A 70,515-nucleotide genomic window follows, 5' to 3' on the forward strand; every position below is an offset into this window, starting at 1 on the left:
GACCTCTTAATGAGCTGCAGGGTTTTGCAGCTAAAGCTGAGTCAGGAAGCCTCTTTTAGATGAGAGTGCTTGCTTGCCTCTAGCAAGCAGAGCAGACCCAAGAAATTGCTGCTACCAAGAAAACATGCTTTACTCTATTCTTTCCCAAGCTTTCTCAGGCTTTCTGTAGATTCAGTGCCCCATGTCTGGGCGCCATTTGTAGAAGGAGCTGTGGGCCAGCCCGGGAGCTGCGGGCTGCGTTCCTGCCACGCGGCTCCCAGACACCAGCTAGTTTATGCCCCGAAATAACAACACACAAACTATATTCTTTTAAACACTGTTGGCCCATTTCTATTCATGTGTGTAGCACCCCAGGGTGCGCTTACCGGGAAGACTCTAGCCTACGTCCATCCTGGGTCGGAGCTTCATCGCTCCTGCCCTGGGGAGCAGCTGCATGGCATCTAAGCTCACTTCCTCTTCCTCCCAGCATTCTGTTCTGTTTACTCCACCCACCTATGTTCTAACCTATGAGGGCCAAGCAGTTTCTTTATTATTTAACCAATGACCTTCCTCCATCATAGGCCAGAGCAGTTAGCAGAGCCTACGGTGTGTGTGAACAATTGATTCCCACCTGGCAGCCCCTGCTTCTGAGATAGGCCAAAGCAGTTAGCAGAGCCTACGGTGGGCCCCACCCCAGAAATCCAAGCCCTCAAGGCCCTGTGTGGTTAGTGGAGAGGCTGTCCGCCTCTGACTCGCCCACAGGATCCTGCAGGAGGCTGATGAATGACAATCCTGGCAAGGCTCCCACTCCAGGGGCCTGCCTGACACTGTCAAGGGATTTAATGCCCCTAAATTAAGAAGACTAGCTCCTTGGCCCTTCCATGTGCTCTGTTAGCCCTAGGACTAAAGCAAGACTAAACCTGTTTGTACTTAGGCCCCAGGGGAGACAGGTCTTGAGACCCTAGGGCTGTGTTGGAGGCCTCTGGCACCATGGGAGCCAGAGCTGTTGAGGGAGACCACAGCCTGCAGCTGGCAGCCTGCAGCCCACTCTAGGACTCCAGAATGGTCTGGGGCTCAGGATCATACAAGGGGGCAGGCAGAGAACCCCACAACTCAGTAGTCCGGCTGTCCTACACAATGTTCCTCAAGAAAGCTGGATCCAGGAGCCTGAGGTTAGGCTTAGTGAGACTCTGTCTCAACCATGGTGGGGCTGAAAGGGCTTCTCCATCTATGGGGGGAAACCACCGAAGAACACCCTTGGCCCTTCATCATGCCTATACTGTGGAAAGGGGGTGGTGTGGAGTAAGACAAACTCCAGGAATGACATAAACAGGGACACAGAGACAGACAGAAACAGGACACTGCGAAAGAGACAGAAACCAAAAAGACAGGCAGGGATTCAGGGAAGCACAGAAACCAAAAAAATAAATAGATAGATAGATAGATAGATAGATAGATAGATAGATAGATAGATAGATAGAGGGAGAAGGGGGACACAGACAGAGACAGAAAGACACCGAGAGAGAAAGCTGGGCAGACATGGAAGCAGAGTAGCACAGAGAGACAGACAGACATAGGGACAGACACAGAGGCACATAGAGAGAGTCAGACAGAGATAGTGGTGATAATCCAGAGACAGAGAGACAAAAGGAAAGAGACAGACACAAAGACAGAAAAACGAAGAGGGGCATAGAGACACAGAAGTCAAAGTCAAGGAAAAAGGAGACACAGAGATGTAGGGCCAAGACAACAGCTGATCCCCTCCGTCCACACCAACGTGAGGCCAGCGGGAAGAACTGTGTCCCCCTGCAGTTCCGCGAGGTGAGCCGGGTCCTGGGAAAGATGTTGGCCTCACACAACATGGCTTTCCCCGAAGGGTGGCAGTGGGATTGTCTGTTGCGCGTTTCACCGCAGTTTTCCATTGTCCAGCTTTAATGGCGTATTAGAGTTATAATGGAGATAATTTCTCCACAATTAAGGGCAAAGGGCTTCAATGAGAGGTTCAGAAAGGTAAGCAGGAGAGAGACACCCATGCTTGACACTGAGACTCTCAGGGCCAAGAGAGGGGCTCCTACAGCGACCCGGACTGTGTTCTATGTTCACAAATGTGTGGGCACAGCTGCTCATAAAAGCATTTGGCCTATATAGAACCCTTCCCCCCACTCCCAGTTTCCTTCAGGAAGCCGTCCGATCCACCCAAACCACATATGTGGACGTTACAGCCACCATGATCATAACAACCAGGAACTGTGTATGTCTATCTGTCAGGGTCATGGGCCATGGCACCTCAGACCCATGCCATCAACCACAGAAATAGGAGCTCTTAGCTGGCAGGCAGGAGCCTGAACTCCAGATAGGGTGGGGCTGGTTCTTCCCAGGCTGTGAGCAAGTATGTCTGGCCTATCCCAGCTCTTGTGGCTTCTACCCATCCTTGTCATAGAAACATGGCTGTCCTCTGGCTTCCTCTTCCCAGAGCACTCTCCTTGAACGTGACTGTCATTTCCCCTTTTTATGAAGATCCAGTCTGTCTTAGGGTTCTTATTGCTGGGATAAAACACCGTGACCAAAAGCAATTTAGGGAGAAAGGGGTTTATTTCAGTTTGCAGTTTACAGTCCAGGGAAGTGAGGGGAGGAACTCAAGGCAGGAACCTGGAGGCAGGAGCAGATGCAGAAACCTGGAAGAATGCTTACTGGCTTGCTCATGGCATACTCAGCCTGCTTTCTTATGTGCCCCAGGACCACCTGCCTAGGGGTAGCACCACCCATAGTGGGCTGGGCCCTCCCATATCAATCTCTAATTAAGAAAACCCTCCACAGGCTTGCATACAGGCTGATCTTATGGGGGCATTTGCTCAGCTCATCTCAAATGACTGTAACTTGTGTCAAGTTAACAAAAAAAAATGGGTCAACACACTGAAAAATCGGATTAGGATCCACCTCCTGGCCTTATTTTAGTATGCTGACCTCTATAAAGATCTCTCTCCAAATCCAGTCACATTCTGAGGTCCTGAGGATCCCCACACCAACATAGGAATGTGGGGAAGGACACAGTTTTGAGTGTCGCGGCGGGAATAAGAAAAATATCAACAGCTGAAAGAATAACCATGGTACAAACAATGTGTTGCATAAACAGCAAGGGGGGCTTCCAGAGGTCACCATGTGCACGGATCCCAGGCAAAGCCGCTACCTGAACTTAAGAGTCAGAAAACAGGAAATATACAAAAGGAGAAGAACCAGGGTGACTTCAGCACGAGTCCGGGTGCCGGGGATGTTCTGGATCTAGCCTGGAGCCGGTCACATGTGTGTGTCTGTGTGGACACTCACCAGGCCATGCGCTGCAGATGCCTGTGATTATCAGGCTCAATTCAACTCAGAGAGACTGCTCTAGCCTCACTTCTGCTGCTGTGATAAAAAAAAAAAAAAAAAGCAACGTAGGGGATAAAATGGTTCATTTCTGCTTTTCTTTTTTTTTTATTATTAATTAATTTATTTAATTATTAAAGATTTCTGCCTCTTCCCCGCCACCACCTCCCATTCCCTCCCCCTCCCCCAATCAAGTCTTCCTTCCTCCTCAGCCCAAAGAGCAAGCAGGTTTCTCTGCCCTGTGGGAGGTCCAAGGACCACCCTCCTCCATCCAGGTCTATTAAGGTGAGCATCCAAACTACCTGGGCTCCCACAAAGCCATTACGTGCAATAGGATCAAGAACCCATTGCCATTGTTCTTCAGTTCTCAGTAGTCCTCATTGTCCATTATGTTCAGCGAGACCGGTTTTGTCCCATGCTTTTTCAGTCCCCGGCCAGCTGGCCTTGGTGAGTTCCCAATAGAACATCCCCATTGCCTCAGTGTGTGGGTGCACCCCTCGCAGTCCTGAGTTCCTTGCTCGTGCTCACTCTCCTTCTGCTCTTCCTTTGGATCCACAAACCAAGGACCAAACTCACGAGTCTGTGGGGGACATTTCACACTCAACACACGTCAGCCCAACTGTGTTCACCACAAGACGTAAAACTGTCTCTTATCTCTGAGGCTGGGGAGGATTTGGCAGAGGGTTAGAGAGCCATGTAGCGAGGGGCTCAGCACAGGAACGTTGCTCTGACACCTTGCAGATGTGGAGCAGGCAGAACAGAGAAGATGTCTCCACAACCTGCTGCCATTCCCTCACAAAAGGGAGGCCCGGGGGAGCCAAAAACAGAGCACACAATGCATCAGCTTCTCAGAGACAGTAAGAGTGGGTCAAAGAGCTTGGAACACTCCTTTCAAGGGAAGAAAGAAGTGTTCTGTCCCCAGACTTTTTTGGCAGCTGCTCCTGAGATCCACATATGGCCCTGTGACTCTCCAGCCCCTCTACAGGTGAGGGTACCACTGGGGTAACAGCCACATGGTCCTCTGTGGAGTTAGCACTTCCCTGGCTTGGCCATATGGTAGTGGTGGTCTCACCCCTCTCAGGGTCAAAAGAGCATGACTGGCCCCAGGAGAGGGACTCGTGGGCTCCAAGAGTGAACCAGGCACCCTGGCCTCTGGCCTGGCTCATCACTAGTCTTCACAGTGGCACTGCCACACTACCCCTACACACACACACACACACACACACACACACACGTGTGCATCTGGCCAGAGCTCTGAGGGCCTGTAGTTTGGTTGAGTTCTGTTGTTTTAGATCTGAGTTGTACTTGGGCTCTGGCCTCAAGGACAGCAGGAGGTTGCTGTCCAGTACAGCATATTCCTCTGCCTGCCACCCATGACCTGGTCTCATCAGGAAGGCATCTCAAAGGCACTCAAGTTCAGTTTACACTGGGGCCTTCTGTCCTCACAGAGTGGGGACAGTCTGGGCAGCAGAGGGTTGCTGAGTAGGCCATGATCCAAATCTTCCTAGGACTTCCTGTGAAATGACAGTCCCTCTGAGCTGAAGCCATGACACGCAAGCAGAGTGGCCCCTGTAGGGTCAGTGTATCCAGCAGTGCTCAGTGCAAGGTTACCATGGCCAGCTAGATAGGCCAGAAGAAAGGTTCTATCGCCCTCTGTTAACCTGACCTAAATGGTCTCAGGTTCCCTCCTGCAGGACTGGCCACACACTTGTCCTGTGACTGCAGTTCCCAGTGTCCATGTGCAGAGCCTGCTTCAGCTCCTATGAAGAAAAAGCTGTTGGAAGCACCATGCTGACCAAAACTGACCAACTTTATCCCTATCCCTCTACCCAGAGGCTGAAGCTAGATCAATGGAGCCTACAGTGAAAGAAAGGGCTGTCGTTACAACTGCCTTCGCCTGGGAACAAGGCACAGAGCCCAGGACAAGGTCAGATGACCTTGGAACCCTGTAACTCTCTGGAGACCCCTAAAGTCGAAGAGTAAAGATCACAAGTACAGAATGACAGCTAAGCCACTCTCTGTGTTTCTGGGCTAGTAGGAACCACCCTCATCCACACAGGAAGTTTGAAGACAATTAGGTGACTCACTGACCCAGGAAACTGCCAAGCACCAATAAGCAGCATTTTGTGTCCTGATCACAGCCCCTGAGATGAGAGGATGCCACCAGACATGCCACCAAAAGAACACCTTTCAACAACGGGCAATAGAAGCCATCTGGTTGGGCCATGTTAGCAAAGCCTGTGGAGAGGAAGGGGCTGTGTGGAAAGGGCCTGCTTGCCAAGACATGCCTGGGTCAGCCTTGGCTTTGGGCTTGAGACAGAGAAATGCCACACCCCCCCCCCAGATTCATGAGGTGGGCATGGTTCTGATCACAACCCCATTTGCAAAGTGGGAGTGGGGGTGGGGAACAACATCCTGAGCTGGCTGGATGTCCCAAAGACCAGGGACCGAGCTAAAGCTATGAACAGTAGAATAACACAATAGGCTTTCAGAACACATCCATAGCTTCAAGGACCTTAATGCCTTAGGGGTAACAATAGGGGCCCATGAGCCAGGGTGGCCAGGCTGCCCCTGCCATCTTCTAGCTCAGTGCCAATGAGGTTGCTGGTTCACCCAGTCTTGCATCTATGACAACCCCCTAGACAATGTCACTGGAAAGGAAGTGAAGGTTTTGAGTATTGCGCCCTCAGCATAAGACCTGGAAAGAGTTCCCATACTAAGGACACTTCTGTTGTCCTTTCTGGTTCCTCAAAGGCGCATTCTCCCTATAGGAATGCTGGCGGTATCAGCTCGACATCTCCATGACTTCTTCTGGGCCATGCTCCTTGCACCCAGGTTCCCTGCCCCAAACAGCTAAGGACACGGTGGCAAAGCACCAGCCAGGGTGCAGAGTCACGAGGCTGGCTCTTCCTAAGGCTCCTCTCCTCGTGTGGTCATACTGTGTGTCTATGTCCTGATCTCCTCTTGATCCATAGCCAGTTACATTAGGCCCCATCATAATGACCTCAGTGTGATTTAATCCTTTTTAAAGACCATGTCTTCAGAGGATGGATAAATGGCTCAATGTTCTTGCAGAGGATCGGTGGCTCACACATGGTGGCTCACTGGACACCATTCCTACTGCACATTCTGGGGCTCTCTCCATGGTCTGCCAACCCTGTGAAGTTTCCAGAGTCCATTCCCTCCACACAGGTCCTACTCAGCTATGGTTTCTGGCCATTGATGTCAGACTCAATCCGTGTAGCACAGGCCATGGAGGAGTTGGGGTGGGTGGGGTGGCAGAATGACCAGAGTGACAAGACCTGGTCAAGCAGAGAAGAAAACTAATGGCTCAAGGCCATGTGGCCTCATGACCCCCTCTGATAGTGATCCAGTATACACTCTTACTCCCCCTGCCGGTAGCCCAGTACATACCCTCTAGCTCCCCTGCTGGTAGCCCTGTATACACTCTAGCTCCCCCTGCTGGTAGCCCTGTATACCCTCTAGCTCCCCTGCTGGTAGCCCTGTATACACTCTAGCTCCCCCTGCTGGTAGCCCAGTATACACTCTGGCTCCCCCTGCTGGTAGCCCAGTATACACTCCGGCTCCCCCTGCTGGTAGCCCAGTATACACACTCTAACTCCCCCTGCTCATGGCCCAGTACACACTCTCTGGTGCCCTAGCTGTTTTTATGATGAGTGACTTTAAACAGTAAGGGCATAGGACAGCAATATGGACCCTACCACCCCTCAGATTAGCATGTAGCCAGTTTTACTTTCAAATGTTTTTCCACGAGGGAATTGGACAATACAGTCACAGCTGCCCCTTTCAGTCCTGCCACAGACATAGCCATAATCCTGAATCTAATGCCTCCCAAGTGTTTGTCACATCCATTTGTTTGTTTTGTTTGTTTGTTTTGCATGGGGGGGATGCACGTGTGCCACAGCACATGTGTCGAGGTCAGAGGCCAGCTCCTGGAAGTCAGTCCTCTCTTCCCCTATGTGGGTCCCAGGAATTTAATTTAGGTTTCCAGGCTTGGTGGCAGTTGTCTTTAACCCCAAACGATCTTACTGTACCTCAATTTTTTTATGTTTATTGCATTTGCAACTATTCAAGTAATATGGTATTGTTTTACATTTGTAGAAACTAACAGATACCGCCAACCTTGAAGAGATGGCTTGGTCAGTAAAGCACTTATAGATCAAGCATGAAGACATGAAGACAGATCAAGCATTAAATATAATCTAGGGATTATATTTTTATATATAAATATAATCTATGGATTATATTTAATCCCTAGAAAACATGTGCAAAAAGCTGGGGAGGGAGAGACAGGAGATCCCATACAGAGAGCCTAACCTAAGCAGTATGCCCCAAGTTCAACAAAGAGACTCTGTCTCAAAAACAAGGTTGATAGCACCTAAAGAATGGTACCCACAGTTGACTGCTGCCCTCCACATGCACCCACACACATGTGCGTGCACATGCATATAACTGCCTGTAACTCTAACTCCAGGAGATTTAATACTCTCTTCTGGTATCTGTGTAAACACGCACACGCACACACAATTTCTCTTCCCAAAGGGAGACCATTTGCGTTTTTTGCTCGCATCCATCCAAGAGCCATCACTGGCCAGCCACCAAGAGTCTCTGGGTCCCCCAGCTGCTCAATGGTAGTATTACAATCCCAGCATCCAAAGTCTGTGCTGAGCTGGACCTGAAGCATGGATTCTGGGAAGACTTCTGAGCTGGAAGATGACCTTGGAGATGAGAGCAGCCCTGTCACCCCAGGTTCTGGGCAGCTGAGGTGTGCAGTAGAATGCCAGCCAAGCAGCAAGCAGGAGGCCTGAGGAAGACAGGCCTTGGCAGTTTTTGCCATTGCTGCATGACAGAGTCCATCCTGACTAATACACGTTAGAAAGTTTTCTTTTAAATATTAATCCTTAGATTTTAAAATTAAACCCTATTCATCATTACTGGGACTCTGGGTAGGAAAGGGGCTTCATACACAGCACCCACACACACACACATACACCCCATGTTTGAACCAATACAAGAGCAAGTAAGGGGATTGATAATTTTCCAAAGGACCACATAAGCTCATGCTGTAGGTTCATGTGGTTTGTCAGCTTTGCCCAGCAGTCTTCGAGAAACCATGTTATAGTTTGTTTATGGAGTATATATCCCCCACCCCCACCAAAATGGCTCACAGATTGGACGGTAAGGGTGTTATCCGGGGAGACTCTCAGTGGGGGGTGAGACCAGGCTAAAGGTTAAAAGGGCTGAGTCCTTGCAGGATGCTATCCCTGGCCTTTGCCAGTCATGCTCAGTCAGCTTCCTGGCGAACAACTTGTGAACAACTTGTCTCTGCCACAAGTTCCTGCAGCTTTGGTGTTCTATTCAAATGCGTGGGGTCACGCAACCATGGACTGATCCCTCAAAACCCGAGCCAAATAAACCGCTCTTCCTTCACACTGTTTCTAGTTGGGTATATTTATGACAGTGACACGGATGTAAACAATACAGTCCACAAAGTCACCACTGCTTTTCTTTCAGTTTGTGGCAGAAGCCAATGCCCTGCCCCTAGTCTGTGGCCTGAGGCCTCCTCGGTGACACACACACACACACACACATCCCATAGGCATAGACAGATGGAAATACACTTGTGTGCACGCACACCTGTGTACTCACACCTGAACACACACTGTCCCTACAGCATGTGGACAAAAGTCTCACCCATAGTGGAAAACCCTGGAAAGGAACTCATGGTGGGAAGGGGCCTTTGTTCACCCAGTGCTCTGAACAAACAGAGCCCAGAGCCTAAGAGTAAGTAACACAGGTGGTAGAGTCGCATCATGTCTCGTGTGCAAAAAAACAGTAACTGGACCCTGGGGATCCTACGGAACCCTCTCCAAACTATCTAGCCCCACCTGGTTCCCAGAAGCCATCCACGTACTGGGCAGTTCAGATCCTTGCAGAACCAACTTAAACCACACAACCAGATTGGCTATGCCTGAGTTTATTATCATAAAGCAAGGGATGGAACAGAAACTCTGAAAATAAATATCTGCAGAGAAGAAACCAAGCTAGAAGAGGAGGGAGCTCAGAGGGTCAGCAGCATGGTGCGAGACTGGGAGGGAGGAACACGGTAGAACCCATTCACTTCCTTCCCAGAAGTCGGGGACTGGAACGCCTGACGCGGACTCGCTGGGCCTGGGGGAGCGCACAGACGGTGTCCTGGCAGAGACAGCTCTCAATGTGCGTGTAGGTATGGCTCAGCTCACTACCATCTGGACATTCCAGGGTCACCTGGCGCTTGCTGGTCCTCTCCTCCTTGCAGCAAGAGCACCTGTGATCCAGATCCTGGACCTGGGCAGAGTACCTGGGGACAGGAGGGGCAGAATGAGTCCAGCCTCCCTGGGAGCAGCAGCAGCAGCCTCCCTCCACCACCGGGGCCTGTCCTCGAGCTCCTCCACCCCTCCATCTCACACTTGCAGCCTGAGACTCACATGGCGAAAGTCCCGCAGGAGCCCGAACAGTAGTTCATGGAGACATTCTTGGAGCAGCCATTGTAGGAAATCTCCTTCTTGACACGGATGAGAGAGCAAGGGACTGCGGTGTTGTTTTTAGGAATACCTGTGGAGGAGATGCAAGTGCAGGGGTGGTCTAAGACTGGCTCGTGATCTCTTTTTCTCTCTCTCTCTCTCCCTCCCCCTCCCTATCCCCTCCCTCTTCCTCCCCCTCTTCCTCTACTGTGCTGGTTTTTCTCCTCTCTCCCAACATGGCTAGCCCTTAACTCCCAGTCTCACTGTTCTTTAAGGAAATGAGCCCCTTCCTGGAAGAGGAATCAGAGTGTAGTAGACACAGTAGGAACAGGAGTCCCGAGGTACCCTGCCCTGGTGTCTTCCTGCCCAGGGTCTGGCAAAGCCCACCTACCACCCTGTTCCGCCAGCTGTACTCACAGGTCTTACAGCAGCCATTTGGCATGTACGTGATGGAGCCCTGAAGGAAAGGAGGAGTGTGAGGGAAGCCCAGAGCACCCCCAGCAGGTGCGTGCCCCTTCATGGGGTGCATAAGAGGGTATGGAACAAGCCTCCCGGAAGCCAGGCAGCTGTTGCATCGGGCAGCGCACAGTGCCAGAGGGGTCCCACTCACCGGAACACATTCATCGGCGTTGAAGTCGGGGCAGGTGATGTTGGAGATAGAGGAGATGAGCTGGTTGTTGATTTTCAAGCAGCTGAAGAAGGTACACTGGTCGTTGGGGTTTTTCTTTATGTCCCCGGGCTGTGGACACAACACAGAATGAGGATGAGCAAGTGCGCCTCCAGAGGCCAGCCCCGGAAGACCTGGGAGCTACAGCTTCACAGGCAGTAGTTCCTGGGCAAGTGACATCCATAAGAGAGTCTTGGAGACAAGAACTTACCTGCTTGTGGTTACACAGCATAAAAATCTCTAACCTAGGTCTAACCTATGAACTAGGAAGTGACTCTGAACAGAGAAAGAGCCTTTGAAAATCTCAGGGAAAGAATCTGTAGATGAGGTCATCCTACATCAAGATGAGTGAGTATCCTTGCAAGAGACACAGAGGACACATGGGCTCAGATGGAAGGGAGGCTGCTACATGGAGACCAAGTCAGAGATGATACAAACACAGCCAGACACCTGAAGAAGAGGAGGCAGGAAGGCTCCTCACAGCTTCCGCCAGCCTTGACCCTGGACTTCAGAGCTCCAAAAGTGGAGCAGCCACCCAAATATGGTCACTCAAACCAAGTTTTGTGGGACCTGGGATGTCTCAAGCCCAGTGATTGACAAGCTCATGGGTGGAGCCTAGAGCGCCGCCCCCTGCCCGTGAACACACACCTTCAGGATGACATACTGCTGGTCTGGCCTCTCAATGATGCAGTGGGTCTGCTGACATTTCTTGCAGCACTCCCCAGGGACTTCCACAAGCTCAAAGCCCTGTGGACACAGGAGAGGACAAGGCTGACATCAAAGACTTGTCCCCGCAACCGGCCAGGTCCTGGGATTGCTGGAACACCCCACATCGGGAGAGGCTCATACGCACAGGGAACAAGCGTCATGGTGGGGGGCACAGTTCGGCAAAGAAGATTTTTTTTTTTAAAATTGAAGGCAAATCATGGAAATGAACATGGAATCATGTGCCTCTTTGAAGATGGGAAGAAGGCAAACGGAAGCAGGAAAAGGGAAGGAAGGGAGGAACCACACTTACAGAGCTGCAGGAGCTGATGCAGGGCACATGCGTACAGGAGATGTAGTTGACCTGGGTGACATTGTCCGTGGAGTTGGTGCATACACATTCCTGGCACTTGGTGGAGTACACTGGAGATCCAGGCTTTAGGAACAGGCAGAGAAGTAAGGGGGCCGCACACACCATCACCCATGCATACTCCTTCTTCAGGAGACAGACATCCCCCCGTACCCTCCCAGTTCAGAACTCACCTGGTATTCAGCATTCTCGTGCACACACACACCCTTGGGTTCTTGGGGGAAAAAAGAGTGGGAAAAGCTATCAGAAGCCATCCAGCCTCAGCCTGGCACACAATCTAAGCAGGCTCAGAGCTGGGTGGATGCACAGCCATAGCCATGATAAAGACACACAGGAGAATGCATGCTCCCTCCAAGGACCCCTTGTTCCCAGCCTGCCCTGCCTGCTGTTCCACAGCCCGCCCCGCCTGTTGTGGCCTTCCCTTGCCCGGCTGGCATCACTTACCACAGGAGTAAACTGGACAGCATTCTCCAGGGTGGCTCTTGACTTCGAATCCCAGCAAGCAAGAGGGACGTTCCGCTTTGCATAGTCTGGTGTCACACTCTGAAGGCAGAGCAGGAGTGTGGTGACCAGGACAGATCACACAGAGCACCACCTCCCACTGCAGAGCATGAATCCAGGCCCCTGTGGAGCCCACCAAGACCAGGACTTGGAGTTGGAGCTCCTGGCCTGCATCCCACTTCCCTCTCAAGTGAGTATGACCTGAGTTAGCCAGCTGGGGGACAGGAAACCTCACCTACAGCAGGCAAGGCCAGTTACACTAGGAGCCCTAGTGGTCTGAGAATGGCTCCCATGCCCCAGGGGTGTCCTTACTACATGTGGTTTTGTTGCAGCACTTGTTATCTGGGTCGATCTCTTCGACAAGGTAGTAGCCATCCTTCTCGCATGTGGTCTGGTTCTGCCCAGCACATATCTTTGGAGTGCAGACAATGCCATTTCCACCCTCTAGGCAAGTACAGTCCTGGCAGTCAAACTCAAACCGCTCTCCAAACTGCAAAGAGAAAAGATCAGATTCGCACCTCGTTAGCCCTACACGTCCATGGCCAGCCAAAAAGAAAAGAGCTGGACCAGGTAGCCAGATGAGGAATCAAGTGAGAAAGCCTTATCCCTCATCACCTCTGAACTCATAGGGAAGGTTCAGGGACAGCCCAGCACCTGTTCATTCAAGGCCACTGACATCACACAGATGTGACTTGCTCACCAGCGTCCACCAACATCCTCCTGGTATGCAACAGACACACCACACATTGTCTACTGATTTTTTAATTGAGCTAAAGAGTCAACCAATGACTGTGGGCACACACGGGAAACAGGACTGGAGAAGGCAACGTGCCATCCCACATTTAGTCAGAGTATGTGACTGGTGAGTGGATGGGTGGATAGATGAATGGATGGTTTGATGGATGAGTAGATGATTGGAAAGATGATGGATTGATGGTTGGTTGCATAGATGGATAGTGTATGGGTAGTCGGATGGGCGGATGGTTGGATGGATAGATAGCCGATGGGTGGATGGAGGATGAAGAGTTCAGATGGATGGGTGGTTGGATAGATTTGTGGGTGTGGAATAGGTGAATAGATAATGAATTAGTGAATGAATGGAGGATGGATGGATGAATGAAGGATAGATTAATGAGTATGAATAGGTGGATGATGGCTGGGTGGCTGGATGAATGGATGGATAGATAACAAATGGATAATGGATGGGATGAAAGATAGGTGGTGGATAGGTGATTACTTGGATAGCTAATAAATGGATATACAGATGAATAGTGTGAATAGATGAATGGATAATGGATAGGTGAGTGGATGGATGGATACATGGATAAATGGGTGATAATAGATGGCGAAATGGATGACGGGCAGCTCAAGGTAATGGACTGAGGGATAGATGCGCCAACGGGCAGATGGATGAGTGGGTGGATCTCACCCAGGACTTACATGACTTAGGATTTTAGGGAGAATTCTCCCAGAACAAGGGGAAACCTACCTCTCTGGGCACATTGTCAGGTCCCACACAGCCTAGGAAGAGAGAGGAAACAAACTCTGTTAACCCTGTCATGATATTATAAGGAACTGAGATGTGCTTTCTGGCCCTGCCCCTGTAGACACAGAGGAACAGGAGGGAGGCAGCAGGAGTAGGAGACATACCACAAGTCTTCACACAGACATCAATGGCAGGGGAAAACTTTGTGGTGCCTTCAGAACAGAAGCAGCCTTCCACCAAGATTGTGGAATTCTGAGAGGAGCTGGAATGGTAAGACACGCGTTCAGAAGGAAGGAGTGACATAGGCTGGGGCACAGCTCTGGCAGGGGGCTAAAGCTGACTGGACTGCATGAGCAGGACTAGGAAACCAGCGGGAGTCTTCAGGCAGTGTACCTGGACTGGCAGGTGGATTCTTCTGCAGGGCTACAGGGCTTGTACTCCTTGTGAGATGGACACTTTACAGCTGCAGGACGGGCGCAAGAATCAGGAAAGTCATACCCAGGGAGATAAGACTGCCCCTCCCTGGAGTGACAAAGCTACCCAGCCCTTCCTACCTAGGACTTCACCCCATGCAAGCCGAGGATGGGGAGCTGCCCGGTACCCTTGCCTGACCCACAGATCCCCAGCACAGGCAGTACATGGGAGAGATGAGCAGCACTTACAGCAGGCCCCCTGAGTATGGTTCCGCCAGTCAACGCAGGTGCCTTCCTTGGCACAGAGGGCTGCATAGGCCTGTACACTGGCACACTCCAAAGTAGAGTTAGGCACAAAGCAGCTATCAAACAGACAGGCTTCATAGTAGTGCTTGGGAGGCACGAAGGGGTGGCATTCAGAGAACAGGCTGTGCAGGGAGAGAGATCACACTCTGGTCAGACCCCAGCCTCTCCACATGCTTCCCTGGCCTCCCCTGGCCTACCGGAGCCCGCTCAGAGGCCCCTGCCAAAGAGGCCCTACGCTACCAGTAGCAGAAGACAGAAAGTGCTGGCACCTAGAAAAAGAAGGACATGCGCCTGTGTTATCAGACATGCAGAGATGTCCCCTTCCAACAATCCTGCCAACGGGTTACCTAGCTGTGACTTCAAACACGTACAGGGACAGGGTTAGGAGTTCCTGACCCGTGTCCAAGCTCAAACCTGCCTCACTGATCTGCTAACGCTGTCTGGTCAGTTGGTCTACTCAGGGTCTCCAGCTCACCTGAGCCGGCACCTGGCCAGAAGGTGCGGGACATCTGAGAGCAAAGAAAAGTGCTGGGGTAGGGGATGTCAAAGAGGACAGCTAGGATCTGGAGAAACAGAAGCCAGGTCCTGAGGCCCCCTCTGATCTGACACAGTGACAACCCCAGCTCTCTCAGGCCCTCACACGGGTTGCTCTGCCTACTTGATAGACAGTAGGGACAACAGAGAGATGAGACCTCTTGAGACCCTATATTTTTTGAGATAGGATCTCAACCGCCTAGGCTTGTCCTGATCCTCTTGCCTCCACTTCTCCACTTCCCACAGTTCACCTGCTCTTGATGAGCTCGCAGATAGGAGACCCAGTGCAGTTCTCAGGTGGCGAGAACCCTGCTGTCGTGATGGCTGGGCGCTTGGTGGTGAAGCTGCTGTGAGGACAGTGCGGCTTGGAGGGATCGTTCACCAACCACTCGTCAGCAGCAACCTCACAGTCGGAGATGATCTCCCCGCTGGGCAGGATGCAGTCATCGTCAGTACTGTTGGTGCAGGTGCCTGTGGGCAGAGAAGCCACCCGTCAAGCCAGCACCAAGACACACTATCAGACCCAGGTCGGGCCCTGGCACCTTTCCTTCTCCAGCTCACGCTCCCTGTGCCCCACTGGCCAGGCAAGAGGGAAAATTCAAAGTCAAGCTAACATCTGATGGCTTCTCACAGGGACCAAACACAAGAGAATGCCACAGTGCCTGTCCACAGAGGAGTAGAGAACCCACAGCTAGGCGACCGATGCTCACACCCAGTCTTGCCCTCCAAGGAAAGAGGCTGGGGTCACTCACCACACTGGCCCTTTGTGTTGTTGCCAAAGAGGTGGTAGGGCAGCCGGATGGAGAAAGACAGGCCATTGTAGGTGATCTGAGCTTCCAGCCTGGGGATGTCCACCACATAGTTGATGCCAGATTCGTACACCTGCACCCCAAACTTCTGGTAGGGCAGAGCCACTACCTGCTTGTTCACCTGCACCTGTAGTCAACATTTCTGAGTCAGGGAGGGCCTCTGAGTCTGGAGCAAGAGGCTGCCACATGCTTGAGGCTTGGCCTGCTCTGTCCTGTCCCACCACTGTCCTCTGTGCAAGTCATATAGCTCGTCAAGAAGGCCGACAGCACCTAGGTTATCTCTGCCCCTATCTGAAAGGGGAGCTTTTCCTGCCCCTTACCACTTTCCCTTCCCTTCTTGCTTTCTTTCCACAACACTAGGACAGACGTTTGTCCCAGCTCATCCCCGGAGATATCAAAGAAGGCTCTTCCCAGGGACTTTGAGGCTCCTCGAAAGGTTCGGGGCTCCTCGGATGTTTCCATCGATATCACCAATGACCCAAGGATAGAGAAGACTCAGCTAGACACAGCCACTTCCTGTTCACCTATCCTCAGAGAGGAGGTTTCTGTGCTCACTTAGAGAGCCCATGAGAAGAGCTGACATGACCCTAAGGAGGCTCTAATGTGCTGTGGTTCCAGCCTGGTCCAGTGAATCTGCAGCCTAATCCTCTGTCGCCTGGGGCCCACAGTATAAGGCCATGAGAGACACACTTTGGCTGCCAAACCAGTCCCAGCCACATACCTGCACCACAATGGGCATCAATTGCAGAGTCCTGATCTGCACTTCCTGGGTCTCGTGACGCACAATTAGTGTGCGGGGGCAGGATACCTCGTCACTGACATCACAATGGTAGTTGTCAATGTAGATCCCAAAGTTGTCCACCGTGGGGGTAATCTCCTCCATTAGAACATAGGAGCAGTTACCCTGGTAACTGTAGTAGAGCCCATCGAAGGTAACAAAGTGTGGGTCCCCCCAGCCGGTGCAATAGCCTGTGGAAGAAGATTTGTAAGTTGATGTCATCCAGGATTCAAGGGACAGGCTGGAAAAGCCAGCAGTCACTAAAGGAGTCTGAAAATCCTGATCCCTAGGTTGAGCCACTAGGGACTTCCAAGCAGGAGCAGATCCTCTAAAAGCATCTTCCCAGTTGGTTCAGAGACACACCCCCTCTTCTGCAGGGAGAGGCCTTGCTTTAGAGTCAGAAGGTCACTCTTTTTTTTGTTTGTTTGTTTGTTTGTTTGTTTGTTTTTTGGTTTTTCGAGACAGGGTTTCTCTGTGGCTTTGGAGCCTGTCCTGGAACTAGCTCTGTAGACCAGGCTGGTCTCGAACTCACAGAGATCCGCCTGCCTCTGCCTCCCAAGTGCTGGGATTAAAGGCGTGCGCCACCATTGCCCGACTCAGAAGGTCACTCTTAAGAGTGACCTCAGAAGCATCCTTGCTCAGAAAGGTGCCTCTGCCCCACCAGCCAAGACTTCTATCTACACCCCTCCTACCCAGAGAGACATAAAGGGTATTGAGAAGTCCCTAAGACTGTGCACAGCCTACAGCAGGTGCTTAGCAATCAAAGTCTGTTCCCAAGAGGCTAGCCCTGCCGCTACTGGTACCAAAGAAGAAAGGGCCCTGGCGGGCATATCCTCAGATAGTAAGGCCTTACAGTCACACTCCCAGTGCCAGCAGCAGCCATCAGGGTCGATGACACGCACAGGCTTCAGGCCGTTGGAGCAGGTGGGCATGGGCGGGGGTTCGCACTTCCGCTCCACAAGCTCCACTGTGTTGTCATGCTTGCAAATGGCCATGGTACAATTACATAGCCACCAGGTCTCATTCTCCTACAGGAGACAGGGCATGGGCCAGTCAGCAGGCAGCCCCTCCTTGCTTCCCCGGTCTACACAAGAGGATAGGACCCACTCAGGGATGGAGCAGAGGGAGGCTAATATGATGAGAAGAAAGTCAGGATATGGGGAAAAGAGGGAAGGCCAGAGGACCCTAAGCCCACGATGTTTTGGGAAATATCAGCCCTACTGGAGAAGGTGCAGGGTGTGGGAACATGGGCATCTAGGACAACCAGGAAGGGTGTCATTCAGATGGTAGGTGCTCAGACATGGACCTGTTCAGTATCAGGGTAAGAAAGCCATATATTACCCACTGACCTGTCTAGGAGGATCAAAGCCGAGGCACCCAGGGTTGGAGGTTGTGGTTGATGACTTGGATGATGTGGATTTTGTTGTGGAGAGTGTGGATGATGTGGTAGATGATGGTGTGGAGGGTGTGGAGGGTGTAGACTTTGAAGATGTGGTAGATGCTGTGGAGGGTGTGGTCGTCAGGGAGGACGTTGGTGTGGAGGGTGTAGAAGTTGAGGGAGTAGATGGACAGGGCCATTTGAAGATTTGGAGTTCACACTCCACAGAGCAGTTCACATAATAACAAGTGTTCCCATAGGTATTGTTGTAGACCAGTTCACCTAAAAGGGAAGAGAAGGACGCAGTCTTTACACCATCCAGAGGCAGAGCTAGCCACGAAAACACAGTGATCGACTCCATGGAGGCCTTGGAGAGGGACTCACTGTCCTGGAGGAGGGTACTTAGGGGGTAAGACTAAAGTTAGATGAGGTGTGAGGGTGAGCCCCCTAGTGTGACATTAGTGGCATTGCAAGAAGGGGATGAGAGACCAGAGCCGGCACATCTCTCACAGCCTGATACCTGCATTGTATTTTGATGCAGAATGAGGAAACCATTGGGTGCCCGTGCCATGTTACTTCCCAGACTCTGGAACTGTCAGCTGGATGACCAGGTGCCAGGGCCATGTTACTGTACTTCCTAGCCTCTGGAAGCATCAGCTGGATGATCAGGTGCCAGGGTCATGTTACTGTACTTCCTAGCCTCTGAAACTGTCAACTGGATGACCTTCTATTATTTATAAATCATTTGACCTCAAGTGTTTTGTTAAAACAGAAAACAGACTAAGACCCACCCTACTTGTTCTCCTGGCCTAGGAAGAGCCCTGACCTCTGGTTCATGTTCCAAGTAAGGTGAAGCTGACCACAAAAACATCCACCCATGACCAGCATCCAGCCTCCTGAGAAAGCTTCAAGTTGGGGTCTGACCCTGGTTATACTCACTGGAAAGAGCAGGGAACAGCCTGAGCTTTGTAAACATTAGACATAAACACCATGGATACCTGGGCCATAGTATGTGTCATTCAAAACACAGCAGGTAACCAAGGTGTCAACACTGGTCCAGTCAGTGATGGGAGAGGTGATTGGGGAGGCTGAGGAGATTGTGCCCCAAGAAGAGGTCCTGGTGGTCTCCAAAGTAGTTGGTGTGGTTTCCGTGGTAGATACTGGCACAGTGAAGGATGTAGGAGTGGATGTGGAGGGTGGTCTTGTGGTGGGTGAAGTTGGTCCTGTTGTGGTCCTTGAGGAAGTAGATGTGCCTGTAAGAACATTGTGGGTCAATGGCACTGTTCATCTCAGACGCTGCAGGGCTCAACCTGCAGGCCCCGCCACAGAGAGAGAACAGCTGGCACAAGAAGCCATGGTGAGGTCTCAAAGACTTATATCTACTCACCAGGATTTGACACCACCTTGCACACTGTGTGACTGTCACACTGGACATCTGACAAGGCCAGACTAGCTACCCTCCAAGGCCTTTTGTGCCATGCTCAGGCAGAGGAGTAGCCCTATGCCTTACACCAACCCTGATCTAATTCAGCCCAAGATCTCCCTGGGTGAACTTTCCCCATGGAGATCTTTTAGTACTGGGCTACACATTCTGTGCTGAAGTAGCTCTGCCTGAGGAAAGTCTATCTACAGGAAGGTAGTGACCTGTTTCCACCTAATTCATCAATCCAAGGGGTCTGAGTCAGTAGGCAGGGAAGGTCCAAACCTTCCAGGGGACTTGTCTCACTGCACAAGATCAGGGTCATGAACCACAAAGTACTGACTCCAGGCTCGAGTTGTGAGGCTGTAAAGCTTCCCTGGCAAAAATGAAGCTCTCCTAAGAAAGGAGGAATAGGGTGGCTTCCCATGTGTACTTACCGGAAGCAGTGGTGGAGGGCCCCGGTGTTGGTCCTGGAGGTAAAGAGGGTGTACTGCCCGCTGATGAAGTGATGGATGGTGATGTTCCAGGTGACGATGCAGTGCTAGACGTTACTATGGTGGTTGCAGGGGTGCTAGGAATGATGATGGACTCCGTGGGTGGGGAAGAGGGGAACACAGTGGTCACAGGTGTTGATGGTTTCGTTGGAGATTTGGAAGGAGTTTGGCTAGTAGAAGATGTTGGAGTTGTGTTTTCAGTGGAGGTAGAGGTTGGGATCGGTGTCTCTAAAGTGGTGGCAGATGGGGTTGGAGTCTCTGTGATGGTGGAAGTGGAGGTTGGGCTTGGGGAAAGTGTGATGGTGGTAGTAGTAATAGGAGAGGAAGAGGGTAGAATTGGTGTGGTCGTAGAAGTTGAGGTTGATGACTCTGTGGTGGAAGGTGTTGGAGTTGGAGGGAACGTGGTAGTGGGGACTGGGCTTGGTGTCTGGATACTGGTAGATCCAGTAGTGAAAATGTCTATGAATGGCGTTGCAATTGTGGTCTGTGTTGTAGATATTAAAGTCTCTGTAGCAGTGGGTGTTGGAGATAAAGTCACTGTGGTAGTCGAGGTTGGACTTGGTGTCTCCGTGGCAGAAGATATTGGAGTAGAGATACTTGGACTAGGTTTTGGTGTTGTGGTCTGAATGGTAGTAGATATTGGACTTGAGGTTTCTGTGGTGGTAGGTGTAGGGGTTTGAGTAACTACGGTTGTTGGTGTTGGTGTCTCTGTGGTGGTAGGTATTGAAGTAGAGGTACTTGGACTAGGTGTTGGTGTTGTGGTTTGTGTGGTAAAAGATATTGGAGTTGAGGTTTCTGTGTTGGTAGGTGTTGGGGTTGTAGGAACTGTGGTAGTCAGAGTTGGGGTTGGTGTCTCTGTGGTGGTAGATGTTGGAGTAGAGCTACTTGGACTAGGTGTTGGTGTTGTCGTCTGTGTGGTAGTAGATATTGGAGTTGAGATTTCTGTGGTAGTAGGTGTTGGGCTTGAAATCACCGTGATAGTGGACGTTGAACTTGGTGTCTCTGTGGTGGTAGGTGTTGGAGTGGAGGTTCCTACAATAGTAGTTGTTGTTGTGGTTTGTGAAGAAGGAGATGTTGGAGTTGAGGTTTCTATGATGGTAGGTGTTGGGGTTGGAGTCACTGTGGTAGTCAGAGTTGGGGTTGGTGTCTCTGTGGGTGTAGATGTTGGACTGGAGGGACCTGGAAAACGTGTTGTTGTTGTTGTTGTTGTTGTCTGTGTAGTAGTAGATAATGGAGTTGAGATTTCTGTGGTGGTCGCAGTTGGGGTTTGAGTCAGTACAGTTGTTGGGGTTGGGGTTGGTGTCTCTGTGATGGTAGATGTTGAAGTAGAGGGACCTGGACTCAGCGTTGGTGTTGTAGTCTGTGTGGTAGTAGATACTGGAGTTGAGGTTTCTGTGGTAGTAGGTGTTGGAGTTGTAGGAACTGTGGTGGTAGGAGTTGGGGTTGGTGTCTCTGCGGTGGTAGATGTTGGAGTAGAGCTACTTGGACTAGGTGTTGGTGTTGTGGTCTGTGTGGTAGTAGATATTGGAGTTGAGGTTTCTGTGGTAGTAAGAGTTGAGGTTAAAGTAACATTGATAGTGGATGTTGGAATTGGTGTCTCTGTGGTGGTAGGTGTTGGAGTGGAGGTACCTACACTAGTGGTTGTTGTTGTAGTTTGTGAAGAAGTAGATGTTGGAGTTGAGGTTTTTATGATGGTAGGTGTTGGTTTTGGAGTCACTGTGGTAGTCAGAGTTGGGGTTGGTGTCTCTGTGGGTGTAGATGTTGGACTTGGGGGTCCTGGAATATGTGTTGTTGTTGTTGTCTGTATAGTAGCAGAAATTGGAGTTGAGGATTCTGTGGTGGTAGGTGTAGGGGTTTGAGTCACTACGGTTGTTGGTGTTGGTGTCTCCGTGGTGGTAGATGTTGGAGTGGCGGTACCTACACTAGTGGTTGTTGTTGTGGTTTGTGTAGGAGATGTTGGGGATGAGGTTTCTATGATGGTAGGTGTTGGTTTTGGAGTCACTGTGGTAGTCAGAGTTGGGGTTGGTGTCTCTGTGGTGGTAGATGTTGGAGTAGAGCTACTTGGACTAGGTGTTGGTGTTGTCGTCTGTGTGGTAGTAGATATTGGAGTTGAGGTTTCTGTGGTAGTAGGTGTTCTGCTTGAAATCACCGTGATAGTGGACGTTGGACTTGGTGTCTCTGTGGTGGTGGGTGCTGGAGTAGAGGTACCTACAGTAGTGGTTGTTGTTGTGGTTTGTGTAGAAGGAGATGTTGGAGTTGAGGTTTCTATGATGGTAGGTGTTGGTTTTGTGGTCACTGTGGTAGTCAGAGTTGGGGTTGGTGTCTCTGTAGGGGTAGATGTTGGACTGGAGGGACCTGGAATACGTGTTGTTGTTGTTGTCTGTGTAGTAGTAGATAAAGGAGTTGAGATTTCTGTGGTGGTCGCAGTTGGGGTTTGAGTCACTACGCTAGTTGCCGTAGGGGTTGGTGTCTCTGTGGTGGTAGATGTTGGAGTAGAGCTACTTGGACTAGGTGTTGGTGTTGTTGTCTGTGTGGTAGTAGATATTGGAGTTGAGGTTTCTGTGGTAGTAGGTGTTGGGGTTGAAATCACTGTGATAGTGGACGTTGGACTTGGTGTCTCTATAGTGGTAGGTGTTGGAGTGAAGGTACCTAAACTAGTGGTTGTTGTTGTGGTTTGTGTAGAAGAAGATGTTGGAGTTGAGGTTTCTATGATGGTAGGTGTTGGTTTTGGAGTCACTGTGGTAGTCAGAGTTGGGGTTGGTGTCTCTGTGGTGGTAGATGTTGGAGTAGAGCTACTTGGACTAGGTGTTGGTGTTGTCGTCTGTGTGGTAGTAGATATTGGAGTTGAGGTTTCTGTGGTAGTAGGTGTTCTGCTTGAAATCACCGTGATAGTGGACGTTGGACTTGGTGTCTCTGTGGTGGTGGGTGCTGGAGTAGAGGTACCTACAGTAGTGGTTGTTGTTGTGGTTTGTGTAGAAGGAGATGTTGGAGTTGAGGTTTCTATGATGGTAGGTGTTGGTTTTGGAGTCCCTGTGGTAGTCAGAGTTGGGGTTGGTGTCTCTGTAGGGGTAGATGTTGGACTGGAGGGACCTGGAATACGTGTTGTTGTTGTTGTCTGTGTAGTAGTAGATAAAGGAGTTGAGATTTCTGTGGTGGTCGCAGTTGGGGTTTGAGTCACTACGCTAGTTGCCGTAGGGGTTGGTGTCTCTGTGGTGGTAGATGTTGGAGTAGAGCTACTTGGACTAGGTGTTGGTGTTGTTGTCTGTGTGGTAGTAGATATTGGAGTTGAGGTTTCTGTGGTAGTAGGTGTTGGGGTTGAAATCACTGTGATAGTGGACGTTGGACTTGGTGTCTCTATAGTGGTAGGTGTTGGAGTGAAGGTACCTAAACTAGTGGTTGTTGTTGTGGTTTGTGTAGAAGAAGATGTTGGAGTTGAGGTTTCTATGATGGTAGGTGTTTGGGTTGTAGTCAATGTGGTAGTCAGAGTTGGTGTTGGTGTCTCTGTGGTGGTAGATGTTGGAGTAGAGCTACTTGGACTAGGTGTTGGTGTTGTCGTCTGTGTGGTAGTAGATATTGAAGTTGAGGTTTCTGTGATAGTAGGTTTCGGGGTTGATGTCACTGTCATACTGGACGTTAAACTTGGTGTCTCTGTCGTTGTAGGTGTTAGAGTAGAGGTACCTACAGTAGTGGTTGTTGTTGTGGTTTGTGAAGAAGGAGATGTTGGAGTTGAGGTTTCTATGATGGTAGGTGTTGGTTTTGTGGTCACTGTGGTAGTCAGAGTTGGGGTTGATGTCTCTGTTGTGGTAGATGTTGGAATAGAGAAACCTGGATTAGGCGTTGGTGTTGTTGTATGTGTGGTAGTAGATATTGTAGTTGAGGTTTCTGGAGTGGTAGCTGTTGGGGTTTGATTCACTACGCTGGTTGTCGTAGGAGTTAGTTTCTCTGTTGTGGTAGATGTTGGAGTGGAGGGACCTGGACTTGGCATTGGTGTTGTAGTATGTGTTGTACTAAATACTAGAGTTGAGGTTTCTGTGGTTGTAGGTGTTGGGGTTGTAGGAACTGTGGTGGTCAGAGTTTGGGTTGGTGTCTCTGTGGTGGTAGATGTTGGAGTAGAGCTACTTGGACTAGGTGTTGGTGTTGTTGTCTGTGTGGTAGTAGATATTGGAGTTGAGGTTTCTGTGGTAGAAGGTGTTGGGGTTGAAATCACTGTGATAGTGGATGTTGAACTTGGTGTCTCTGTCGTGGTAGGTGTTGGAGTAGAGGTACCTATTGTAGTGGTTGTTGTTGTGGTTTGTGAAGAAGGAGATGTTGGAGTTGAGGTTTCTATGATGGTAGGTGTTGGTTTTGGAGTCCCTGTGGTAGTCAGAGTTGGGGTTGGTGTCTCTGTAGGGGTAGATGTTGGACTGGAGGGTCCTGGAATACGTGTTGTTGTTGTTGTCTGTGTAGTAATAGATATTGGAGTTGAGGTTGCTGTGATTGTAGGTCCTGGGGTTTGAGTCACTATGGTGGTTGGGCTTGGGGTTGGTGTCTCTGTCATGGTCGATGTTGGCATGGAGGGACCTGCACTAGGCGTTGGTGTTGTAGTCTGTGTGGTAGTAGATATTGGAGTTGAGATTTCTGTGGTAGTAGGTGTTGGGGTTGTAGGAACTGTGGTGGTCAGAGTTTGGGTTGGTGTCTCTGTGGTGGTAGATGTTGGAGTAGAGCTACTTGGACTAGGTGTTGGTGTTGTTGTCTGTGTGGTAGTAGATATTGGAGTTGAGGTTTCTGTGGTAGAAGGTGTTGGGGTTGAAATCACTGTGATAGTGGATGTTGAACTTGGTGTCTCTGTCGTGGTAGGTGTTGGAGTAGAGGTACCTATTGTAGTGGTTGTTGTTGTGGTTTGTGAAGAAGGAGATGTTGGAGTTGAGGTTTCTATGATGGTAGGTGTTGGTTTTGTGGTCACTGTGGTAGTCAGAGTTGGGGTTGGTGTCTCCGTAGGGGTAGATGTTGGACTGGAGGGTCCTGGAATATGTGTTGTTGTTGTTGTCTGTGTAGTAATAGATATTGGAGTTGAGGTTGCTGTGATTGTAGGTCCTGGGGTTTGAGTCACTATGGTGGTTGGGCTTGGGGTTGGTGTCTCTGTCGTGGTCGATGTTGGCATGGAGGGACCTGCACTAGGTGTTGGTGTTGTAGTCTGTGTGGTAGTAGATATTGGAGTTGAGATTTCTATGGTAGTAGGTGTTGGGGTTGTAGGAACTGTGGTGGTTATAGTTGGTGTTGGTGTCTCTGTGGTGGTAGATGTCGAAGTAGAGGTACTTTGACTAGATGTTGGTGTTGTTGTCTGTGTGGTAGTAGATATTGGAGTTGAGGTTTCTGTGGTAGTAGGTGTAGGTGTTGAAATCACTGTGATAGTGGACGTTAGACCTGGTATCTCCGTGGTGATTGTTGTTGGAGTGGAGGTTCCTACAGTAGTGGTTGTTGTTGTGGTTTGTGTGGAAGGAGATGTTGGAGTTGAGGTTTCTATGATGGTAGGTGTTGGGGTTGGAGTCACTGTAGTAGTCAGAGTTGGAGTTGGTGTCCCTGTGGGTATAGATGTTGGACTTGAGGGACCTGGAATACTTACTGCTGTTGTTGTCTGTGTAGAAGTAGATAATGGAGTGGAGGTTTCTGGACTGGTAGCTCTTGGGGTTTGAGTCACTACAGTTGTTGGGGTTGGAGTTGGTGTCTCTGTGGTGGTAGATATTGGACTAGAGGGAACTGGACTCGGCGTTGGTGTTGTAGTCTGTGTCGTACTAGATACTGGAGTTGAGGCTTCTGTGGTAGTAGGTGTTGTTGTTGTAGAAACTGTAGTGGTGAGAGTTGGAGTTGGTGTCTCTGTGGTGGTAGATGTTGGAGTAGAGCTACTTGGACTAGGTGTTGGTGTTGTGGTCTGTGTGGTAGTAGATATTGGAGTTGAGGTTTCTGTGATAGTAGGTGTTAGGCTTGAAATCACCGTGATAGTGGACGTTGAACTTGGTGTCTCTGTGGTAGTAGGTGTTGGAGTGGAGGTACCTACACTAGAGGTTGTTGTTGTGGTTTGTGTAGAAGATGTTGGAGTTGAGGTTTCTATGATGGTAGGTGTTGGTTTTGGAGTCCCTGTGGTAGTCAGAGTTGGGGTTGGTGTCTCTGTGGGTGTAGATGTTGGACTGGAGGATCCTGGAATATGTGTTGTTGTTGTTGTTGTTGTTGTTGTTGTCTGTGTAGTAATAGATATTGTAGTGGAGGTTTTTGGGCTGGTAGCTGTTGGGGTTTGAGTCACTACGCTGGTTGGTGTTGATGTTGCCGTCTCTGTGGTGGTAGATGTTGGAGTGGAGCTACTTGGACTAGGTGTTGGTGTTGTCATCTGTGTGATAGTAGATATTGGAGTTGAGGTTTCTATGATGGTAGGTGTTGGTTTTGGAGTCACTGTGGTAGTCAGAGTTGGGGTTGGTGTCTCTGTGGGTGTAGATGTTTGACTGGAGGGTCCTGGAATACGTGTTGTTGTTGTCTGTGTAGTAGTAGATAAAGGAGTTGAGGTTTCTGTGGTGGTAGGTGTTGGGGTTTGTGTCACTACAGTTTTAGGGGTTTGGGTCTCTGTGGTGGTAGATGTTAGAGTGGAAGTACCTTGACTAGGTGTTGGTATTGTAGTCTGTGTCGTACTAGATACTGGAGTTGAGGTTTCTGTGGTAGTAAGTGTTGGGGTTGTAGGAACTGTGGTAGTCAGAGTTGGTGTTGGTGTCTCTGTTGTGGTAGATGTTGGAGTAGGGCTACTTGGACTAGGTGTTGGTGTTGTTGTCTGTGTGGTATTATATATTGGAGTTGAGGTTTCTGTGGTAGTAGGTGTTGAGGTTGAAATCACTGTAATAGTGGACGTTGGACTTGGTGTCTCTGTGGTGGTAGGTGTTAGAGTGGAGGTACCTACACTAGTGCTTGCTGTTGTGGTTTGTGAAGAAGGAGATGTTGGAGTTGAGATTTTTATGATGGTAGGTGTTGGGGTTGGAGTCCCTGTGGTAGTCCGAGTTGGGACTGGTGTCCCTGTGGGTGTAGATGGTGGACTGGAGGGTCCTGGAATATGTGTTGTTGTTGTTGTCTGTGTAGTAGTAGATAATGGAGTTGAGGTTTCTGTGGTGGTAGGTGTTGGGGTTTGAGTCACTATGGTTGTTGGGGTTTGGGTTGGTTTCTCTGTGGTGGTAGATGTTGGAGTTGAGGGAACTGGACTAGGTGTTAGTGTTGTAGTCTGTGTCGTACTAGATACTGGAGTTGAGGTTTCTGTGGTAGTAGGTGTTGGGGTTGTAGGAACTGTGGTAGTCAGAGTTGGGGTTGGTGTCTCTGTGGTGGTAGATGTTGGAGTAGAGCTACTTGGACTAGGTGTTGGTGTTGTGGTCTGTGTGGTAGTAGATATTGGAGTTGAGGTTTCTGTGGTAGAAGGTGTTGGGGTTGAAATCACTGTGACAGTGGACGTTGGACTTGGTGTCTCTGTGGTGATAGGTGTTAGAGTGGAGGTTCCTACACTAGTGGTTGTTGTTGTAGTTTGTGAAGAAGTAGATGTTGGAGTTGAGGTTTTTATGATGGTAGATGTTGGTTTTGTGGTCACTGTGGTAGTCAGAGTTGGGGTTGGTGTCTCTGTGGGTGTAGATGTTGGACTGGAGGGACCTGGAATACGTGTTGTTGTTGTTGTCTGTGTAGTAGTAGATAATGGAGTGGAGGTCTCTGTGGTGGTAGGTGTTAGGGTTTGAGTCACTATGCTGGTTGTGGTTGGGGTTGGTGTCTCTGTCTTTGTAGATGTTGGAGTAGAGGGACCTGGACTATGTGTTGGTGTAGTAGTATGTGTGGTAATAGATATTGGAGTTGAGGGGTTTGGAGTGGTAGCTGTTGGTGTTTGAGTCACTACACTAGTTCCCGTAGGGGTTGGTGTCTCTGTGGTGGTAGATGTTGGAGTAGAGCTACTTGGACTAGGTGTTGGTGTTGTTGTCTGTGTGGTAGTAGAAATTGGAGTTGAGGTTTCTGTGATAATAGGTGTTGGGGTTGTAGGAACTGTGGTGGTCAGAGTTGGGATTGTTGTCTCTGTGGTGGTAGATGTTGGAGTAGAGCTACTTGGACTAGGTGTTGGTGTTGTGGTCTGTGTGGTAGTAGATATTGGAGTTGAGGTTTCTGTGGTAGTAGGTGTTGGGGTTGTCTCTGTAGTGGTATATCTGGGTGTGGAAGTTTCTATGGTAGAAGTTTGTGTTGTTGTATGGGTGGTAATAGATTTTGGTGTTGGCGTCTCTGTGGTAGTTGATAGTGTGGATGGAGTCACTGTTTTGGTAGATGTTGGGATAGTAGTCACTGTAGTAGTGGTTGAAAGTATTGTCATAGTGGAGCATTCACAGCACTCGACATTGATCTCATAGTTGACACACACGGGCATTGGGATAAACCCTCCTATTTTCTGATCTGCATTTTTACACACTAGCCCAACTTCTGTGTTACAAGTGACAATCTGTCCTAGCTGTTCAATTGGTTTGTTGTTATACATCACAGCTCTGCAGGAGATGTTAGCTACATCCCAGCCTGGTTTACAGGCATCTCCAATCGGTTCAAAATCTCCACTGTTTTTATCATTTTTGGGTTTGCCAGAATCCAGCCAGCCAGTCCACTCGCACTTTGAAATGCATGAAGTGGATTTTGTGGAGGTCAGAGTTGGGGTTGGTGTCTCTGTGGTGGTAGATGTTGGAGTAGAGCTACTTGGACTAGGTGTTGGTGTTGTTGTCTGTGTGGTAGTAGATACTGGAGTTGAGGTTTCTGTGGTAGTAGTTGTTGGGGTTGAAATCACCGTGACAGTGGACGTTGGACTTGGTGTCTCTGTGGTAGTAGGTGTTGGAGTGGAGGTTCCTACACTAGTGGTTGTTGTTGTGGTTTGTGAAGAAGGAGATGTTGGAGTTGAGGTTTCTATGATGGTAGGTGTTGGTTTTGTGGTCACTGTGGTAGTCAGAGTTGGGGTTGGTGTCTCTGTAGGGGTAGATGTTGGACTGGAGGGTCCTGGAATATGTGTTGTTGTTGTTGTCTGTGTAGTAATAGATATTGGAGTTGAGGTTGCTGTGATTGTAGGTCCTGGGGTTTGAGTCACTATGGTGGTTGGGCTTGGGGTTGGTGTCTCTGTCATGGTCGATGTTGGCATGGAGGGACCTGCACTAGGCGTTGGTGTTGTAGTCTGTGTGGTAGTAGATATTGGAGTTGAGATTTCTATGGTAGTAGGTGTTGGGGTTGTAGGAACTGTGGTGGTTATAGTTGGTGTTGGTGTCTCTGTGGTGGTAGATGTCGAAGTAGAGGTACTTTGACTAGATGTTGGTGTTGTTGTCTGTGTGGTAGTAGATATTGGAGTTGAGATTTCTGTGGTAGTAGGTGTTGGGGTTGTAGGAACTGTGGTGGTCAGAGTTTGGGTTGGTGTCTCTGTGGTGGTAGATGTTGGAGTAGAGCTACTTGGACTAGGTGTTGGTGTTGTGGTCTGTGTGGTAGTAGATATTGGAGTTGAGGTTTCTGTGGTAGTAGGTGTTGGGGTTGTCTCTGTAGTGGTATATCTGGGTGTGGAAGTTTCTATGGTAGAAGTTTGTGTTGTTGTATGTGTGGTAATAGATTTTGGTGTTGGCGTCTCTGTGGTTGTAGATAGTGTGAATGGAGTCACTGTTTTGGTAGATGTTGGGATAGTAGTCACTGTAGTAGTGGTTGAAAGTGGTGTCGTAGTAGAGCATCCTACCTTACAGCACTCGACATTGATCTCATAGTTGACACACACGGGCATTGGGATAAACCCTCCTATTTTCTGATCTGCATTTTTACACACTAGCCCAACTTCTGTGTTACAAGTGACAATCTGTCCTAGCTGTTCAATTGGTTTGTTGTTATACATCACAGCTCTGCAGGAGATGTTAGCAACTTCCCAGCCTGGTTCACAGGCATCTCCAATCAGTTCAAAATCTCCACTGTTTTTATCATTTTTGGGTTTGCCAGAATCCGTCCAACCAGTCCACTCGCACTTTTGAATGCATGGAGTGGTGGTGGTGGTGGTGGTGGTGGTGGTCAGAGTAGACAAGGTTGATGAAATGGTAGGTGAGGTGCTTGGTGATGTGGCAGTTGAGGTGCCTGGTGAAGGGGTTGGTGAAGTTATAACAGAGGTGGTTGGTGAAGATGTCTGTGAAGTGGTAAATGAAGTCACTGGTGTAGCACTAGATGAAATGGTTGGTGTAGTGGTAGGGAAGCTTGTTGGTGATGTGGTAGCTGGAGTAGTTGGTGAAACTGTTGAAGTGGTAGGTGGAGTTGTTTGTGAAGTAGTAGGTGAGGCTGTTGGTGAAGTTGTAGGTGAGGCTGTTGGTAAAGGGGTAGGTGAGGCTGTTGGTAAAGTGGTAGGTGAGGTTGTTGTCGAAGTTGTGGGTGAGGTTGTTGGTGAAGTTGTGGGTGAGGTTGTTGGTGAAGTTGTGGGTGAGGGGGTTGAAGTAGCACAGTTCACCTCTGGAGAGCAACACTTGACTCGTATCTCATAGTCATAACAACGTTCAAATACTCCGTTTCCATACTGGTCTTCGTTGTTGCAAATGAGCCCAAATGAGACATTACACTGTACCTTCTGGTCCAGATCCTGCCAGCTGAGCGTGGGGTCTGTGGCTGACCTGCACTCAATGTCCACAGGAGCACTACAGACGCTGTCGAAGGTCTCTTGCTCACCACCATCACTGTCATCGCTAGGATGGTTGTTGTTGATCCAATCAGTCCAGCAGCATGGTACTAGAAAAGCAAAATTACATATAGGTTATTCATGCCTGTGGAAGGCTATGGGATTGAGTCCCCGGTGACCTCTGCAGCTGCCCCACAGATACCCTTGCCCACCCATCATCACCAAGGGACCATGTTTATAGGGTCATATTTCACAACAGACATATTTCTACCTTCATGCAGCTGAAAGACTGTGGCCCAGAGAGACAGGGCCACCCAAGGCCATGTCTAGGTAGGACACATCCTAGTCTTAGAGCCCCAACTCAGTACCCCTTCCTTGACAATGTCGTGTGAGAGAAAAAGACTAACAAGAGAGCCATCCCTAAGGAAGAGTGTGAAAGGGACTCTGTCTATTCCTGACCAAGAACGTGGTCACCCACACAGGTCCGGTCCCACCTCTATGTCTATAGATTTGGCAAACAGTGGGTAAATACACCCATGATCCACGAGCAGGTAAGTACAGCCTGCCCTCGCTTCTGCGTCTGGAGGAAGCCCAGAAGGGATCTGGAAAGATTTTCCCTTCTTGGCCCTACTTACCAGGAGTTGCTGATGGAACTTCAGTCAAGAAAAACGGGAGGGTATCACTGCACAGTTTAAGTCTGAAACTCTCAACATAGACCATAGGCCTCAAACTCATGGCAATCATCCTGCTTCTGCCTCCCAAGTGCTGGCTGTAAGTGTGCCCAGCCTGCATTGTATGTGTGTGTACATTTGTGTGTGTGTGTGTGCATTGTGCATGTGTGTGTGTTTACAAATGTGCATGAACATGTGTATGTGAGCATAGAGCCCAGAGGACAATCTCCAGTGTCATCCTCAAGAATGTAATCTCTTTCCTTTCAGACAAGGTCGCCCACTGCCCTGGAACAAGACAATATAGTTGTCTTGGCTTGCCAGTGAGCCCTAAGAATTCTGTTGTCTCCGTGACCCCAACAGTGGAATTACAAATGTGCACCCACTTGCCTGGCATTTTTACATGCACTCCGGGGATCAAACCCATGTCCTTGTGCTTGGGAAGCAAGTGCTTTGCCAACTGAGCCCAAGCCCAGTCAAGGCCCTCAAATTTACAGGTGTTTTTCCCTGTGTCTGTCATACCCCTGACAGCTTACCCATCATAGATATGGTTTGAACTGGAACAAATGCAGAGGAATGTGAGGACATCCTCCAGCATCCCCAGAGTTCAGAAAAATGTCGATGCCACCTAAATTCGCAGTTTATTGCTGAATGGAGGGTGAATACACAGACCTGGCTCTGGACCTCAGAATATGAAGAACCCATGCCGGATTCTCAAGAGAACAAAAGCCCCCAGAATAAGCCTCACCTTCAGTGCCAGTTATCGTGCCTGTGGTGGTGGCAGTGGCGGTAGCGGTAATGGTGGTGGCAGTGGCAGTGGTTGTGGTGGTGATGGTGGAGATGGAAATAGGGGTAGAGACTGTGGTGAAGCTTGTCAGGGTGGATGGAGGTGGCGTGGAGGAGACACAAATATTCAAGTATTGTTCTATTGTCCCATTGGAGTTGCAGATCTCCCAGTAGCAGAAGACACCATCCTGGGTCTCGTTAACAACCTTTCCTGTACAGAGGGTATGGGGTCATCAGTTTAACAAGAAAGACAGCCTTTCAAGGCTTCCCCAATTTATCCCATGTGATGGAGGACTGCATCCTCCATTCCAGCAGGACTGCATCCCCAGAACCTCTTACTTTGAGGAAGGAGCCTCACTGGAACCCAGAGGCAATGAGCCCAGCACCCAGATGAGAGGTGCACTAGAAATTCCCCATAGGATACCACTCCCATAGGGCACCACTCTCATACGGTTCCACTCCCATAGGGTTCCAGTCCCATAGGGTTCCACTCCCATAGGGTTCCACTCCCATAGGGCACCACTCTCATACGGTTCCACTTCCATAGGGTTCCACTCCCATAGGGTTCCACTCCCATAGGGCACCACTCTCATACGGTTCCACTTCCATAGGGTTCCACTCCCATAGGGTTCCACTCCCATAGGGCACCACTCTCATACGGTTCCACTTCCATAGGGTTCCACTCCCATAGGGTTCCACTCCCATAGGGCACCACTCTCATACGGTTCCACTTCCATAGGGTTCCACTCCCATAGGGTTCCACTCCCATAGGGCACCACTCCCATAGGGTTCCACTCCCATAGGGTTCCACTCCCATAGGATACCACTCCCATAGGGTTCCACTCCCATGGGGTTGCACTCCCATAGGGTTCCACTCCCATTAGAGAAAGGAAACAAAGATATGAAGGGGGAGCCTCAGGCTTGCTGCACAGCTCAGCACGTTGAAGCTGGAAAGAGAACCCAGGAGGAAACAATCCCTACCCAAGCCCAGGTCCCACAGGTACAAGAACAGCACAGTCCACAGGCTTCCTGGGTTGGGACCACTAACCCTCTACCTCCAGGATCCCAGCAGAGGGCAGCTTACCTTCATCTGGACCACAGAAGATTTTTGAAGTGTTGGTGCACATACTGCAAAGCAAGTATAGACGCTACAGGTCTTCCCCATACCCTCCTGCCCACAGACACCACATGCCCATCTCCCTGTGTGCTGGCCCAAAGCCCCAGAGTACTGCCCCAACCACAAGCCACAAAGGAACCTCACCCATAGGGCTCTAAATGTAACCAGTCAGATGAAGTGAAGCAAGCTAAGAAAAAGCTGGCCCAAGAGAATGGGGTGAGATCAAAAGACCTGCATACTCCTAAGGACAGGAACTAGCTAGCTCCTTTGACCATATGTGTACAAGTGTGACTGGGTGTGCAATTGTATGTGGTTGTGTCCATGTATGTATGCACATTGAATGGGCTGTGAATGAGTGTGAGTGTGGCTATGAGCCATGTATGTGTGCTTGCATACACCTGACCAGAGTGACCGTATTTCCATGTGTCTGAACATGGTGTGTGTGTGTGTGTGTGTGTGTGTGTGTATACCTGTGTGTGCCAACCTTTCCCAGGCCCTATGCAACGTAGGCTCAGTACCAAGACTCGCAGATATCCTTAGTGGGAATTGACGAATTGGGTGGATAGTGAATGCCATCAATATAGCAGCCACACTGGTCCTCAGTGACACATCTCATTCTGTCCTCATCATATATGGGCTTGTCCTCAGGGCACCGAGGGTAGCAACCTAGTGGGTATAGGAAATGGGGCTTAGACCACCGTGGATGATGTCCCTGGTCCATCAAACCTTCCTCAGCAACCCCACCCCATCTGGCGTTTTGCTTGGAGATGTTCATGTATGAAGACCAAGAGTCAAAAGATAGGGTTTGTGTCTCCCCTGACACCAGGGTGTTCTGCTCCACACACACCCATGAGGTAGTGTGCTCCTCCGCCACCTCTTCAGGAGTCGGGGCCTTAGCTGGCTTCCATGGCTCCAGTTCGGTGAACAGACTGTAGTGAAATGAACCTTAGTACCTGAGCCAAGCCTCTTAGCCCATGGGCACCTCTCAAACAACCCTGAGTGTCTCCAGCTAACGGTAGCCCCCAGCCTGACAGAGGCCTACCCCTTGGTGGCCACCTCGCTGAAGGGCCCTGTCTGCTCACCCTCCAGGTAGTACACAGAGATGTTGGAGTGGATGCCGTTGATGGTCCTGCAGGTCTCAAAGCTGCGGTTCCCACATGGTTCATAGTGCCATGTACACTCATTTGGGAGGTTGTAGTAATCACAGAATACAGCTAGAGGTAGAGAGGATGGAACATGGTCCGGCTTGGGAGCACACAAGTGGGTACCCAAGTGAGCCTGCATCAGGGGACGTGAATGCCAGAGCATCCTACCAACACAAGTCTCACTATGCCCCCAAAAAGGATGTCTGGGGACAAGGAGGAGATGGGTGGCATTCAGTCATCACTTGAATAGGGAAGGAAGCTGGATACTCACGGCATAGGTCCGGCCTTCTCCAGAACACACAGGCCTCTGCCTTGGTGCATTCTTGAGCATAGGAGGCCACAGCGGAGCAGAAACACTCACAGTCACCACCCGTGTCGCAGGAGCAGGAGTCATGCACACAGGCCTCATAGAAGACCGTGGGGTCCACCTAGGAGGGAGACGTCCATGTGTGTTAGGCCCACACTACCCTTAGAGAGCCTGGACCACAGGACACTGAAGCTGGGCCACAGCCCCAGAGTAGCTGATAGACAGGGGCACACCCACATTCAGGCCATCCTGATGGACAGATCTGTCACCCATCCCCTGAGTGCCTCAAGATGATAATCCTAAAACTGTCTCTCCCCCTGCTATCTTCTAGGCTCAAACAAAATAAGTCATTTCTCTCTCCCTGATGAGCATGCAGTCAGGGCAGAGGAGGGTGGAGTCTGCCCAGGGATCTCAGAGAGAAAGGTTGATCATCTAATTACTGACTCAAAGAACCAAGTGTACAGAATTGAAGAATACCCCAGGGTGGTACAGCAACACGCCTCCAAGTATCCTTATACTACTTGGAGAGGCCAGGAGCCCAAAAGACAAACATAGCAAGACTAATAGGCCACACCCTTCTCGTGGACACAGTCAAGCTCATTAATCTCTGTCAGTGGCCCCAACCATGGCCCTGATCACAACCACAATACGCCTCTAGTGGGACTCTGCCTTACAGAGCCCTTTGCCCATGGCCACAGTCCACCCACACTTGTGCCCCTGCCCACACTCGTAACCCTCCCACGCTGGCAGCAGTGCCTACTTTGCTGTGGCCCTGCCCACGCCTTCAGCTCCACCTACCTTGCTGTGGCCCTACCCACGCCTTCAGCTCCGCCTACCTTGCTGTGGCCCTACCCACGCCTTCAGCTCCGCCTACCTTGCTGTGGCCCTACCCACGCCTTTAGCTCCGCCTACCTTGCTGTGGCCCTGCCCACGCCTTCAGCTCCGCCTACCTTGCTGTGGCACCCTTTGAATACATCACTCTTGATAATGCTGCACTGCTTCTCTGCCCAGGAGCGACGGTGTGGGTTTAGGGCGCAGGGGTCTGGGGTGTGGTTCACATCTGGGCACGTGGAAGCTTCCTTCCAGCTATTTCCAAAGTCCAGCTCACTGGTCACCACCATGTGGTCCCGAGTGGTGAAGTCATTCTTGGTCTGGTCATCAAAGTTCCCACACAGACCGCACACAGTGCCCTGTAGGTGGAAAGACAAGAGTCTCCAGCTTGAGCAGTTCTTGAAGTAGGTGAGAATAGCATCCACAGCATCTATGCTGGTGACAGCCCAGGACATGGCTGGCATCTTGGTGGCCCACCTTGTAAGAAGGAGCCAGCTTGATGAAGATGGTGGTCCTCTTGTCCCAGATAATGATAATACCAGGGCTGGCCTCCACTACCAGGTACAAGCCCACTTTCCGTGTGATGTAGGGCACATGGTGCCTCTTTCCCAAGTGCCTTACCACACGGTGTTTATCCATCAGCTTCAGCTCTGTCCCCTATCCAGAGAAAAGGATGGTCACTGACTGTCCAAGCCTTCCCACGGGATCCCCTGTCCCAGGAACCAGCAGCACTCACCCCTACAAATATCTTTATAGCCTTGGAGCAGGTAACGCCTGTGGTGCCGCAGGGGACATTCTCAGTGATGATGCTGAAGGAGCCAGTAGAGTTCTGGCCACAGTAGTCCTGGGTCCCGACAAGACAGTGTTAGCCAAGAAAACCAGGACACAGGTGCCTACCCCAGCTGCTAAGGCCACCCCTCTGAGTAGAAAATGCTCTGCCTTTCCCCATCTGGGATCCAAGGCCCTAACTCAAACCCCATCCAGCCAGGTCTTCCATTGTCTGGGGATGATGATGCCATACAAAGGGCAGAAGAGATAATAGCTGGGCCTGTCCACACACAGAGAGAGAGAGAGAGAGAGAGAGAGAGAGAGAGAGAGAGAGAGAGAGAGAGAAGGAAGAAGAAGAAGAAGAAGAAGAAGAAGAAGAAGAAGAAGAAGAAGAAGAAGAAGAAGAGAGAGAGAGAGAGAGAGAAGAAGAAGAAGAAGAAGAAGAAGAAGAAGAAGAAGAAGAAGAAGAAGAAGAAGAAGAAGAAGAAGAAGAAGAAGAAGAAGAAGAAGAAGAAGAAGAAGAAGAAGAGATAATAGCTGGGCCTGTCACACACACACACACACACAGAGAGAGAGAGAGAGAGAGAGAGAGAGAGAGAGAGAGAGAGGGGAGGGAGAAGAGAGTAGGCTTTCTCAACACCCCCCAGTCCCGTACATCCCCATCTCATGGAGGAGAGAGGTTTACCACACCCTCTCTGTTCATTACTGGGAGCCCAAATCCTGGCAGCAAGAGTTCCAGGGTGAGAAACTAGCCCTTCCCACCCCAAGGACCTTCTTCCATATCTCAGGGCAGGCCCCTTCCTGGAGAGGTTCACAGTCGCACCTGGACAGCCACATAGGAGCAGTGTCCATCAAAGTCATAGTGCTTCCCATCGAAGGTAATGTAGTGACCACTCCCATAGATGGAGCAAGTGCTGTGGCATGCATAGCGGGTGCACTCCCAGCGTCCTTTCTGGCAAGTACTGCGGAGAAAGGTAGAGGAGCCTGAAGGGGCCCAAGGCCAAGACTCCCACATGCCCTCGGAGAACAGCTTAGGTAAGGCCCTGGGCACCATGGCACCAGCTCCTGAGGCCATCCATATAGGAACCTGCAAGCACCTATACCGGCCTAAGAGTGACCTCTAGGGTGAGGGGTAGAGCAACAGAGCAAGTATCCACCAAAAAAATCAGCCTAACCCCTCCAATGCAGGCTGACTGGGCCAGCTCACCAGGTGTTGTTACAGTCCAGTTTGATCTGGTCCCCAGGATTGTATAGGTCTTTGTTATGGATGCAAGGACACTCCTCCTCCTTCACACAGCCACCACGGCCATCGTCCAGCTCCCCATCGGGACACACACAGCCGCTGACACATTCTGTATGGTACTGGAATAAGAAGGGCTCAGATGAGGGCCAAGCCTTCCTTGAGGAATCGAGTGCCCACACAAGAAGATCTAACAGTGTCCTGGACCCCCAACTTCTCCTCTCTCCTAAAACCCCTCCCTTCAAGCTCATCCTGGTCAAGGAGACCAGGTAGGGTTGTTGTTCAAGGCCCCTAGGCTGACCTCTGCACTGCCTTAGGGCGCCAGTTCTCTTCCAGGGTCATAGGGAGTACCAATAGACCCAGGTGTTTGTGAGACTCAGGCCCCAGCCCAGTGAACTGGCAGTGTGGGAGTCTGCTTAGTCCACACAATGGACTCAGGCATCCAGAATGCCCCCAATCAGCCCTCCCTGGCACTCACATAGCCAGCCACCAGTGTCTGGCAGCTAGTGGGGCGGGGTTCCCTGGTGGCCAGAGCAGTCAAGTTGTCGCAATCCACAAGGATTTTGGGGTGCTCACAGGCTGTGGGGTTAAGAAGTCCGTCTTAGCTCAGATGAATTCAGGGTACCAGGTAAGCAGGGAGGGGAAACAAGACTCAGACTGGTAGCCATACATGAACAACACCTGTAAAACTTACTGTGGCCAAGCAGTTTGACCTGGGTGCATTGCAGCCTCCCGTTCCGGCAAATGCTATGAGAGAGAAGTGAGACAGGGTTCATGGGACTCAAGTCTGTCCCTACACAGGGCATATGCCAGCCAGGCCACTTTCAGAATCTCACCTCTGGCACCTCTGCACCATTTGAGAGCCTCAGGCCCCACAGGTAGAACCTCCCCCACCCCCATTTTTCCACTTGGGGCAGAGATTGAAGAGCATCCCCTTCCCGACTCTATGGGCCCCTTGCAGAGTCCAGGACACTCACCAGCGTGCCCCTTGCCTCAGGATCACATCTCCTGCCTCCAGGTAAAGTCCATAGTGGTAGCAGGAGCACTTAGCCAAGGGCACACAGCGGCCTTTCTCATCCATGAAGGTATTGTCAGGGCAGCCACAGCCTTCCACAGGTGCAAATCCCTTGAGGCAGTGAGCGTCACCCTCTGAGAGGGAGCGGCAGGTCTGCTGGCAAGTGGTCAGGTTGTACAGGAAGATCTGTGAGCTGGGGCAAGCGTGCACATCTTTGTCTGCAGGGGAAACCACGGGAGTGAGGCCGATGGCACTGGACTCCAAATACTATCCCTATAGCTGACCCTGAGCTTCTCCCTCCACCTGCAGACAGAGGCCAGCCACCCTGGGAACCCCTCCCAGGTTGCTGAACTCAGCTTCCACAGCTGTGGCCATCCCAAAGTTCATCTCTGCAAAATTCTGCTTCCACGCTGCACACAGCCTAAAGGTCGGGCAGAAGCTGGGTGACATCTACAAGGAGCTGCCCCTTTTCCTGGACTGACTGTTCAGGGCTCACGGAGTTCCATGTCTGGACCCCATCCTAGGGAGCAGCCAGCGGGGAAGCACTCACTGCAGACGCGCTCCCGCCAGCCCCACAGCATGACCCCCTTGGCAGCACAGGCGTGGGCGTAGGAAGACAGAGCTGCGCACATGCAGTCCTCATTGTTCTGACAGTTGCACGTGTCGTATTTGCACCTCTGGGAGACAAACCAAAGTAACAGTGAGGTGAGCAAGCCAGGCACACGGCCCTGGCACCCTGAGCACTCCAGTGAACACACATGTGCATGCACGCCAGCACTCAGGCACACACGCACACACACTCACAGGCTCAGCCAGGTGGGCTGAGCACACTTTGTTAGCTGTGGGGACACTGCCCGCAGCATTGAGTATGTATGGTTGGGGGGTGAGCTCACCTTGTAGTAGTCAGTGGGGTCCACAGTCAGGTGGCACCTGGCAAAAGGGGTCTCTGACCTCTTCAGTAGGGAACACCAGTGCTCAGCATAGTTGGCTGGGGAGTAGTAGATCAGAACCTCAGCACAACCAGGCTCCCCTCACATACTCTGAGCCTAAAAGTCTGATCACCCAGGATGGAGGTGACACGGTATCCTGTGTGACCAAAGTCAGATACCTCTCTCCCTCCCATCATAACTCCAGGCAGCTGTGAGCAAGATGAGACCATTTTGTATAACACACACGTCCTCCCTTTCTCAACCCCGGGGGCTAGATATCTTCAGATATGATCGAGAAGTGGGTAGGAGGGCATATTGTCCTAGCATTAAGCCAGGCCTGGATGAGAGCCGCCACCAGCAGTTAGCCTGACCAGCCCATCTACTTTGTCGCTTGGAAAGCTGCCACCATGGGGCCACTATAAACTAGCCAAACAGCAGGTAGATGTGCTGGTCACCAGCAACATGGACTATGCAACCTCTACCCACCCTTCCGCCCACATACTAGGTCCCCATCTGTTCTGAGGCGGTACTGGCCAGGACTCTGTGTCCTAGACAAGCCAGTGGATAGTGACCAACTTCCCCTGAGCCTTACCACTCTCAATGTTGAGGGAACAGGGATCATCTAGCCAGTCTAACTTGTCATGGCAGCTTGACTGGGCCTTCCAGGTGTTGGCGAAGCCGGCACCCGTGGCCTCCACCAGCCCGCCAGACGTCATGAAGTCATCATTTTCCTGGTCGTTGAAGTTTCCACAGAGACCTAAAGATGCAGGACAGAATTAGGAAGAACTGGATGCGGGCGCACGAGCAGTACAGGACCCTCATGGGGCTTTTTCAGGGACAATACAAAAGGTACCGCTCACCCTGCACCTGTCCCTTGGCAGACTGATCCAGAGTCACAAAAAGCTGCATGATTGGGACCAGTTGAACCTGTAGCCGCAGCCCAAACGCCGTGTTCACAACAATGTGGTAGGAAGAGGGTTGAAAGATGGAGAAGCTTGCTGCAAAACAAGAACACGTTGAAAGATAGCAGGGCTCCTGGGTTCCACGTGACTATTGAGTGGCATGCCCACCATCCCATTCCCCCACCACCAGCAGGGACCCAAAGATAGAACCTGCCAGAGGCCCGGCCCCTAGGCTATCCCAGTTCCAGCTGGCTTTTGACTGGCAGCAGCTCAGGTCCCCTTCCCTGAGCCACTCACCTGCCACATGGGGCAGGGTCACCTCCAGGTCATTGAGTAACACACTGCCACCCGATTTGAAGGCCACCACCTGCAAGAAATGCCACGGTTGCATAGAGCTAAGAGTGCCTGCATGCAGGACCCAGGCATGCTAGGAAGGGAGGGAAGAGGAGCACTTACGTTCTTCTTGTTGTCAGTCAGTAGCAGGACAGTTTTCAGGCAGGTCTGCTTGTCTGTGGAGCCGCAGGGGGCCAGCTCACCCAGAAGGGCATAGGAGTCATTGTGCTGGCCCTGTATGCAGAAGGATGCTGTGCTTACTGAGGATCCAAGCACCTCCTGTGCCCTAGACCCCCCCACTTTTCGCCCTGTTTCTGAGAGCAGCACCACCCACCACCCCAGGGACGGCCTTCTCCAGAACCAGTCTCTCCTCCCTCCCCAGAGGACAGAGGGCCCCCAGCTCCATCTAGGTAGCCTGGCCTGCCTACCTTGGTCAAGACATAGTAGCAGTCCCCGTGAAAGGTAAACTTTTTTCCATCAAAGCTGGTGATGTGGGAGCCACCTTCTAGGGCACAAGTCTGAGGGCATTCCCATTCTTCACACTCCCAGCGACCAGCCTTGCAGACACTGCCCAGAAGCAGGGAACAGGGTCAAGACTCAGTGACACCCCAGCCTGCTTGACCCCAGGCCCTATGCTCTGATACTTACCAGGTCTCACAGTTATTGGTAATCTCCTGGCCTGGCCGATAGAGGTGCCCATGCAGCTTGCAGTGGCACTGGCTCACAGGGAAGCAGCCCCTGCCCGTGATGTCATCGTACACAGTGCCTGTGGTAGTCAGAGATGTAAACTTACCCTGGAAGCCTCAGGAAGTGCCAGTTTCCCCAAAAGGAAAGGCTGCCAGCCAGATCTCCACCCACAGACATCAGGACCCTGCTCTGTCAATGCAGATGCTCGCCTCCCAGCCCTTAGGGTTCTTTGGAGGGTCCCACCCCTCCCTGCCTGCTCCCCGACCCAGGCTCTGGGACAAGGGTCTTCCAGAGCATGTACCTTCTGGACAGAAGCAGCCATCCATGTAGTGTTCCTCACACAAACTGCTGACCTCCAGATGTGAGCAGGTGTCTATGCAGGGCGAGCTACTCTCCAGGTATACCATGTTACCAGGGCATTTCTTGGCTAGAAGCAAAGACAGCTCCATCAATCCACAAATAAGGCACTAACACAGTGCCAAGGCCACTGGCAGACAGGGTCTGGGTGCTTGGCACAGACATGGCTCCCACCGGGGGCTCCTTAAACCCAGGGACACTCACACAGAGCTCCATGTGAGAGGCCCCCCAAGCACCCCATGGGTCACCAGCTACTTACGGCAGAGTGAGGCAGTCCTCCAGTTCTCAGGTCGGCCGCCTGCATGGGAGCACTGGCGGGAGAACTCGGCAAGGGTGCTGCACTCACAGGCACCATCCTGAGGACACGCGCAACGGTCCTGCATGCAGGCGCGCACATACAACTCCACGGGCACCCGGGCCTGGCAGTCCTCGAAGGCTGTGGAGGTCAGCAGCCTCTCACACTCGGCTCGCTGAAGAGAAAGACACGAATGTGGACAGCTTCACACCCCTGTTTGTACCCTTCCTCCCCTCCCCTTAGAGCATAGGGAGCCCCAGGAGGTACAGGCTTCCTAAGAGCCTGGGGTTTCCCAGCAGCGACTCACATGCTCAGAGCAAGACTCTGGCTCTTGCACCACCTCCGGGTCCTGGCATTCCTCCTCGGGCTTGTTGATCTTCTGCATGTTCCCAAACTCAATGGCACTGTAGTGTATACCTATGGATGCAGGTGGTTAGCTCCTCGGGAGCCGGGAGCCTGCAGCCTCACCCCTGTCTTCCTCTCAACAAGCCCAGTTTAGAACCCACCTTCTTTGAGGAACTCATAATAGGTCTGTATGCCATTGAAGTCCCCACAGAGACCACAGGTGTGGTTCTGGAACCGGCTGTCTAGTTCTAGCTGTTGAAAAGGAAAGCAGGGCAGGTGAGCAGACCTCAGGGACCCAGCACAGCTTCCAGAGTCCCTTGGTCTAAGCAGCTTCTCCAACAGGTCAGGTCAGGAGGAGGGCAGGGATCAGCCACCAGGAAGGGTCCTTCAGGTTGGGGTACCAAAATGCAGTCTCTGAGAGACAGAGACCAGTCACTGCATCTATAGCACAGAGAGCCCCTCCCAGGCCAGACCAATGGAGACTCTGGTACCAATCACTGTCTCCAGCAGCCTGCTCCACCACATAGGATCCTACGCCAATTGTGAGGCGTGGGTCCCCCAAACTTGCCCTTCTATGGAGCCACTAGGCCTCTGGCCAGAGAGAGGAGCCCCGCCACATCAGAGCCCAAGATGCTGGTGCCCACCATGAGTGCGTCTTCACGGTTCCACATGAGGGAGAGACCAGCACGGGAGTAGACTTTGGTGTATGCATCGTTCTTCTCAATGAGGAGCCCGGAGCTGTAGTGTGGGGTGCTGACCCTGTGGGGACCACTATGGGGTTACTCACCATCCCACCACCCCAGAACCCACCCACTCGTTCTCCCGAGGGTTCTGCTGACCACCTGGCGCTGAGGACATTATCTGGATGAAGACAGCCCAGCCTGCCTCCTTACTTGGTCAGTATGTTCTCATCTGGAGCACAAACAGACCTAGCCAAGCTCCAGGAGGAGGCCAGAGTCGGGCAGAGGCCTCAGCAATGGCCAGAGAGCCCTTGTCCTGAGTGATTTCCTTGGGGCATGGTCAGGCCCTTCTGCCTATTCTCCTTCCCATACCCTCTCAGAGTCCAGGACAGAGGCCCTTCTCAGGAGCCCCAAAGGCAGTGGGTCTGGGATATGTTGGGGACTGAGTCCCCAACCCTCTCAGGCCCTTGGTTCAGAGGTATTTTTCTCACAAAATCTGGCAGGGTAGAGTTCTCAACCCCTTCCCAGACCTTTACCCGGAGTTGTTCTTGTTCCAGGACCCCATTCCTCTCCTGAGCTGGCCTGGAACTGCCACGCCCCAACCCCTGAGCCTCTATCCCTAGGGACCTCTGCCATACAACCCACACATGACAACATGGTCCAGCAGACCAGGCAAAGTAAGGGAACACTGGCAGAGCCCCCGTGCAAGACACAGAAAGGCTTGGAGTGGGAAAAGAGCAAATCCCCAGGGAGGTGAACCTGCAAGACAGGAATGCATTTAAGAGGACCTCATTGTTACTGAGACAAAGCCAGGGAACAATAGGGCTGGTAGAGCAGCCTCTCCCTTCTGGGCTTCTGCAACTTTAGCCTGGGGGACAGGCTCCCTTCCGCACGGCCCCTAGGGGAAGCCTGCAAGGGACTCACAGGTTACCTAAGACCCCCCAGTCTACAGAGGGGACTCATCAGTGTTTGGTGAGTGAATCCACAGCCTAGTTCAAACCTCAAAGCATCCCTATTAGCCATGGGGCCAGAACAGAAGAGGGTGTCCTGGAGACTGGCTCGTTTATACAAAACGTTCAGGGGAGAACTTGATCTGAGGAGGCAGAAGCATCCCCTGGCTTCTGGGACATGGGAGACAGATACTAATCCCACTCACATGGCCCCGTTCACCACTGCCAGCTTGTGGGTGAGGTAGATGGTATCGTCCTTAATGGTAATGATGATGGACTCTATCTGGGGGTGACCCCCAGACTGGCCCGAGCCCCGCTTCAGATGCACAGCAAATTCCTTGTAGGAGTCTCGGCAGTCAGAGGCAAAGTTGTAATCACAGAGGCCAGGGAAGCGGAAGACATCGCCATCGAAGGTTTTGTAGTGGAAGTTACCCCAGGTGCTGCAGACATGGTTTCGGGATATGGTTTCTGGGAGAACCGTGAAGACACAAGGTGAGACACCCAGGTCTGAGGAGGACTTCCCTGAGCCCATTCTCCAAGTTAACCCCGGAGGTCCCCCCAGGGGTACCCATCTGGGGCTCCAGATCAGGGTTTCTGGATAAGATGGTACCCTACATAAGCAGTCTCTGCTAACTATTGGTCAGCCTTCTGCAGGACTCTAAGACAAGGTACTACCTAGTGTGGCGCACAAGCAGGGAGTGAATGCAAAGGGGCCTTTGGGCAATCTGGTCACTCTGCACACCTACTGCCCAGTCCCCTCCGCTGATGCTCTACTGAGCCCCGCTCCATCTACCCCTCACCCAGCAAGAGGTTGGGCTGGGTCCCTCAGTCTTCAGGGGTCCCCACTGGGACATCCCCCACCCACAGCTTTGTCCTGATGGGACGGAAGTTTTCCATGTGGACACTCAGCCCATTCTCCAGAGGCACTATCTTGCCGAAGGTCCCTTATGTCTGGAACTGTCCTAAACTTGGCTTCTCCTAGATATCCAAAGCTTCCCCACTCCCACGGATGATGGGCACTCGGGGAGTCCAGCTTCTCATCCTCCTGGTGTAGGACCCTCAGCCTTCAAGAGACCTAAGACCCCAGTCCAACTGGAGACCCCCTCTTATTCCAGGCCCCCCTTACTAACTGCTTTGGGCTTCCCAGCCTCCCCACCCTCAGGGTGCTCTGCCCACTCCCTTGCCCAAATCATGCAGCCCCTTACCTTTCTGGAGCTCCGAGCCCCTGGCTAAGGCCAGGACTAGGCACACAGCCACCAGGCGAGCTAGTGGCAGCCCCATGGAGGCTCAGGAGGGTGGCACAGGAGAGCATCCCAGGGCAGGGGTCCAGGACTTATATGCCTAGCAGGCATCTGAGGGCGGGAGGACAAGGGAGGTGCAAAGGGTGGGTGGGGCATTTGCCGAGTTATCAGGAAAACAGCTGTGGGGCTCCATGGGTCCCAGTGAGGAAATATTGATTCAGGTTATCTGAGTTTATCTTTATATGACTCCCTGGGTAAACTTGGCCTTCCTCAGGATGTCGCAGCCTCAATTATCCCAATGCCAGCACACACCCCAGGTGAACTCCATCCCTTTAAGTTACAAGCCAGGCCAATCTCAGGTTTGGAGAGGCGGGAGGTCCCTGCTGGCATTACATCCCATGAGCTCTACCATCCCCGCTCTACCATCCCCCTCTAAGTGCCCCCAGGTCTGGCCCAGCAACCTCCAACACAGCCCAGGTAGAATAAGGAGCTTCCAGGTGTCTGCCAACGTCTTCATTCTAATTCTCCAGGAGCCCTATGGGCTGAGACACCAGGACTGCTGAGGCGCCTCAGTTCGTGTCCCCTGGGGAAGATAAGTGTGGCAGGAATCGAGACTCCGGAGGGGGGTGTCTGACTCCAGTCCGTGATCCAACCCCACAAGGCAAGGAGCAGTGGGGGGGGGGCACCTGTCTCCGTGGAGCCTGCTGCACTCTCCAGAGCCCAGCTAAGTCGGCTCTCTAATCCCCTTGTTTTCCCAGGCGCTGCCAGTCTCTGGAATTAAATGTAATTAGAACTTGTGCAGCCCTCGGCCCAGGCAACAACTCTTATTGGAATCATGTCCCCTGGTGCAAGAGGAAGTAGCCTGAAGTGGCCACTTTGTGAGAATGGGGTCTGAGCAGAGAGGTTAACCGCCCCCCACCCCAGCAGGTCCTGTCACTGCAGAGTCTCCCGAGGCTAACACTTCTCCTAAGGGCATGGGGGCTGGGGAAGCCCAGGAAGCCTGTCTTGTTTCCCAGTCACAGCTGTTACTCCAAGAATGTGATCCTGACTCCAAAGGAGCAGTGACCCTGCTGATCCTCAGTCCCCTGAGCTTAACCCAAAGGTGCAGCTGCCTCTCCAATGTCTGGCGATACCTCCGGAAATCAGGATGCAACCAACATGAGCCTGTGGGAGACACCGGTTCCCAAGGTCCACACCAAACTGGAGAGGCACAGGTAGCCACCCATACTGTAGCTGGAGCATAAACTGAGACCTAGGGAAGCCCCTCCTCCATATTTTCCTCTTCCTGAAAACAAGGATAGGTCCTGACTTTGGCTAGAGTACACACAGTGAATTTGGTCACAAGGTACCCCCGGCCCCAGTTCAGTCACAAAGTTCCAGAGGTGAGTGAGGGGGGGAAAGGCATCAGTGGTCACAGATTCCCTAAATGACGATGGCATCTCCTTTCCTAGGCTACTGCACAGAAGCCACATCCCGGGCTAGAGAAACTACTAGTAATAACACCTGTTCTACAACGCCACACACTTAGGCCACTGGGACCTCCACGGCATCCCAGCTAGAGTCTGAAAAGGGTCCCTCTACAAAGATATCAAAGATAGCGACCACCAGCCAGAGCACGGGTGGAAGCCACTCTTCCCATCTCACTGTGCCCATCGCTCTAGCTCTGTTCTGTCCTCCCCACTACAGCTCAGGCACGTGGGAGAACCTGAGTATAGCTTAAGCCCCAAAAATAGGGATTATGGAACTAGAGCCAGCTGGGCCAAGGAATCCATTGTTTGACTTCCCTATGTGGGCCCCTCAGGCTGGCACCATGCCCTGGGGAAACCCAAGGATGGACCAGGCCCCAAGAACTTGTGCTTTTCCATGCCATGTTCTCTCTGCTATGGAGGGAGTCAGAGGAATTGGGACCAAACTCATGATGCCCAGCACAGCATGGCTGCGCTCTGAGAATCTGGGCCCAAGTCCTCCCTGGATGGAGGAAGTAGGTCCTCCCTGGGTGGAGAAACTGGAATCATTCTGGGTAGAGAAAGGTCAATACCGTGTTCCCATTGGATGGAGCAGCGGTGATGACCCCAAGCTGAGTGACCTGACGCTAACAAATCTCTCTGTCCAATGCAGAATCTCAAGTGATTTATGTGAGCTTTGACAGCCCAGCGCATGGCTGGGCCCAGTGGTCAAGCCATAACCCTACTAGTTTAGGGAACTGATGTAAGGGCAAATGGCAGTGAGGTTTCTGTCAAGTTCAAATGGCTTCGTCACCTGCTTTTCAGCTACCAACTCTGGTAGTAAGGATTGTAGTGGCATTTCATTTGTATTTTAATAAAGCTTGCCTGAAGATCAGAGAGTAAAACAGCCCCACTGGTCAGCCTTACAGACCAGGCGGGTATTAACACACACCTTTAATCCTAGTAGCCACACTAGTTGCCATAGAAACTGGGTGGTGCATGCCTTTAATCCTAATGGTGCATGCCATTAATCTCAGTTCTAGAGAAGATTATAAAATAGGAGGAGACAGATCTCAGACACAGTCTCATTCTGAGATTTCTAGAGGCCCATTTCAGACTGAGATCAAGGTGGCTAATGGTTTGCTTTTCAGATCTTCAGGTTGAACCTCAATATCTCTCTCTCTCTCTCTCTCTCTCTCTCTCTCTCTCTGAGTTTTTATTAATCTGTTTCAAAGGATGAGGACCAGGACGGCCTAGGTAGGGGGCCAAGGTTCTGCAACAAGACAAGCATGAACTGGAAAGCACTGAGTGGCCACACAGAGGCCAACACACATGGAGACAGATCCTCAGACCACACTGAGTGCGACAAACACGAAGATGATTGATGACTTCATCCACCTGATCGACCCCTTCTCTGTGCTGAGGTCTTAATGGGCAGCTGCCATGGGCCTTGAAGCTCACTTTCCCACTCTTGGCCCCAGAGGCCCCTACCCCACCTCCTTATAGCTTTTCCACAGGGCGTGAAAGACTGTGATGAAGGAGAGAAGACGTCAATACTTTGAGGAAGTTGCTGGGCAGTGTCATTGTCTACGACAAGGATGTGGTGACCAAGGTGAGAATGACCGCCCCACCCAGGCACAGGTGGGCCCTGCTGGGCAGGCTGCCTTCCCAGTCCTTTAGTTAGAGGAAGTTGCTGGGCAGTGTCATTGTCTGTGACAAGGATGTGGTGTCGGAGGTGAGGATGACCACCCCACCCAGCCAGAGGTGGGCCCTGCTGGGCAGGCTGCCTTCCCAGTCCTTTAGTTAGACCAGAACTGAAACCAACAATGGACAGGGTCCCAGGCATCCTAGACCTTCTTCTGCCAGCCCCACACCCTGCAGTGTTTACCTGGACAAGACACTGTTCCTGGGAATTGCACCGAGTTTACAGCCTTGACTGCAGGGAGGAGGCAGCAAAGACGTCACAGCTCCTAACGTGAATGTTCTGCTCTGTCCACACACTGACTCATCCGGAAGCTGGAGGGGAGGGAAGGGGAGGGAAGGAGGGACAGCAGGAGAAGAAGGGCGAGGGAGATGGGAGAAGGGAGAAGAGGGAGTCCACCCCCAAATGGGGACCATCCAAGCCCCACTCCCCTTCTCAGTGATCTCCTACGATGGTTTCTGCTGTCTATCAGCCTGTCTGAGGCTCACTGTCCAGTGTTTGGTCAGACATTAGCCTTGATGTTGCCTAGAAGGTTCAGATGTAGGTAGATGGCCCTCCCTGGAGTGGGTGGTGAGATCTCGCAAAAAAAAAAAAAAAAAGAGAGAGAGAGAGACTGCAGTCCGCAAGGCAGAGAGGAGTCTACCTGCAGATCTGCTTTGGGTCTCCCATTTGCCCACCTCCCTGCAGGTTTCAAACTTGCAGCCTGCTAGCTGGTTTTATGTGTCAAACTTGACACAAGCTAAAGTCATCAGAGAAGAGGGATCCTCAGTTGAGGAACTGCTTCCATGAAATCCAGCTGTAAGGCGTTTTCTCAATTGGGAGGCCCAGCCCATGGTGGGCAGTGTCATCCCTAGACTGCTGGCTCTGGGTTCTATAAGCAAGCAGGCTGAACAAGCCAGGGGAAGCCAGCCAGTAAGCATCTCCCCTCCATGGACTCTACATCATCTCCTGCCTCCAGGATCCGGTACTGCTTGCGTTCCAATCCTGACTTCCTTCAGCGATGAGCAGCAATGCTGAAGTGTAAACCTAATAAACCCTTTCCTCCTCCACTTGCTTTTTGGTCACGGTGTTTCAATGAAGCAATAGAAACCCTAACTAAGATACAGCCCCGCCATTTCATGAGCCAATTCCTTAAAGTAACATTTGTCTATATGTATGCACTTACACTCCCTCTGTGTTTGCTTCCATACCCCCTGCTGCTTCAGTCTCCCTGGGGAACCCTGACCGATACATCTTGCACCACCCCTCTATCTCAGGGTGGGAGGCAGCCATGCACCCATGCAGACTGCAGCTTTATGAGTTCCCTAGCCCAGACAGTTCCTCCCTTTCTCTACCCCATTTTGACCTCAATGTGACCTCACTGACCTTTCCTGTGTCAGCCACATGAGTGGTCTCCGGCCATTCCCCACGATGCTCTGTAGTCAATTTGATTGCTAACGCCTGTTGCAGAAACAGAAACCAAACTACTGAGGACTTTGGGTCTCAGTGGCTACAGCAGAGCCTCTCTGGACATAGGAGACAAGGCTGGCTTAACAGCCCTGCTGACCACTGACCTTGCCATCCTGGCCAAGCATCCAACACCAAGCTACCAAGTCCCAGACAGCAGCAATGAACTGAAGCGAGAAGCTTGTATCTCACCACAGTCAGCAGACAGAGGGTACTCCCAGACAGCCATAGTTCTCAGCCCCTCTGGATTCCTAAAGGAAACCCAGCCCCAGTCACACAGGGACAAAGCATTAAGTCCTGGGCCTAGGCCTACAGTCAAGCATCTGTCCCACAGGGCCTCCCCTGAAACATAAAGGCAAGCTCCAACACAGCAAATGGGTCCCCCACCTTCACCTTCAAAGGCTTAAGAACACTGGGAGCAGACAAACCTGGCCATACACCAAGTCCCCTGGAAGGAAGTCAGGTCAGCACAGACTGTGAAGGCTGAGAGAAGAAGCAATAGAAGGCCTGGTCAAGCCAGCAGGTTCCACTGGGCAGGTTTATGCAGGACAGGTTACTGGAGGGCACTGCCCCGCTCAACCCCCATCTATCAGACTGGTCATTACCGTTCAAGAGTTCAGCCATTCTGGGGCACTTCTCGCACTCGTAGAGACCTCTTGTCCTCACACCAGCCATACTGCGTGACCATTTCTGTTGTATCTCAAGGAGGGCAATCCATGTGTGGCTCTCATGGGTCATCCTCAACATGTGCACCTGTTGTGTGGCATTTTGTTTGTGTTCGGACAAATAAAACTTTCTTGGAGTCAGAGGGCAGAGCTAGCCACTAGTTGACCGTAGAGGTTTGGAGGACTGTAGAGAGAGGAGACAGGAAGCGGTAAGATGCAGATGAGAGAGGATCTTGGCCCTTTCGGAGGGAGGAATGGAAGAGGTAGGAAGCAACTGACAGCTCTGATCTTTCGGGTTCTTACCACATATTTGACTGTCGATTGTTTATTGATAAAGATTGATTAGATTAACATTTCATCTGGCATCCAACTTTTGGAGCACAAATCCACAAAATAGTCACTTGCCCATGGCTCTGCAGCCACCAGCACCAGCCAGAGCTGCATGCAGGAGGTGCACCTGCTGGAGTCACGATGTTGCTGGCTTCCCCCCCCACCCCTGGCCTCTGAGTGAGCCGGGGATTTTCCTATTGCAGCCTCTCCACAGCAATCTCCACAAGCCCCAAACCCCACAGGTTCCTGCACTCCAAATGCCCCCAGAGCTCACCACCAGCCAGCTCTGCCCTCGGGCAGCTCTATGCCTTCACAGCCTGCCGGTCACGCGTGCTTCTTGCGTACATTCAGACTGGCTCTTTGGCTCCTTTTCCCCATGAGCCGTGGGCTTTCCCTGGACCCCCTCCTTGGGCTGCTGACATGCGATCAGCGGCAGCTGTCCTCAGCCAAGCTGTGCACCGTCTGTGCTCTCGGCCCAGACTTGCTGCACAGCGACAGCCAGCCTCACACTTCATGTCGTCGTCAGCAGATTTGGGGAGACAGCTTGGAATTCTTAAAGGGGAGAATTAGTTTTTAGAAAAGGAGAGAGTTTTTCCCCACATTAAAAAATGGAAAACACTGTTGTGATAGAAGGAATTAGGTCTTTGTGTGACTCCACAATGGATGGCTTAAAAATGGAACAATTAAATGAGGAGGTAATTAACTTAGCTGGGATTTACATAATGTCAATTATAAACTATTAGTTTGGTAATTCTTGTTTTATCCCTAAAAGAGTTGGTTACTATGAGTGCCAAGATACAGGCCTTAGGAAATGTTACTAAAGAAATAATGCCATTTTCCTGATAGTTACAAGTCTTAGAAAAACTTACTAAAACAGATAATAGAGATACTGGGACAAAGAGGAATTTAAAGAGAACCAACCTCACCATTATATTATAAATTTAGAGAGGAACAGCCCAAATTTATTTATTTATTTATTTATTTATTGGTTTTTCGAGACAGGGTTTCTCTGTGGTTTTGGAGTCTGTCCTGGAACTAGCTCTTGTAGACCAGGCTGGTCTCGAACTCACAGAGATCCACCTGCCTCTGCCTCCCAAGTGCTGGGATAAAAGGCGTGTGCCACCACCACCTGGCACAGCCCAAATTTATCAAAAAAAAAAAAAAACAGCCTTTATTTACCCAGTTACCATACAGGACCAACTGCCAAATGACAGGTACGTAAGAGCTGACTGGATTCCTGTGGAAATGTTAGAGTTCAGGAGACTTAAGGAAATGAAAGTCTCATAGGTGTGCATTCACCTTTTGTGAGGCAGATGTGAAATTCATGGTAAACTAGTCACAGAATTGTCCCACAAGACTGGAGAGACTTAGTTTCAGCAGTATTGGAACCTGGTCCTTAATTACAGTGGAGAACCTGGTGGAAAGATGGGCTAAGACTATTGGACAATGAATCCGGGCTAGAGGTATGGAAATCTCCCAACATCAGCTTCTTGGAGAGGGTGATCACACTGATGCACAAAGACAGTCTCTATATGATGAGCACACCTTGGCGCTATGCCACACAGCAGCTTTGAATGTTTGTAGTCTGGATGGACATAACAAATTATGGTCCTTTAACCTCTTAAAGATCTGCTGCATGTAACATTTAAAATGCTTAAGTTTTCTGCAGAGAACCATGGCCATACCTAACAGTGACCTTTAAAGTCTCCATAAGGAGGATGAGGCCCCACAATGACGATTCCACTGGGACTATGCTAATGCCACTAAGCTGACAAACACCACCCAAAGATCAACTTTGGACTACAAACTGCTCAGGGCAATTTCAAGATGGCTGAATAAGGTGATTCAGCCTCACAGACTACTCTAGCCAGGACTTGAGACAAACCTTGTATTTTCCCATTACACTGAGATTAGACAACAAATGATACAGTTAGCTCTCCCAGGTCTTGACAGTTATCCCAATTCTTTTCAGGGTTCCCTAAAGATGCTATCACACCCAGATAGCACAAGAACATGATGCCCACATTCCCAAGAGGTGGGGTGAGTGGGTTTTGATCACTCAGTGGGTTATGGATATTTGTCATCATTTGGAAGGTTGGCTACAAGTTGTTACTGGTAATGGTGAGTAAAAACACTGAACAAAGGATATTAGCTTCAGGGATCTTGTTCTGAAAAGAAAAGGGAGGAATATAGAAAAGATAGAATAAAAGGGTAGATTATTAATCTACTTTTAAACCAAAAAAGCAATGACTAGTCTTAAATGTTTTATATTGGTATGTATTTTTGTATATTGATACAAATTTGAGGTTATTTTGGTTATACTGTATATGTGTTTCTACTCTTGTTTATGATATTTTTGTATAGTGATACAAATTTAAGGTTATTTTGGTTAGAACATACTGTACATATGTTTCTACTCTTAATCAAAGTGCTGTTCTATACAGCTCATTTAACAATGTAATGTAAATATCTAGTCCTTGAAAGCTATTATTACAAATGATTTAGGATAATAAAAAATGCAAGTCAGTAGTTAGTTACCCATTACAATCAAATTTGTAGTCATGTTAGGGATGTTTTCAAGGTCAAACAGATATATTTTATATAGGTAGTCTTCAAACACTTCAGAGATCTGCAGAATATGGCATTTAAGATGCTTACTAACATAAGGTTCTTTTTTTATGACAATGAGACATGTCTGCTCATGGCAGCAACAATCAACTTCAGAGAAGATGATAGGCATCAAAGAAACTCAGAATGAAATTTACCTTCTTTGTGGCAAAAATAAGCCCCTGGGCAAGAAAGTGTCCTTGCCTCAACTGCTGAGAGTATGCTGTCCAAATTGGACAAGCAAGACACAAAAGAAAGTGACTGCCAAACATTGTCAAGACAAGGCAGGACAGTTCTTCAAAAATCCTGCCTCACAGACAAGTCTGTGAGATACTCTAGACCTGTAGGCCAAAGATAGGTGCCCAACATTACAGAGGAACCTTGAGTGACTGTCCAGGCAGTCAACTGTTTCTGTAATTTATTAATTTTGGAAGCTGTTTGCTCTGCACTTTGTTTTACTCAGGTAATTTTATATTCTCCTCAGGTCTCTGATGAAGTTGAAGACTAGATAGTTACAGATTTCCTTGTTACCAAATTCAGAAAAGAAACTCATAAAAGAGGTATAAAATGTATAAGGTTGAGGGACATAAAAAGATAGTTTTAGGTTGGAAATAAAAGTTAGAATAGAAAGTAAATTAGGGGTTTGGAGAGATGGCTTAGAGGTTAAGAGCACTGGCTGCTCTTCCAGAGGTCCTGAGTTCAATTCCCAGCAACCACAAGGTGGCTCACAACCATCTGGAATAAGATCTGGGGTCTTCTGGCCTGCAGGCATACATGCAGGCAGAACACTGTATACAAAATTCAAAAAAAAGAAAAAAGAAAAGGGAATTTGTACAACACTTTGGACTCACCAAGATAGAATAGATAATGGAGTATTTTCTCTGAATTTGTCAGATGCAAATGGACTAGACACTGTTAATGTACTTCTTGCCTGTATATATTTGTATATAGTTGTTTTACTTATTGTATATAGTTTTACTATATTAGTTCAAACCTTCACTTTTTATTTAGGCAAAAAGGGGAATTGTGTTTTGACAAATAAAGCTTACTTGGAGTGGAAAGGTAGAGCTAGCCACTGGCTGACCATAGAGGTTTGGAGGACTGCAGAGAGAGGAGACAGGAAGCAGTAAGGTGGGGCTGAGAGAAGATCTTGACCCTTTTGGACAAAGGAATGGACGAGGTAGGAAGCAACTGGCAGCTGCTTCCTGTTCTCTGATCTTTCAGGTTTTTACCACATATTTGACTGATTTTTTAATGATAAAGATTAATTAGATTAATGTTTCATGTACCCAATGGCTTTTGCTTCTGGATTGGAGCAAGGGGTATAAAGTGTGGATGAGTGGACTGGTGTATGAAGAAATGGATGATTGGTTGGTGTATGGTGGGTAGATGGCTGAATGAATGAGTGAATGAATGAATAATAGGTGGAGAGATGAATGAGTGGGATGTATAGATAGACAGACAGACAGACAGACAGACAGACAGATAGATAGATGATAGGCAGGCAGGTAAGCAGATAGGCAGACAGACAAATAGACAGTCATATAGATAGATAGATAGATAGATAGATAGATAGATAGATAGATAGATAGATGATAGATAGATAGATAGATAGATAGATAGATAGATAGATAGATAGATAGATAGATAGATGATAGATAGAGAGTAGAATGAGATAGATGGGTAGGATAGATGAGTGGATGGGTGGGTATACAGGCCTTTTTATGTTTTAAATCAGAAGGGATTTTGATTGAGATTACACTGAACACATAGATCAGTTTGGAAGAATCAGCACCCAAAAAGATGAGTCTTCTAGCCTGTGACTCTGCATGGGTTTTTGTTTAGGTCTTGGGTTCTCTCAGCAATACTTTGTCATTCTCAATGTGCTGGTCTTACACCTTGTCAGATTTTTCCCCCAGTATTTCATATTTTTGATAATTTTGTGATGCATAATTTTTTATTCCGTTATCAGTTTGCTTGGTGCTAGTCTATAGAGACAGTCAATTTTTATCGACACAGAAAACACGTAACATAACATTTCCCATCTTAGCTCAGTGGCATTGAATATCTTTACCATGCTGTGGGCTGTCACCACCACGCACCTTAAGAACTCTTTCTATCTTGAGAAAAACTGAATTCTACTCGGGAGAAAGGGCTCAGCAGTAAGAGCATGTGCTGTTTTTGCTTAGGATCTGAGTTGGGTTCCCAGATCCACAGCAGGTGACTCACAACCACCCGTAATTCCATTTCTAGGGGATGGGACACTCTCTCTGGCCTCTCTAGGCACTCACATATGAACACACCCTAACAGACATACACACACACACATAAACAAAAATAAAAGTAAAATATCTTGCTGGGAGGTGGTGGTGCATGCCTTTAATCCCAGCACTCAGAAGCCAGAGACAGACAGATCTTTGTGTTTGAGCCCAGCCTGGTCTACAGAGTGATTCCAGAATATTCAGGGCTATTTAGAGAAGCTCTATAGTTAGACTTCCCTTTACGCTGTCAACTCACAAATATCAATGCGGAGACTTATTATTAATTATGAATGCTCGGCCTTAACTTAGGCTTGTTTCTAACTAGTTTTTATAACTTAACAACCCATAATTTTAATTACATTCTTTCACGTGGCTCTGTTACCATTACTCTGTTCTGTCCATCCTGCTTCCTCCATGTCAGACTGGTGATTTTACCTTTCTTCCTCTCCAAGTCCTCTCTGCCCCCAGAAGTCCTGCCTAACCTCCTCCTGCCTAGCTATTAGCCATCCGGCTCTTTACTAACCCAGTCACAGTGACACATTTTCCCAACGGTTAGTACCAAAGTGTGTATCACCACTGCTTGGAAGCTTCCATTTCTTAACACTTTTGCCAACATGATGTTTTTTCAATGAGTTTGCTTGTTTGTTTTTACCTGTGTGTGCCTATGTGTCTCTGTGTGTATGTGACAGAGGCCAGAAAAGGGTGTTAGATTCCCTGTCACTGGAGACATCTGTGGTTATGAGCCATCATGTGGGTGCTGGGAACTGAACCTGGGTCCTCAGCAGGATCAGCCAGTGCTCTTAATGGCTGAGCCATCTCCCCAGTTCCTAATTTCTTTTTTTTTATTTAGGTTTTTTTTTTAATTTGTGTCTGACATACACATGTGTGTACATGTATGCAGGTATGCACACATGCATGCACATACAGAAGTAAGAGGTCAACATTGACTGTCTTTATCATTCTCCACATAATTTTTTTTTAATCTCTCTCACTGAGACTGGAGCTCACCGTTTCATCTAGGCTGGTTGGGCAGCGAGCTGGTGGTATCTTCCTCTCTCTCTGCTCTCCCAATGCCAGGGTTACAGGCACACACCACCATATCTGGCTTTGGCCTGGGTGCTGGGGATCCAAGCGCAGATTCTCGAGCTTGCCCTCTCCTCATCTCCCCAGCCCTTGGTGGGGTTCTTATTTGTATTTTTCTGATGGCAGATGACACAGGGACTATTTCCTGCACTTCTTGGCCATGGGCGTTTATTCTTCACACAATTCTCAGACAATTCATTGTGGAAACATCTATTCAAGTTCTTTGCCCATCTTCAAGAATCAGTGTTTCTGTATTGATCTTAGGATTCCTACAACCATGGTGACATCACCTATTCCTTGTAGTGGCTTTTTCCAAACTTCTGTTGTCCGAGACGGATGATCATGTCATCTGTGACTGTGATGGCTTCGGATCCTTTCCGGTTACTTGTATTTATTTCCCTCCATGGGTGCACTGGCTGTGATTTCCTGCACAGTGTTGGTGAGAGGCGAGGAAAGACGATATCCCGGCCTTGCCCCCGATTTCAGAGAAACCACTCAGTCTTCTAATGTGACAGCAGTGCTGGCCTTGCTGATAACCCTACCCCAAATAAGGAAGTTCTCTCCTATTTTTAGCTCATGCATTCTTTTTACCAGGAACATGCATTGGGTTTCTTCAAGAGGGCCTTTCTGTCTTTACTGAGATGGTTGTGTAGCTCTGGCCTGCCATTTGTGGAATCACACTGGTTTCAAGCATTAAGCCATTCTGCCCTCCTGAATAAACTATATCTGATTACATTTTTAAATTTATTTAACTAATTGGACTTGCTTTTAGACCATTTCATACCTGTGCTCCTCTCCCCTTCCTTTCGTATTTTTGACAATACTGGATTTAATTTGTCAACATTTAGAATTTTTGCCTCTGTGCTCATGAGGGAAGATTGATCCAGCTTTTCCACCTTACTTCTTTTACATTTTATTTACTTTTATGTGTGTGTGTGTGTCCCTTTGTCTGTATGTGCATTATGTGCTTGCAGTACCCATGAAGGCCAGAAGAGGGTTCAGATCCCTTGGAACTAGAGTTACAAGCAGTTGGGAGCTGTCTTATGTGGGTACTGGGAACAGAACTCTGGTCCTCGGCAACGGCACAAAGCACTCTATCTTTGAGCTGTCTCTCATTCAGCTCCATTTCTTCTTTCTCTTCTCCTTCTTGTTGTTTGAGACAGGGTTTTTCTGTGTAGCCCTGGCTATCCTGGAACTCACTCTGTAGACCAGCCTGGCCTCAAGCTCAGAGATCTGCCTACCTCTGCCTCCCTAGTGCTAGGATTAAAGGCACACACCACCACCTGGTTCATTTTTTTCTTTTTATAACGTATTTGTGTGCTACTTGAATTGGGGTAATACTGGCCTCAGAAAAAGAACTGGAAGGGTTTCTTCCTTTTCAAGTTTTTGACTTTTGTTTGATGTCTTCCCCAAGTAGAATTTCTCAATGGCACCATCTGAGCCAGAAGTTCTCCTTGTGAGAGAGGTTTTGGTTGTTTTATTTTGCTTTGCTTTGCTTTAACCACAACTGGATTCCTTTGGACTCTAGCTTTATTCTTGTTCATTGATATAGTGTGTTTACTTTTGACACTTTGTGTTTCCCAGAACTCTTTCATTCCATTTAAGCTGCTAAATTCATTGCCATGTTATTCCTTTAGGGTCCTTCCATGACTGTAGTCTGTAGTGATATCACCATGTCTGTCTTCCCCCTTCTCCTAGTGGTTTGACTAGAGGCTTATCTGTTTTGTTAACCTGTTTAAGGAATTTGATTTGGGTTTCACAGATCTTTTTTTCTTTTTTGTTTTGTCGGTTTATCAAGGATTTACCCTTTTCTGCTACTTTGGAGTAACTTGATATTGTCTTTCTTTCCTGATTTTTAAGGTGGAAAGCCACTGGCTGGAGACCTCCTCCTGTTCTAATGCCACAATTAGTACTGTAGGTTTCCCCTAAATGCTGTTTCACTGGCATTCCACAAGTCACCATGCTGCACACAAATGTATGCACACACTGAGTTTCTCTCTCCTCATCTGTTCTCTGGCATGTCCAACATTGGTACCTTGGCCCAACCCTGAGAACCCACCCGGAGCCCAGTGCTTTCCAGTCAATGAAAGAAAATCTCACCAAAGGGAGTCAATGAATAAAATGACTGCCCAAGTATCTGGCAAGATGAGCAGAAGGAAGCAGCTTCTACTCCCAGGTCCTGGGAAACAAAATGAAAGCCGTGGGGCTGCTGAGACTTAGGATCAAAAGGTGAGGAGGGGCCTCTGAGGGGTTTAGCAGAACCGATTCAGGTAGTTTCAAAAAGAAACTTCATCTCATAGCTAGAGGGACTGAAAAAGAAGTCAAAAAAAACAAGTAAAATTCCTCTCTTCCCACCCCTCAACACTGCTTCTAGGATGCCATGCGGCAGGGAGGCTGGTGATTTGTAAAGTCCTAGCCATGTACATCAGTCAGCCACAACTGCAAATGGAGTTCTCTGAAACCAAAGTTTCAAGCATTTAGAAGTAAATACTTGAAAAATAGATGGACAGATGATAGAAGAGTGTGTGTGTGTGTGTGTGTGTGTGTGTGTGCATGTACATGTGTTTTCTAGTTTCTAGCCATCTCTTGGAACCAGACTGTCATTCTAGAAGAGGAACCAGAGCTCTTTGGAGAAGCAGTTGTGTCTCTGGGAAAGGAAAGACAACTCTGGAGCATTTCATGGTGCCAGACCACGAAATAATCACACAGAAACTATATTATTTAAATCACTGCTTGGCCAATCACTGAAGCATTGCTAGCCAGCTCTTATATCTTTCGTTAACCCATTTCTATTAATCTGTGTAAGGCCACATGGGTGTGTCTTACCAGTAAGGTTCCAGTGTGTCTTTCTCTGGCAGTGGCTATGTGGCTTCCCTTGACTCCGCCTTCTTTCTCCCAGCATTCAGTTTAGTTTCTCCCCCCCTCACCCCCACCTCCGCCTAGCTCTGCTTCACTCTACCACAGGCCCAAAACAGCTTCTTTATTAACCAATGATAGTCACAGCATACAGAGGGGAATCCACATCAGCCAAGGCTGTTACCGAATTTACAAGAAGCATGTAAAGCGTCTGTGTGGGCTACCGTGTGAGGCCTTACCATCCTGGCTACCCAGGGGAACCAGATGGCTGTACCAAACAGCAGAAAGAATGCTGGAGGGATCCAGCTAGGCCCAGAACTAGACCAAATGGGCTGCAAACCCCGAGCAATAAGAGACACATTTTGCAGATTTCCTTTCTTTTTTAAAATGTATTTATTTATCTTTTTAACAATCTTTTCTCATTTTACACAGCAATCCCAGTTCCCTCTCCCTCCCCCCCTCCCGCTCCCCCCACCTTCTCCCCACCCCATCCCCCATCCAGTCCTAGAAAGGGTGAGGCTTCCTTCCCATGTGGAGTCAACAAAAGCAGACTTCCTTTTTAAACAGAATCTTTTATTTCCTCTTTGACAATTCCATACATATAAACAATGTATTTCTATCATATGCACCCCCATTCCCCTCCCATTTGCTCAGGCACCCCAGCCGAGAGATGTAGATAGCAAAGCTGTCAGTAGACTGGCCCCATGGCTCTAGACTGTAAGGAAGGAATCTATATCCATTTTCAGGGTGAGATGCACTTAGGGCTCACCAGAGAAGCACAGATGAGCAGGAGGCACTAGGCCCCCATCCCCCCCCGCCTGAAGCTGGAGCCTGCATGTCTAGACATTCTCAGTTCATCGTAGGGTTGAAAAGTCAGCCAGCCGGGTGTGGTGGCACACACCTTTAATCACATAGGTCTGGTCTACATTGTGATTTCCAGGACAGCCAGAGCTACACAGTCAGACCCTCTCCAAAAAGAAAGGGAGAGGAGGAGAGGAAAGGGGAGGGAAGGGGAGGGAAGGGAAAGAGAAGGAAGGAAAGAAGTGAGGGGAAGGGAAGGGAAGGAAATCTGCTATGGGACTAAGTCCACAGATCGAAAAGTGGGGGGGGGGCTCTTGAGCCCCAGGACTTACTTTAGATAAGGCTTTGTGTCCTGAACTAACAAGGTGGGATTTGGGGAGGGAACAAAACCAGATACTAGGAAGACTGTACCTCCCTGAAGAATTCAGCCAGTGAGAAATTCAGGGCCCAGAGACGTACAACAGGAATTTTAAAGCTTCTGGCTTGTGCCAGCCCCGGTGTGCCTGCCATTTCTGCCTTTTCTTTAAACAGATGTGCAACTCTACAAAGTAGAAAAAATAAAAAGTTCCATTCTCACTCGCTGAGTCCCCAGGACCCTTATTGTGAAGTGAGGTCACTGTTTCACATAAAGTAACTCAGAGTTAGGCAGAGGGAAGCTAGGGGCCCCTCAAGGAAAGAGCCCAGAATGCCACTGAAAATACTGTTATTTTTTCTCAGGTCTTCCCAGCACTCTAGGATAACTGCATGGGTTGTCAAAGTTCTTGAAGGCCAGGCCTGGCTCTGGACTCCTCACACTGTTGTAGCCCAGGGAACAAGGCATCAGATGGAGCTCAGGGCAGGGTCACATTGCAGTGGCCCATCCCTGGATGTCACCTCTCTCTGCAGAGCAGCCTGGGAGGAGACAATGCATACACAGTCTCCCTAGCTCTTACAATGGCCAGTGGCACTTACCCAAAAACCAAAGTACATCCCCAAGTTCACAAGACTTGATAAAAAAAAATAATACAAAGCCAAATAAGACCCTAAGTTTGCCCCTCAATTTTCTGTGACTTTTTTTTAAGATGGGAATATCCTACCCTGTAGATTAAACTAGCTTTAACTCACTGTATGGCCCAGGTTGGTCTCAAACTCATGATAATTCTGCTTCAGACTCTCAAGTGCTGGGCTCACAGGCATGTGTCGTCACGGCTAGATGCAATGATTTAAAGAAGGGGGTTTCCTGAGTGTTCCCATGAGGTACAAGAAAGCATGGTCTCTGGCACATGACTGTGGAATGGGGATATGTCCAGTGTCTCTCTAAGGATGTCACACTAGGAAGTGAGCAACCAGAAGTGGCCTCAAGCCTTTCTAATCTGTCGCTGCCCAGCTGTCCAGCCATCTAGCCAAAGGCCCTGCATGAATGAAGGGCCATGCAGCTGTGCCATGGACTATTCCAGAGCCATTAAAATCATGTTTCCAATCCATTTACCATTGGGAGGAAAAGGCTGTAAAGCAATCTAAAGCAATAATCAGCTTGGCTTCCGCACTAACGGAGAAAAGATTCACAAAGCCGGGCAGTGGTGGCGCACGCCTTTAATCCCAGCACTCGGGAGGCAGAGGCAGGTGAATCTCTGTGAGTTTGAGGCCAGCCTGGTCTATAAGAGCTAGTTCCAGGACAGGCTCCAAAGCTACAGAGAAACCCTGTCTCAAAAAACCAAAAGAAAAAAAAAAAGAAAAGATTCACAAACACAAGTCATTTCTGCCACCAGGGCAGGGGTACCCATTATTAGCCACTACACAGGACAACTGTGCTTCTCTGGGACAAAGCCACATTGCCGAGTTGGTCTGCATGCAGCACCACTAAACCCAATTCCACTGGACCAGAACAACATCACCACCACTAAAACCCAAACCACTGGACCAGAACAACATCACCACCACTAAAACCCAATCCCCTTGACCAGAACAACATCACCACCACTAGAACCCAAACCCCTGGACCGGAACAACATCACCACCACTAGAACCCAATTCCCTGGACCAGAACAGCATCACCACCAGAGGGGACTCCAGGCTGCTAACTTCAGTGCAGGAGACGAGATGCAGCAACCTTCTTAACACTTTGCTGCGCCCCATGAATTGCTCTGATGCATCTGAGATCCTGTAGACTCAGAACGTGATCTTACATATAAAGAGAATCAGGGTGCAGAGCAATCCCTACATTAGCAGAGAAGTCAACTTCCTTCTTCCACCTGTGCCCTGCATTGTCCAGCTCCTACAATGAGAAGTCATAGTGCTCTCTGGAGCATAGTGCCTTGTCTCTATGTACTCCCGTTCTATGGGTTAACAGCCCCCAGGCACCGCAGCTGTGGACAGGGCACCACAGGCATCGCTCACAAAGGAAGATGGAAAGGTCCAGCCATAAACTCCTAAATCTCACACCTTGGTCCTACTTAATAAAATTAAATAGTACCATAAAGGAAGAAGGCCATAAAGATGGTAAATGCCTGCCTAAAGGCCGGGCATGGCTGGCACATCCCGGCCAGCCCGAAGGCACAGGGTCCGGAAGTCCTGCTTCCTGGGTCCTGGATCCAGCATGAAATTGAAATTGGAATGAAATAGTGAGACCTCAGCCTGTATCCGTGTCAGATCACCAGGTTGCATCCAGGACTTGATTCAGAGAGACAGGGCCCAGAGAACCCCTGAGCCCTGGAGAGCTCACAGCAGGCTTTGAGTGTCCTCCTAAAGACAAAAAGCAGGTCCCTATGCCTCAGACATGATGGCTCCCTACCAGAATAAAATGGGTGACAAGTGGGTGCAGAAACCTGAGGTGCAGGCCTTCAATTGAGAGAGCAATTGAGGCCTCACTGCATACCCCCTTTGGGGTCCAGGGCATCTAGGCCAAGCCCCAGGGACTCTCCAAGGGTGAACTCCAAGCTAGAAGGCCGCAGGTCACACTCTATAATACCAGCCATTGGGGCGGGTAAGAAAAGATGGCTGGGACTCTGAGGCCAGCATGGGCTACAAAGTGAGTTCCAGGCCAGTCTGGGCTACAATGATACCCAAAAAAAGAAAGGAGGGGGGAAGAAGGATGGGGTACCAAGGGCTGGGGTCAGTGTTTAATAGGAAGTGAGTTTCAGTCTGGGAAGATGGAATGTTCTAGAAGATGGTGGGGGTAGCTGCAAGCCATTGCAAGTGTGCTTCATGCCGCTGAGGTGTGTGCTTCACAATGATAAACAAAAAAAACTGTGTATTCCTGCTGGCCTCTAGCTCACAGTCCTTATGCCTCAGTTTCCCTGCTGGCACTATAGGTGTAAGTTACCACATCTGCCAAAAACTAAAATTTTAATGTTTAAGTATTTTATTTATGTGTACATCTGAGTGTGGATATGCACATAGGTGTGTGGACACCTGCAGTGGAGACCCCCGGGCTAGAAGTTCTATATATGGGCTCTTGTGATCCACCCAGTGTGGGTGCTGGGAATTAACTGGAGTCTTCTGTAAAAGCAGTATATGCTCTGAACATTGAGCCTTCTCTCCAGGCGAGAGAGAGAGAGAGAGAGAGAGAGAGAGAGAGAGAGAGAGAGAGAGAGACCATTTTAAATAATAAATAAGTACATAAAGTGCAGAGTGGCCAGCCATCACCTGAGATCCATAGAGGAAGCACCCAGAAGGGCAGTCCTGGCGCATAGGCCTTACTGTCCCTAAGATGGAATAGGAAGATGCAGCTTACAACCTCCTCTGCCTCAGGACCCCAGGTCACTTGGTATAGAGTGTTGGTCTTTGGGGAACATGGGTAAGAGCTTAGCATTTTCCCTACTGGACATTAAAACAGAAAATTATAAGATGCACCCTTCACTTCAAAAATAATAAGTGTATTATGTAACAACACACCTAACATTTTATGAAAAAATAATAACTTTATTTTCCAAGAGAAGAACGTTGAGGCGCTAAGAGGCTAATATTATTCCTCTTGTTTTGTTTGGGGATTTTGCCTCTCCCAGGACAGCTTCCACCAAGCAGGTGGGCTCTTCTCCTGGTGCCTGTCCCGCCTACCAGAACACATACATGGCCTTGGGGAAAAGACCACCTTAAGCACCTCCTTGGTCATCAAGGAACCCCGTGACCAGCTCTCAACCTGGGAGCCATCCCATGATATTCCAAATGTTAACACCACCTACATATTGATTGCCCACAGTTCTCTCCTTAGAAGAGTCTTCAGACTAGGAAGCCACCCTTATGTGGAATTCAGATTTTCTCTAAAAAGCATGAATTTATCGTAGTCACTAAGGCCATCACTTGTCTTCACTTGGTCCACTGGGAGAAAGATTTCTGCCAAGAAGCTGGGTATGCGCATTCTTCCAGCCTGCCCAGACCCATGAACACCAGACCACCGCACACGGTGCTCACACTCCAGGACCCAAAGGAGAATGCAAAATAACTCAATGACACAAGCTGCCAAGACCATCCCACCTTCTTCTGTTCTGTCCCTGTAACCATGGGAGGTCAAGGAGTCTGTTATATGGGGACACACAGGGTCAGTGCAGGTACCAGGCCAGTGGTGTCTCATCTTACTTTGAAAATAATTGGGCTCTCAAGACCTCCCTGAAGACTGATAGACTCTCACAGAGAGCTGCGAGGGTAGTGTATCACTTGGGGGGGATAATTAGTGTCACCAGACGAATGTCTGTCCTTAGGGGGGGACTCAGCCCAGTTGCAGCCAGGAGGGAGCCAGAAAAAAAAAAAAAAAACACTGTCATTTCCCCACACTGGCCCCCTTTCAAAACTGAAGCCAATAAGAGTGACCCTGGGGGGTACCCTGTACTTCATCTAAGTTAAGCCAGCCATAGGAGAGGCATGCCCAAGATGAGCCACTGGTCCCACCTTAGAGAGCTGCCCTTTTTGATCTCTGCCCTGTGTGGACTTCAGCCTTCCTGTCCAGTACCTGGCAGCCTCTCCAGGTCAGTACCCACATCTAGAGAGAAAAGCAGGTGCAGCCCCCAGCTTTATGAAGGAGCTTGAGGACTGGCATGTAAGAGCACCAGTGCCTTCACGGAACAAACAAGGCCGACAGCTGCAGGCTAGGCCGGGAGGAAAGTCCACCAGGAGGGTCAGTTCTCCACACCAGGGCTTTGCCCCACCCAGCTTTATGGCCAGGTCCTGTTGCGGGCACAGGTCCAGCACCACCGCCCTTTCTCTTGTTGGCATCTTCCAGGAAACACAGGGCATAAGGCACCACGACTTAAGAGCTAGGCCTGGCAGGAAAGGGAATTTATTTCTCAACAGACCTAAGAGCTGGGGCAATGTAGAAAAAAGTGGGACTATAAATTAACCCCCTAGCATGTGTCCCTCCCATGCCAGGATGCTAGGTGTCTTCTGGACGGGGCAGAAATGGTGAAAGTGACTAAAGGGGATGGGACCCACCAATGGCTGTCCACCAGTCCTGAAGGTGTAGTCTGCTGCCCTCTTTCCAGCAAGAGAAGGGGAGGATGGAGGTGTGGGAGGATAAGTCTGGGGATTGCCAGGAGACTTTTTTGAGACAGGCTCTCTCTATTATGTAGCTCTGGCTGTTCTAGAACTCAGTATGTAGACCAGGCTGGCCTCTGACTCACAGAGATCCACTGCCTCTGCCTTCCGAGTGCTGGGATTAAAGGTGTGCGCCACCACACCTGGCTTACCAGAGGACTTTACGCAGGGAAGTAAGGACAAGGTTGTAGGTCAAGGGTCAGGGCCTGAAGTACAGGGTAGACCTTAGGACTAAAAGGTGGGGGTCAAGAAGTTCAGGTAGGATGTGTTTTTAAGGCCAGGAGTTGGACTTATCTGTGAGACTAAGGACTTGGGCTCAGGAATCTAGGGAGATGCTGGAGGCTCAGACACTGAAGATGCAGGACACAAGGCCCTGAAGTACAGAGAGAGAACTGGGCAACTGGGTACCCATTCTACACCTGCAGGGTTGTCCCATACCACCTTCAAAGAAATCTGCCTGTTATCTTCCAGGTCTGAAGGGCAGTGAGTTCAGCCCTTGGTCCTTCTCCCTGGACAGGAGCCACTAGCTACACCCAGCCATCCACTCCCTTCACTGGGGGCTACAGGGTCACCAATGGAGACCAGCTACCCTGAAAACACAGCCCGAGCAGGTACTAGGTATCTAGGCAGCCTTTCTGTCACTGCCCAGGGGACACCCAATAGGCAACGAAAGCCTATTAAGACATTACTGCTGAATCTGCCTCTGCCTAGGTAAGGGTACTTACTTGGGGAAGCCACTTCCTCCATGGCGCATGTCAGCTGCAGTGAGGGGTACAGTTTTCATACCCACCACTACCCACATGGTCTCTGTGACTGACCAGGGAGGGGAGTAGACCCTGCTGGTGGCTTAGAGCCAACAGGGCCTCAGTGACCCTTCAAGGATCTCTCACCCTCAGCATGCTCTGATCACCTGGCTCTAATGGACTTGCCCAGAATGCTGACCTAGGGTGAGGGCAGAGGTAACCTGCCCAGGTCACCTCACCTGCTACTCTGATACCCCTAGATACACCATGGTGTTTGAAAAGTACCCCAGTCTTGAATGGGGCACCTGGGAATCTGCATATCTGGCTAGTACCCCAGCCTCTCAGAAACTTCAATGCCCCTGCGGTAGGCCTGAGGGCCCAGCAGGAGTACAGCAGTGTTTCCATACCCTTCATGGAGTAGGTAAATGGCTAATGTGGTGCCTGTGGGCACAGTTGGTAGTTTGAACATTACTGCAAAGGTTGCGATCTGGTCCAGCCAGGAGATAAGACGGGAGGAGAGCAAATAGACTTGGGTGGAGACTCTGTGTTGGGGTGTAGGTAGCAACAACCATGATGCCTTGTGAAGTCCCAGCGATGCTTTGGTCTCCAGGGTGTGCAGGACCACATACTTGGCCAAACCTAAAGCTGTGAAGGGCAGGAACTGTGCACCAGCTTCCTGATGGAGTTTCCTGAGTCAAGGGTCTAGGCATGGCCACTTCTGGAATTGACCAGCAGAGACCACTGGAGAACCTACCTGGGTCAGATCGGCTGGACTCCCTTTTCCTATGGAGCCCCAGAAGACCCAGGAGATGATCCTGCCTAGCTCTAAGAAGGCAGGCAGAGCCAGGTTATGGGGTCCTAGGCTTGACAAACTCCCACCCCCATTTCCTCCCTGCCTGATTCAGGTTTTCCTCTCTGAATCCATTGTTTCTTTTCCCTACCTAAGCCTGCTCCAGCCAACCCTGAGGCTGCCTGTATATGAACCGTGGAAGATTCCACTGAGTGCCATACCAAGATGCCTTCAGCTGCCAGCAGGTGGCACCTGATGTCCACACAATGTCTCAGAGGAAGGCTGGGCCATCAGTGCTGACCAAAGGAGAAATTCTCTAAGTCTCAGTCACCTCTGGACACACATTCTAGAACAGGCCAAACTAGTTAGGATAAGAGAAATCTGAAGTGTGAGGCTGGCGAGGCATAGCTGGACAGGCAAGGGGACACAGGTGTGTGGGCATATGCAAATTAACAGAGCTGCATGGGTAAGAGCCGTGCTATCCGATTTAAACACATTATACCTTGGATTAGTTTACTTTTTTAAAAAATCATGGTGACAAAGTACCTGAGACAATTTACAGGAAGAACGATTTGTTTAAGTTCATGACTTCAGAGGACTCAGTTCACAGTCACTTGTCCACATCATGGTGACAGCACTGTGTGGTGTGCAAAACTCTAACCTGTAGAAGTTAACACAGACCAGAAACAAGAAGTCCAAGCTCAGCTGTGCTGCGAGGGAACCACACACAAAGAGAGCACACCTGGGTCACTTCCCCCAGCTCTCCCAAGCTTCCCCCAGCCCTCCCAAGCTTCCCCCAGCCCTCCCAAGCTTCCCCCAGCTCTCCCAAGCTTCTCCCAGCTCTCCCAAGCTTCCCCCAGCTCTCCCAAGCTTCCCCCAGCTCTCCCAAGCTTCCCCCAGCTCTCCCAAGCTTCCCCCAGCTCTCCCAAGCTTCCCCCAGCCCTCCCAAGCTTCCCCCAGCCCTCCCAATCTTCCCCCAGCTCTCCCAAGCTTCTCCCAGCTCTCCCCTGCTTTCCCCAACTCTCCCACGCTTCCTACAGCTATGTCCTATTTCCTGGAGTTTTCTAGCACCTTTCAAATGGCTCTATGAGCCTTTTCGGAAGACACCTTATATTTAAACCATAACACAACTTGATAGCCAAAAGAAACATACATGTGTGTATACATGTACATGGATGTATGTGTGCCCACTATGGGAGGAGCCTATGTGGCCCATGTGTGAGAGTAAGGTGCATGAGCACGTGAGTACATGTTCTCATAGCTATGAGAACAGCTGCAACTGTCACTGCTGTCCTCTCTGAGGTCCTCTTGCAGTGGGAACATGCGCAACAGGCCCCTCAGGTGCTGACCCTGTCCTACTTTGCTTTCTACTGCAGTGATAAACAAATGACCAAAAGCAAGCTGAGGAGGAAAGGGTTTGTTCTGGCTTAGGGGCTACACGCCATCATCAGGAAAGCCAGGGCAGGAGCTCAAGGCAAGAACCTATAGGAAGGAACTAAAGCAGAGGCCATGAAGCAACATGCTGCCTGGTTTGCTCTCATTGGTTTACTTGTTCCAGTGGTGGTCCTACCCACAGTGGACTGGACTTCCTCACATCAGTCATCACACGGGTCAATTGGATGGAGGTATTTTCTCTGTAAAGGTTTCCTCATCCCTGGTGACCATAACTTGTGTCAAGTTGTAAAAAACAAAAACCTCTAACACGCACAGTCCCCATCCTTCGTAACTCCTCTGGGGTCCACCTTGCTGCCGGCCCTCTGGAAACCAGATGTGTAGTTTCATGTTGTCTGGAACCACAAAGGTCAGAGGTCATCTGCTCTTCCATCCCTCAGACCCAGACTCCAGATGATTAGGATCTAATATAGTCACCAGGACAACAGGGTCTATTTCAGCCAATAGAGGCAGAGGACACACAGGATGAGCCCCAAGGCCTTGGATCCTCCACATCCTCCCTGAATGGCCATGGAAAATCCTCAAAGGCAATACAGGTATTTTTACTACATACCACTGTGACTCTGAACATCACTGGAGTATGAAGCAAAGACCTGTAGGCATAAGGAAAAGAAGCAGGACCCACCAAGTGCCAGAAGCACCTAAACAAGGTCCCGTGTAAAAATATGTAAAAGTTCCCTTCGTTATTTTTTTTCTTGAGCCTTAGGCATGCTAGCTGAATGTTCTGCCACTGAGCCATATCCCTAACCCTTCCATCTGTCACTTTAAAAAAAAAAAAAAAGATTTTATTTATTTATTTCTGGTTTTGTAAGACAGAGTCTCACTGTGTAGTATTGGTTGGCCTAGAACTTGCTATGTAGACCAGGCTGGTCTCAAACTCACAGAAATCTGCCTGCCCCTCCTCCCAAGAGCTGGGATTTAAGATATGCATCACCACATCTGGCCTGTTTTTATTTTTAATTGTGTATGTGTATGTGTGTCCATGTGTGAGTATGCACTCCTGAGTTGGGATACCCTCAGAGGTCAGAAGAGGGTGCTGATCTCCTGGAACTTGAGTTGGTCACAAACAATTGTGAGCCCCTGAGGTGGTGCTGGGACCTGAACTCCAAGCTTCTGCAAGAGCAATGCGTGCTCTTACTCACAAGCCATCCTTCCAAACCCTGTCACTCTTACTCATTTTTGTATATGAGTATTTCACCTGCATACATGTGTACGTACCCTGTACATGCCCAGCACCCCTGGAAGTCAGAGTGGGCATTGGATACCCTAGAACTAGAGTTAGAGATTGCTGTGAGCTTCCATGTTGGTGCCAGGAGCTAAAACCAGGTCCTCTGGAAGAACAACCAATGCTCTTAACCACGGAGCCATTGTTCCAGCCAGCCCTCTCGCCCACATCAGTTTTCTGTTTTAATTATTTTTCAAATTTATTTTTGCAGTGCTAGGGATCAAACCCAGGGTGATGTGAGTGCCTGACAAGCACTCTAACTTTTGAGCTACATCTTCAGTTGAAAAAAAAAAAAAAAAACCTAATTAGGCCAATAACAGTTACAGAAATCTGCATAACAAAATGGCACAAAATATGGGTGGAAAGGAAAGACCCCGTCAAAGCTTACACCCATCTCTGGAAGACAGACTGAGGTGGGAGACATGTGCTGGACCCCTAAGGCTTTAGGCAACAGATAACAAAACAAGAATGATAAGCTAGATGAGGTGCTGCACACCTGTACTCCCAGCACCGTGCATACCTGTGCACCCAGCACTGTGCACGCCTGTGCTCCCAGCACCGTGCACACCTGTGCTCCCAGCACTGTGCACACCTGTGCTCCCAGCACCACGCACACCTGTACTCCCAGCACTGGAG

At 49.9% G+C, this 70,515-nt stretch overlaps 1 protein-coding gene across 1 annotated transcript; it reads right to left on the reverse strand.

The window, feature by feature from the left end:
- Positions 1–9,480: 9,480 nt before the first annotated feature.
- Positions 9,481–45,008, reverse strand: Muc2 (mucin 2, oligomeric mucus/gel-forming). Its single transcript, XM_057778709.1, has 61 exons — positions 44,933–45,008; positions 43,934–44,195; positions 42,742–42,856; positions 42,259–42,349; positions 42,060–42,169; positions 41,717–41,927; positions 41,402–41,527; positions 41,062–41,179; positions 40,842–40,980; positions 40,537–40,647; positions 40,378–40,447; positions 40,039–40,176; positions 39,771–39,935; positions 39,143–39,237; positions 38,800–38,926; positions 38,212–38,467; positions 37,929–37,981; positions 37,713–37,813; positions 37,202–37,356; positions 36,818–36,956; positions 35,963–36,070; positions 35,704–35,883; positions 35,346–35,585; positions 34,360–34,516; positions 34,026–34,157; positions 33,462–33,609; positions 32,911–32,954; positions 31,789–32,037; positions 29,750–30,482; positions 28,449–29,410; positions 27,235–27,932; positions 26,943–27,198; positions 26,392–26,642; positions 25,507–26,088; positions 24,876–25,341; positions 23,736–24,638; positions 23,347–23,520; positions 22,965–23,168; positions 21,710–22,670; positions 20,916–21,277; positions 20,509–20,759; positions 19,671–19,920; positions 18,812–19,066; positions 17,785–18,095; positions 17,289–17,463; positions 16,379–16,626; positions 15,601–15,784; positions 15,100–15,319; positions 14,258–14,436; positions 13,989–14,058; positions 13,760–13,857; positions 13,599–13,630; positions 12,422–12,599; positions 12,053–12,151; positions 11,782–11,822; positions 11,552–11,674; positions 11,182–11,280; positions 10,477–10,605; positions 10,284–10,323; positions 9,831–9,957; positions 9,481–9,703 (listed from the first exon to the last, which is right to left on the reverse strand). The coding sequence occupies exons 1-61, from the start codon at positions 45,006–45,008 to the stop codon at positions 9,481–9,483; spliced, it is 13,800 nt and encodes a 4,599-aa protein (XP_057634692.1).
- Positions 45,009–70,515: the final 25,507 nt, after the last annotated feature.

The sequence above is a fragment of the Chionomys nivalis genome, chromosome 8 (assembly GCF_950005125.1).
Source record: "Chionomys nivalis chromosome 8, mChiNiv1.1, whole genome shotgun sequence".
In the NCBI taxonomy this organism is placed as follows: domain Eukaryota; kingdom Metazoa; phylum Chordata; class Mammalia; order Rodentia; family Cricetidae; genus Chionomys; species Chionomys nivalis.

Coding starts and splice junctions, on each gene's coding strand:
- Muc2 (XM_057778709.1), bottom strand. CDS start 45,008: ATGGGGCTGCCACTAGCTCGCCTGGTGGCTGTGTGCCTAGTCCTGGCC. Junction 38,468..38,799: donor CTGGCGGGAGCGCGTCTGCA/GTGAGTGCTTCC, acceptor TTTCCCCTGCAG/ACAAAGATGTGCACGCTTGC. Junction 26,089..26,391: donor CCACAGAAACCTCAACTCCA/GTATCTAGTACG, acceptor ACTATCACACAG/ATGACAACACCAACACCTAG.